General features: G+C 37.2%; 1 protein-coding gene across 1 annotated transcript; it reads right to left on the bottom strand.

Annotated features, from left to right (window-relative positions):
• Window positions 1–44,062: 44,062 nt before the first annotated feature.
• LOC127839877 (MAM and LDL-receptor class A domain-containing protein 1-like) lies at window positions 44,063–71,655 on the bottom strand. The gene is made up of 8 exons (XM_052368268.1): window positions 71,640–71,655; window positions 70,440–70,587; window positions 69,162–69,268; window positions 66,051–66,173; window positions 63,787–63,909; window positions 59,946–60,092; window positions 59,156–59,421; window positions 44,063–44,310 (listed from the first exon to the last, which is right to left on the bottom strand). Exons 1-8 carry the CDS (start codon window positions 71,653–71,655, stop codon window positions 44,200–44,202), a joined length of 1,041 nt encoding a protein of 346 aa, XP_052224228.1. The 3' UTR covers window positions 44,063–44,199.
• Window positions 71,656–72,089: the final 434 nt, after the last annotated feature.

Genomic DNA, 72,089 nt, shown 5'->3' with positions numbered 1-72,089 from the left:
TTGCTTATACAGAGAATTATTGTATTGCTTATACAGCGTTTAGAATAAGTTGTTAACTGTTTAATCCTGAACTTTCGGCGGTCTCGTGGTCTCGGGTTTGATCAGAACATGAGCACTTTGACGAAAGTACTTCCATATACTTACCAATTATTTTCTTGAATGACGTTAAAATTGTTTTGAATTGAAATATCATATACATGTTGTACGCATAGAGAATGGTGACAAACATGGCTGATTTACTTTTAATTAATAACTACAAAAAGCTAATTTTTCTGTTAAAATATATAACTATAACATTGCTTTCAAAAACACATAAAAAACCATCGTGTGGTAACTGAATAAACATTATCTAAATAGCTTTGAACTGATATACCCAGCATCCTTAAGTTATGCATTCGTTTACGCTAAACCCATTAGATTAAGATAAGCGTTATCCAGAAAGTTGATTTTTTATGTGTAAAAGAGATGGCCCTTGTTCTGTACTAATATGTTTAAACAGTTCTGTTTCTGTTAGCAGTAACTTTATAATGCCAAATAAAGTACACAGAACTGGTCGTTATGTTAATATTACATATACATTTATTTCTATTCGGTGTTCATTCTTTACAGAATCGGGACTGCCTGCCTTCATGGAGTTTACCTAATATTTATTGAAGGTATTGTATCATTTCACAAATGGAATCATTTGACGTCTAACATATATAAATGACTTCACATATATTGGATTCTAACTGACATAATCAGCAGATTTAAATATTCTGTAATAGTCTATATATCAACTGACATAATGCAGATTTAAATGTTCTTTAATGGTCTATATATCAACTGACATAATCAGCAGATTTAAATGTTCTTTAATGGTCTATATATCAACTGACATAATGCAGATTGAAATGTTCTTTATAAGTCAATATTTCCCGTGATTTGGGGTCGCTTGAACATTTATATAAAAATGTTCTTCTGGGGTCGCCGGTTCATACTAATATCGTATTTGTGCGTGGTGTTTTATTTGATTAGGAATAAGGGAGGCTAATCTTTACAAAACAGAACAGAAAGTTTATTCATATAACTTGAACATGTCTAGTCCATCGTTATAAATACAGAACTGACAATACATAAGCAATTAGCACATGCACAGCAATGCGAAAGTGACAAAATAGAATATACAATGTGTTAAAAATGCACTAAGGCAATAAGTATACTCAATTTTTGCATTCAATGTCTCAGTTCTCAATCTAAAAGCATTTTTACAATATTTCGCGAGCTTTGTTGAAACTTTAGTGTTAGAACATGTTAACAATTGTACATTAATAAATGCATACTAGGTCGGTTATAATACAATATGTTGATATACAGTTTTCTAAAATTGGTATAAAGTGGACACCCAATTACAAAATGATACTCGTGTTCGAAATCATTTGAGCTACATGTACTACATTTACGTTCGTTTTTAGAAATATTTATTTGTCTCCAAGATTCAATTTTTAACATAAGTGACGAAAGTGTTAATTTTGATATATTTAATCTTAAATTAAAGTTTTGGATTATGTTTCGGTATTCAGATAAATCAAATCGATGTTTCATCTCTTTGTATAAATTAAATGTAAATGAACTTTTTACATTTAAATCATGTCGCCACAAACCTATTAACATATCAACAATCTAGTTAAAATATAGGGATATAAACATTGGAATTTACTGATACATCCATACATCTACAAAACCAGTATTTTGAAGCAAGTCTTGCACTTTGGTTATCCAATTGTCACATCGTATTACATTTTCAGTACGGTTTCTCATATAACATAGTGTACTATATAATAGTTTGTTAAACAGTATGCAATTTTTTAAATATTTTATAATTCGTACATAGCTATTTATATATAATGGGTATTGCCCTAGTTACCCGTATACTGCTGCATTAGGAGTACTCATTTTGATACACAGTTTTCATTTAAAAAATCTTCTATGAACTCTTTCATTTTCCTCAGCATTTGCAACCCCAAACCTCATACGCATAACACACTATTGAAGTAACATAACGACTCAAATAGATTCAACATTATTTTAACAGGAATATGCATGTCTTTGGTGATTGAAAAAACCGATCCCACAGTCTTTAAGCCTTTATCTGATAAAGTTTGAGTTGTTTGTACCAATGACACACCACTTGATAGCACAAAACCGAGATACTTAGTAGTTAAATGATTGAACAATTTCTATTTGCCCATTATTATAAACATTTCGCTCGTTCTGTAAATTATTTCCACCCTATTTCGGTGTTCCGGAAAAGAGTACAGCATCATCTATAAAAAATTATAAATAAATATCTAGCTGGTCTAACGTGTATATGTTTTCATTGTTATTATTAAAAAGTATTCGATGTCGTTAGTAAAAAAATATAGTAAAAGCGAGATTGCCTCCCCTTGCAATAATTCAACTTCGCCGCTAGCTAAAGAAACTTCAGCGTACAGTTAATTTAGTATCGACAGACCTGTACGCTGAAGCGAACCCCATATCGAAAGTCAACCAGAGTCGACACATATTTATGTTACGCTATAAATCAAAGAACGTTCATTTTCATGTATACATTGATACATATATTGGTGAATGAATATACATTACTGCATCGAGACATATTTTAAGGTTCAAATGTTTCAAATGCATCTTACAATAGATGAAAATAACTCTCATCAGCCTGAAATTTCTCAAATTTGACGTCATTGTCGCTTTTTCACGTGACGAGTTTTCATTTGGATACTTTTGGATCGACCTTGACATTTTTTGCTGAAATTTTAAACATAACTTTCGTTTTCTGAAATCTATTATTTGTGATTAACAACTTACGTCTGGTGGATTAAAAGACAGATTTCAAAGTGAATCAGGTAATTTAAAATATTGTTTACTTTAAGTTTGTATTTACACTACAATTTGTTTACAAAACTAGCAAGAATAATTTAAAATTCCGGGAAATGTTATTCTGAATTTGAAAACATTTGAGCACATGGTATTTTACTAAAAATAGAGATAATGTCATATGAGCGTGAAATCTCGGGAGATTCGCATTTCGAGAATGTCTGTCGCATCGCTGTTTTTCTCAATATGTTAAAGCAGAAAAGATAAATTTTAAATGTTGAAGATAGTATTTTGTGAAAGAATATATCAGTTAAATTTGAAAAATGTCAATCTTTCCGATCGAGTGGTTTATTTGTGCCAATAACAGCATTTAAAAGCTGTTTTGGACCGGTCTTTGTTAACTGTCAACTTTTCGGGAATTTCTGGTTGACTTTCCTAATAGGGTTGGTCCATAACTTTAAAGTCGCGCCAGTCAAAAATCATAAAAAGCGATATTTTAAGTAATGGTAGCCAGAACTACTTCGCCGAAGAAATCCGACAACGCCCCCGTGTGTTTTACACATTATTTCAGGTTATCCTACATTGACCGAATAATGTGTAACAATCTACTCTAAAATTCGCTCTTAATAAGCTTGTCTTATAGTCCGTTTCGATGTTCAACCATATGCCTGTAGGTGGCGTCGACAGAAGAACGTAACCGAACGTTTGTGTTCTCCGATTCGAGTGATTTTGATAAAGTCATACATTATCGGAGATGAAAATGCTTTTACGACTATACAATTGAAATATAAGATGGGATAGATGTTTCAAACACTGTTTGTTAAACGCTGGAACAAATGTTATTTTTGTATCAGTTTGCAATTAGCCGCCGAATGTATCGAACACATAATTCTTACATAAGGCATATACACACTTTTCTTATAATTAAAGATGTGATATGTTTCATTACATAAAGACGTTTTCCAAGTTGACAACACATTTCAAACAAATATTTTTTAAATATATAAGCATTTTAGTGTACGATGCCATCAGTAAACGCATGATGCAAGACGTGTTTCCGTACAAATTGAAAGTTGCAATAACCGAATTTTATAGATTTTTAATGCAGAAAAATATACACAATTGGCGATTGTTTACCTGTTTGCGCTACAATATTTGAATTACATTTCAAAACATATATATTTCTTACTAATCATTGTTTAAGAAGAATATGTCTATGACGGAGAATGTAGAAAATCCGAGGTAAAAACTTTAATTTTATGATCATAACGAGGCATTAATGTACACTATTAATATGATCACACATGAGGTACTAATGAACAACCTGTAATATGATCACACACGAGGTACTTATGGGCAACCTTTAATATGATCACACACCAGGTATAAATAAACAACCTCAAATATGATCACACACGAGGTACTAATGGACAACCTTTAATATGATCAAACACGAGGTACTAATGGACAACCTTTAATATGATCACACACGAGGTACTAATGAACAACCTTTAGTATGATCACACACGAGGTACTAATGTACAACCTTAAAGATGATCACACACGAGGTACTAATGGACAACCTTTAATATGATCAAACACGAGGTATAAATAAACAACCTCTAATATGATCACACACGAGGTACTAATGGACAACCTTTCATATGATCACACACGATGTACTAATGGACAACTTTAAATATGATCACACACGAGGTATTAATTAACAGCTTAGTATATTCAAACATGGGAAAAACTTTAATATCATCCTACCCGCGGAACTTATTGAAAACCTAAACTATGATCTTACCCGCGAAACTTAAATACAAGCTTTAATATGATCTTACCCGCGAAACTAAAAGACAACCTTTAATATGATTTTACCCGCGGAAATATAAGACAACCTATAATATAATCTTTCCCGCGGAACTAAAAGACAACCTTTAATATGATCATACTCGCGGATCTGAATGACAACCTTTAATATGATCTTATGTGCGGATCTAAACGACAACCTTTAATATGATCTTACCAGCGGAACTATTAGACAACATATAATATGATCTTACGCGCGGACCTTAACGACAACCTTTAATATGATCTTACCCGCGGAACTAAACGACAACCTTTAATATGATCTTACCCGCGAAAATATGAGACAACCTTTAATATGATCTTACCCGCGGATTTAAACGCAACCTTTAATATGATCTTACCCGCGGAACTAAACGACAACCTTTAAAATGATCTTACCCGCAGAACTAAACGACAACCTTTAATATGATCTTACCCGCGGAACTAAACGACAACCTTTAATATGATCTCACCCGCGGAACTAAACGACAACCTTTAATATGATCTTAACCGCAAAACTAGAAGACAACCTTTAATATGATCTTACCTGCGGATCTAAACGACAACCTTTAATATATTCTTACCCGCGGAACTAAACGACAACCTTTAATATGATCTTACCAGCGGAACTAAACGACAACCTTGAATATGATCTTACCCGCGGAACTAAATGACAACCTTTAATATGATCTTACCCGCGGAACTAAACGACAACCTTTAATTTGATCCTACCCGCGGAACTAAACGACAACCTTTAATATGATCTTACCAGCGGAACTAAACGACAACCTTTAATATGATCATACCCGCGGAACTAAACGAAAACCTTTAATATGATCTTATCCGCGAAACTAGAAGACAACCTTTAATATCATCTTACCCGCGGATCTAAACGACAAACTTTAATATGATCTTACCAGCGAAACTAAACGACAACCTTTAAAAGATCTTACCCGCGGAACTAAACGACAACCTTTAATATGATCTTACCCGCGGAACTAAACGACAACCTTTAATATGATCATACCAGCGAAACTAAAAGACAACCTTTAATATATTCTTATGCGCGGAACTAAAAGACAACCTTTAATATATTCTTACGCGCGTAACTAAAAGACAACCTTTAATATATTCTTACGCGGGGATCTTAACGACAACCTTTAATATGATTTTACCCGCGAAACTAAAAGACAACCTTTAATATGATCTTACCCGCGAAACTAAAAGACAACCTTTAATATATTCTTACCCGCGGAACTAAAAGAAAACCTTTAATATGATCTTACCCGCGGAACTTAAAGACAACCTTTAATATGATCTTACCCGCGAAACTAAAAGACAACCTTTAATATGATCTTACCCGCGGAACTAAAAGACAACCTTTAATATGATATAACCCGCGGAACTAAACGACAACCTTTAATATGATCATACCAGCGAAACTAAAAGACAACCTTTAATATATTCTTATGCGCGGAACTAAAAGACAACCTTTAATATATTCTTACGCGCGTAACTAATAGACAACCTTTAATATATTCTTACGCGCGGATCTAAACGACAACCTTTAATATGATTTTACCCGCGAAACTAAAAGACAACCTTTAATATGATCTTACCCGCGGAACTAAACGACAACCTTTAATATGATCTTACCCGCGGAACTAAACGACAACCTTTAATATGATCTTACCCGCGAAAATATGAGAAACCTTTAATATGATCTTACCCGCGGATTTAAACGCAACCTTTAATATGATCTTACCCGCGGAACTAAACGACAACCTTTAAAATGATCTTACCCGCGGAACTAAACGAGAATCTTTAATATGATCTTACCCGCGGAACTAAACGACAACCTTTAATATGATCTTACCCGCGGAACTAAACGACAACCTTTAATATGATCTTACCCGCGAAACTAGAAGATAACCTTTAATATGATCTTACCTGCGGATCTAAACGACAACCTTTAATATGATCTTACCCGCGGAACTAAACGACAACCTTTAATATGATCTTACCAGCGGAACTAAACGACAACCTTTAATATGATCTTACCCGCGGAACTAAACGACAACCTTTAATATGATCTTACCCGCGGAACTAAACGACAACCTTTAATTTGATCATACCCGCGGAACTAAACTACAACCTTTAATATGATCTTACCAGCGGAACTAAACGACAACCTTTAATATGATCATACCCGCGGAACTAAACGACAACCTTTAATATGATCTTATCCGCGAAACTAGAAGACCACCTTTAATATGATCTTACCTGCGGATCTCAATGACAACCTTTAATATGATCTTACCAGCGGAACTAAACGACAATCTTTAATATGATCTTACCCGCGGAACTAAACGACAACCTTTAATATGATCTTACCCGCGGAACTAAACGACAACCTTTAATATGATCATACCAGCGAAACTAAAAGACAACCTTTAATATATTCTTATGCGCGGAACTAAAAGACAACCTTTAATATATTCTTACGCGCGTAACTAAAAGACAACCTTTAATATATTCTTACGCGCGGATCTAAACGACAACCTTTATTATGATTTTACCCGCGAAACTAAAAGACAACCTTTAATATGATCTTACCCGCGAAACTAAAAGACAACCTTTAATATATTCCTACCCGCGGAACTAAAAGACAACCTTTAATATGATCTTACCCGCGGAACTTAAAGACAACCTTTAATATGATCTTACCCGCGAAACTAAAAGACAACCTTTAATATGATCTTACCCGCGGAACTAAACGACAACCTTTAATATGATCTAACCCGCGGAACTAAACGACAACCTTTAATATGATCATACCAGCGAAACTAAAAGACAACCTTTAATATATTCTTATGCGCGGAACTATAAGACAACCTTTAATATATTCTTACGCGCGTAACTAAAAGACAACCTTTAATATATTCTTACGCGCGGATCTAAACGACAACCTTTAATATGATTTTACCCGCGAAACTTAAAGACAACCTTTAATATATTCTTACGCGCGGATCTAAACGACAACCTTTAATATGATTTTACCCGCGAAACTAAAAGACAACCTTTAATATGATCTTACCCGCGATGCTAAAATACAACCTTTAATATTCTTACCCGCGAAACTAGAAGACAACCTTTAATATGATCTTACCTGCGGATCTAAACGGCAACCTTTAATATGATCTTACCAGCGGAACTAAACGACAATCTTTAATATGATCTTACCCGCGGAACTAAACGACAACCTTTAATATGATCTTACCCGCGGAACTAAACGACAACCTTTAATATGATCATACCAGCGAAACTAAAAGACAACCTTTAATATATTCTTACGCGCGGAACTAAAAGACAACCTTTAATATATTCTTACGCGCGTAACTAAAAGACAACCTTTAATATATTCTTACGCGCGGATCTAAACGACAAACTTTAATATGATTTTACCCGCGAAACTAAAAGACAACCTTTAATATGATCTTACCCGCGAAACTAAAAGACAACCTTCAATATATTCTTACCCGCGGAACTAAAAGACAACCTTTAATATGATCTTACCCGCGGAACTAAAAGACAACCTTTTATATGATCTTACCCGCGAAACTAAAAGACAACCTTTAATATGATCTTACCCGCGGAACTAAAAGACAACCTTTTATATGATCTAATCCGCGGAACTAAAAGACAACCTTTAATATGATCTTACCCGCGGAACTTTTTACCTTTTTAATATGATCATATCCGAGGTACCGGAATTGTTCATTACTACCGAGTATTGTATGGGTTGCAATATTGATTTGATATTCAGTTTGTCCATAGGGGCTGTTGTTACGCACCTATTCGTATTTTCCACGACAGCTGGAACTTGTTTCTTTATTTGAAAACTGTTATATTATCAAATCGCGTCTTAAATAACGTATTTTCCTCCTACATGTGATGCGCATTAAGTGTGTTATTATTTATTAAATTGTATGTGTTGTCTTCAGTAAACTCGATGTGGTATTTTCTTCCAGAAAATCACTTCTGCGATTATGATGTCGTCTATATTTTTCGATTGAATTGTCAACGGCGTTATTTTATGACTATTTACAATATTTTATTTCAATTATAATCACATGAGAAAAATAATAGAACAAAAGAATAAATCTTCAAAACTGGCACCACACCACTCAATCCTACCACCATTAAACAATGTGACTGAAGTTGACTTTTGTCAGCGATCCTAGTGTTTGAACAATTTTGAAAAACATAACTATTTCAAATAATTCGATAATTTTTTGTTCAAAACTTATAAAAATATTGTTCGCTACTTTAGTTATGTAGAGCCCTATTGCGGTTAACCTGCATGCGTAGTGCATTTGGAGAGTCCGTCAGCGCATGCAAGTAACTCATTTTACTACACAAACTAGTATTTGGCATTCGATTTTCGTATTTAAAGAAATGTCATTAAATGTTTTAACTTCACAAACGATAATACTTGGAACAGTCTTAGCTATCAGATAGCAAGAAAAAAGGTTTTATAAAACATTTGCCCTCTACGAGATTCAAACCAGGTACCTTCGGCAGCAAAAAAAACCCTCTAGTTACCACTAAACCAGTCTGATTTCTGAAGTTAAGGTTTAACTGTAAAACGACTTTTTTGATTTTGTGTTATTAATCGCATTTTTGATATTCTAAACGTGGTATGCATCAGTAATAAAAGTTTACGAAAGATTAACCAAATGATTATGGTTTATCAGACATTTCAAGTTGCCAACCGTTAATCGTTTCCCCCATTTTTTTCATTACCATTTAATTGCAGAATTTACTGTGACGAACATAAATATTGTTCATGCAAGACTTATGTGGTATAAATTTATACATAAATGCTTTATATGTTATAGTATTGATAGAAATGATGTGTATCTAGTTGAATAAAGAAATTATAGACACACTAGTGTTGTTATATTCCCTCGAAAAACTTCCCCTAGCTGACATTTTGTCCATGTCATTAGTCATTTCTGGTTTTTATTTGCCTACTGCTCAAACTCTCGTTCTTACTTTTCTATTTTATCATCCTTTGGTGGGATGATATGTTTGTGCACTGCTTTATTATTCTTTAAATGAAAGGCGAGTATTTCAACGCGTAGGTTAACTTTGACCAGCTCCGCTGTGAGCCCGTCTAAAGATATGATTTCGGAGCTTGCAATTTCGGATTCGGTGTCTGAACAGTCGCTCGCCGCATTTGCAGTTGCCATGATGTGGTCTAATTATTTACTCCAACGCTGTAAAGATTTATATCTCAAATAAAGAAATAAAATAAGTTAAATGAGTATAACTAATTTGAGAATAGTACTTCGTGACCAATATTATTAATTAAAAAGTCTGTATGTATCTATCCAAATCATGTTATCTAATATATATATATATATATATATATATATATATATATATATCAACAAAGTCTCTATTAGTCTTGTATCTATTTTTTGCCGAAGCTTTCAACCTCACGGTCTTCATCAGCGGCCATTTTTTATTTTCAGATGTTTTATTATGAACGGAAATGACGTCGTGCATTTCCGGCGTCAACGTTGTTTACGCGCCCTTTTATTAACGTTTATTCTTGCACGTTGATGCCATATGGTCGGTATGTCCTTAGTTTTGACTTCCACAATTGCTCCGTGGTTTTGCGGTACTCGTCCGACCCGCTGAGTTTTTCGAGTCCCATTATTTGGAAATCATCCATGGAATGTCCGTCGGTGTAGAAATGTTCAGCTACCGGGTCACTGTGCTGTGTGCGAATACGCGATATATATATATATATATATATATATATATATATATATATATATATATATATATATATATATTAGAAAACATGATTTGGATAGATACAAACAGAATTTTTTATAAATTATATTAAATGTGCTGCTTATTGGACTCAATATTCTTAAGCAAGAAGTAGTATACATTTTCTGCTTTAAGATTATAATTTCTGTTCCTAAAAGATATTTATGCAAAAGACGTTGTTAATTCCCTGTTAGTTTAAAACAACAACAAGTGCGTTTGTATTGTTCGAGCATTTGAAAACGAGTGAAAAGGATACAATTCGGAGCTGAATATTTTATTTTAATTAATTGACCTATACTTAAACAAGACAATCAGTAAACTAAGGTACTTTTTATGTGTATAATTAACAAACAACATTCTAGTATTTTTCTATTTTTATAAATACCTTAGGTTGATCTGCGTCTTTAATGTTAGTTTAAAAAAATATATATTTAATACATAATTTGTTATTAATAATTATTATAATTAATAGCATAAATATAAATATTAATTAGTCATTAGGAATATATAATTATTACTTAAACAATATTTTAAAAAAGGTTTGTTTTTAATTGAGTAATTTCTGGTTGCGATAATATTCACATGAAACTATACAAATACGTTACCAATGATTACATTCATTGCATCGCCTTTAAATAGAAATAATATGTAGGACAATGCCGTTTAGTTGTTTGAAATCACTGTTTAGAGTCATATCAGTTTCCTGGTGATTTGTGTATGCTTGCCGTTAACTTTTATTTTATCGTCATTACATATTTGTTAAATCGATATTCAAATGGCAACTAATTGTAGTTACGTGAAACTGTACAGACATGCAAAATAATCATATGGAAATATATTGCATACATGATAACAAGCTGAAATCGTTGTTTTGAAATGCACCAATGACCACTATCTTGGTTGTTGTTTAACTTTAAGTTGATCTTTTTCCACATGAACCGTAAGTCACTTCAAATAATGCAGAAACAGCAATATCTTCAAATACAATCGCAATCAGATGAAATCGTCAATAATGTAGATGTTTATTGATGATGGTGGTCGTAATTAGTATGATATGTGTTGGTGATCATGATGATTGTTATGAAAACGAACATGGCAATTATGGCCATGTGGCCATGGCGATTGATGATGGCGAATGATAATGACGATGATAATGGTGGTGGTGGAGGTGGTTGTGGTGATGGTGCTGCTGCTGCTGTTGCTGCTTCTTCTGTTGATGCTGTTGTTGCTGCTGCTGATGATGATGATGGCGATGAAGATGATGATGAGGAGGAGGATGATGATAATGATGATGATGATGATGATGATGATGATGATGATGATGATGATGATGATGATGATGGTGATGATGATGATGATGATGATGATGATGATGATGATGATGATGATGATGATGATGATGATGATGATGATGATGATGATGATGGTGAAGATAATGATACTGCAAACCTCTACGTACAATCGTGACTCGTTCTGAATATTTCGATTGTTAGGGTAGGCAGCCGCTGGAGAGTTTGGCACACTACTCTCAGCGGTTACCTCCCCTGTATGGAAATGCCTGGACCTCCAAATCATTGGCGTCGCACTGAAGTGCGGCGACTCGTATATAATACGTTTTTTTCGCTTATGGGAGGAGAAGTTATTTTACGGATCAATGTATATATTTTTGTTGTCAGAATATCTTGCATAGTGTTTTTTTATGTGTAAATTAGTGTTAATAAGAACTGCATTTCTGCCTATTACATTTACTACAACATTTATTGCCAATAATGCAAAGCTAATTCTTTTAATTGATAACTGTTCACAAGGACTGGGCAATAATAAAAGATCACAGGGACTGGTCAAATACGCGAACCGGTGAAACTTTCTGGTTTTGTGTAAAAACAAAACATAATCAAAATATATTTATTTTGTGGTTTTTCTAACAAAAGAGAAGACTTTTGCTATTCGAGTTTTGGTTAACGCGTATTTTCTTCAATTTTACAAGACGACAGCGATTACACGGTTTATTGCTTTATTGATAACCGTTACACTACAGTCACTTATTAATATCTTAGTAAGAAGGTGATTTTTCAAGCGGTTCTGTAGTGTAGTGGTTACACGCTCGCTTCACATGTGAGAGGCCCAAGGTTCGAGCCCCAGTAGAATCAAATTATTTTATTTGTGTTCTATGTTAACTTTTTGTTTTGATGTAGACATTTTAGTTTAAATAAATATGCTGTTTTATTGTAACCAGTTTTTGTTTTTATTATGCCCATGAAATATATGTGTGAGAGGGTGGGGGGGGGGGGGGGGGGGTTCGTAAACACATTAAAACTTTTACAGTCTTTTCATAGCAATGAGTACTCAACCCCTATCGTAAATGAGCAACGTAAGAATAAGTTCAGAATTATCTCCCCTTGAAGTTGAGAAAAATATGAAATTACGCTTACAAGATGAAGCAAATATTTTAAAACCTACACAGTTCTGTTCCATTAATGAAAACTGCACACGGATGCCAGTAAAAAATGGAAACCAATGTAAATAAATTGAACTATGAACTATTTTGTGGTTACAAAACAAAATCATAGATAATGGTTATTTGGGGGTCATAACACAACATCATAGACAATGGTTATTTGGGAGTAATAATACAAAATCATAGATGATGGTTATACCAGTATCTTTTTCTATTTTGTTAAAAATAATCGGCCAATATATTAATATTTACAGTAGAAAAAAAATCGTTCCATGTAACTTTATTGAGTGCCTTTTACAATGTAATTCCCGACGCCCTTTGATGCTTTGCATCAATACTTATCTTGTACATTACTTAGATCACTTTAATACGCGGTCAGCCGACGGTTTAAGCGTGTGCATGGATTGTTTAGTATGTTAAAGTATATCATTCAATGTCTTAATGTAACAGCTTAAAGAATAGGAACTAAAAAGTTTAAGTTAAATAACTCTAAAAACAATAGCTGTAAAAATGATTACAAAATAGAGATCCCAACGAGATTCTAACCCGGGTCCTCTTGATAGAAGGAGTTACGCCTAAACCATTCAATAATTATTTCATATAAACACGTGACTGTATTGACTTCTCCGTGTAAGTGGTCCATGTGATGTCAACAATTTGAACGAGAGCAAAAGAAACATTTCAAAATATCCTATTAGTTCGCATTACAAAAGCTTAAATATATAATTCAGCAAAGCTTAGTCTTTAATTCAGCCATTTTAAGATGCCAATATTACACTCCGCAATTGTCAGAGCTAAAATAACTATTGTATAATTGCTTTGAACAATATACCAAAGAACATTGGCTGAAGTGTACTGATATCTAAAATGTGTTACTAACATTACAAAACGTTTAGTAAAACACTCATCTAAATATTATTTAGATAACACATGCCAAGGGATAATTTCATTAAAGAATCGTATTTGTTAATATAATTCAATATCCTTAACACAATAAAGAGACATCGTTACATAATCAACATAATGAACTCTCCATTCCACAATACAAACCTAGTTTGAAATTACCAACCAGCAGAATGTTTTGTCAACGGACGAGGGTATTCTAGTAGTAGTAGTAGTAGTAGTAGTAGTAGTAGTAGTAGTAGTAGTAGTAGTAGTAGTAGAAGTAGTAGTAGTAGTAGTAGAAGTAGTAGTAGTAGTAGTAGTAGTAGTAGTAGTAGTAGTAGTAGTAGTAGTAGTAGTAGTATAAGCAGCAACAGCAGCAGCAGCAGCAGTAGCAGTAGCAGAAAAAGTAGTAGTAGTAGTAGTAGTAGTAGTAGTAGTAGTAGAAGTAGTAGTAGTAGTAGTAGTAGTAGTAGTAGTAGTAGTAGTAGTAGTAGTAGTAGTAGTAGTAGTAGTAGAAGTAGTAGTAGTAGTAGTAGTAGTAGTAGTAGTAGTAGTAGTAGTAGTAGTAGTAACAGTAGTAGTAGCAGCAGCACTAGCAGCAGCACTAGCAGCAGCACTAGCAGCAGCACTAGCAGCAGCAGCAGTAGTAGCAGAAACAGCAGCAGTAGAATCAACAGCAGCAGCAGCTGTACCAGCAACAGCAGTAGAAGCAGTAGCAGCATCAGTAGCAGCAGCAGTAGCAGGAGTAGCAGCAGTAGCAGGAGTAGCTGCAGTAGCAGAAGTAGCAGTTCTAGTAGTTGTTGTAGTAGTAGTAGTAGCTGCAGTAGAGGCAGTAGCAGCAGCAGCAGTAACAGCAGTAGAAGCAGTAGCAGCAGCAGCAGCAGTAGTAGCAGCAGAGCAGCATTTCCTGAATAATTTTACTTTTAAGTTCAACTAATTTTCCTGCGCCTGCTATCAAATAAACATATTTTACTGGGAGTTTTCTGAGTGTTTAAAAAAAATGTGAGAAGACTTAATTAATCATTTAATAAAAACTTGAGGCTCGCTCTGTAAAAAGAGATTTTAATGCATGTACATAGTGTTGTCCTAGATTAGGCTGTGTAGTCCGCACAGGCTTATCAGGTGCGATACTTTCTGCCATAACTGGATTTTCGCTCATAGAAAAATACGACAAAAGCGGAAAGTGTCTCCCTGATTAGTGTGGACTGAACAGGCAATCTGGTAAAACAATTTACGCGCGTGCATTAATAAGATTATAGCCTTCTTAATGCTCTTTAGTTTTGATTCATGACACAGTTACATGTAATAATTTATGACTTGTCCATTTTAAATGATGCATATTTTATTGTACTGGGTTGAACGAAACTTTTATTTTAATAATGTGTCCACTCTACATTCTTGCAGATATGTTTTGCTGTGTTATATAATAATATAATAATAAATAAAAAATTAACAACTAGCTTCTCTTTTCTTCATGTGATTTATTTATATATTTTAAACCAGAAAAACAACAAAATCCATAACACAATGAACGCAAAACATAAAACTCTATATTCACGGAACAAAACAATGTTTGACAAAAATCAGAATCAAGGTTCCCAATTTTCAATTTTTTTCCAGATCAAATTATTTTCAAGTTCCATCAATTATTTTTCTATGAATAAACAACACTTGTATCATCTATATGTAAGGCCATTACAATAAATGGTTGTTATCAGACTGATAAACAATGGAAAAAGTTACATAATCTACATATTATAAAGCATTGTGCTTTGATTTCATTATTCATGGAACAAAAACCAATAGCATTATTATGATGTGCAGCTCGCACTCAACATTGCCATAGGCAGATAATACATAAAAGAGTCAACAATTCCAGTTAATGTTATTGACTTTTGATGAAAAATCTGGAAAATTCATAGCCCAATGTTTATGCAGTAATTTGATACTGCTGCTACTGCCACTACCACTACCACTACCACTACAACTACCTACTACTACTACTACTACTACTACTACTACTACTACTACTACTACTACTACTACTACTACTACTACTACTACTACTACTACTACCACTACTACTACTACTACTACTACTACTACTACCACCACCACTACTACTACTACTACTACTACTACTACCGTTTGATAATAAAATCATTTCAACAAAGCACGAGTAAATAGTTCTGTTTTACTTACAGTTAATGTTTACACGTAGGATATACTTCTAAATACTCGATATTTTGTATAAAGACCTTTAACTTTTCATGTCAACCTGACATTTAAAAAAACCCATGTCAACCTGACATTTGAAACATGTGCGCTTTCTCGGAAAACATTGCCGTGTATTATTTAATTCTAAATACTCAATAATTTTTTTAATATCGTAAACTTATCAATTCATCCTGACATTAAAGGGATCTTTTCACGCTTTGGTAAATTGACAAAATTGAAAAAAGTTGTTTCAGATTCGCAAATTTTCGTTTTAGTTATGATATTTGTGAGGAAACAGTAATACTGAACATTTACCATGGTCTAATATAGCCATTATATGCATCTTTTGACGATTTTAAAACCTAAAAATTATAAAGCGTTGCAACGCGAAACGATTGAATAATTTGGAGAGTTCTGTTTTTGTCGTTAAATTTTGTGAAACTACGAAGATTGCTTATATAAGGTATAAAATACGTTCAGTTTGTGTACTCGGCGGATTAGCTCAGTAGGCTTAAGCGTTTTTACTTCAGGACTCTGGCAGGACTCCAGGGGTCACAGGTTCGAAACCTGGTCCGGGCAATGTTCTTTTCCTTTTTTTAATTTTATTGTTGATTTTTTACTGGAGCTTTTACGATCCAATGTTTACATTTATCGATATAAAGCATTTAATGAATATGTTAAAAAAATGCCAAAATCTGTGAAAAGGCCCCTTTAAAAAAAACCCATGTCAACCTGACATTTAACACATGTGCGCTTTCTCGGAAAATATTGCCGTGTATTATTTAATTCAAAATACTCAACATTTTTATCTAATCATGTCATTCTGACAAGACAAAAACAACATGTCAACCTGACATTGAACATATGTGCATTTCTCAGAAAATATTGCATGCAACTAAATGACATCGTAAACAGGATAAAATGCGTGCAGTTGACAATGCTTATATGCGCAGTTGATTACGACACTTGGAATACGTCGGATTTGAATGAGCGAGCACAGAGTTCCTCAGTAGTTGCAACAATGAATGTAAAGGTGAACAAGGTGAAAACTGTAACTGGGCCCATCTTATCAAGCATAGTACGAACAATTTACGTTATACTTTTTTTTGGAGAAACATGAACGGTTTGCTAAAATCGAACGATAAGTTAATCTCAGTGACAACACATTTCCATTCATACCTTCACAGTTCATATACCATTTTGGAAAATATCGTTTCGTAACGTGAATTTGTTTTGCTGGAAACTTAGCCTTCAGAAAGTTTCCTAACAGTATTTATATGAAAGATACCTATAATGCATTTGGAATATTAGCACGTCCATTTAATAATCGAAATATTTCTTTAAAACAAATATACATACCTATTTTATAATTGTGCACATAACGAGCAAATGGACATAAAAAGGGACAAACTATTTAACATAATAACGTGTGTGAAACTTTGAAGTTGTCTTGCATAATCATGCATTTGTAGTATGTATGATGTAAGCATGAATATAAATATGATGATATTTATTTTGGCACATTGTGGATATGCATTCAGTGATCAAAGCAATTAATAGTTTCACAAGCGGATAATAATTTCTCAATATGTATGTACTGCTTGATTTTAGTACAATACCATTTTTAAACATACGATGTTCCCTTATAACCCATGGGAAATCCTAAAAGATGCTACGTGCAATCATTGTTTTGCTTCTCAATGTAACTAAATAACAACGCAAATATTGAAGAGTTAGAAAACTATCATGATAAAAAACAGGTCGATGTCCAACAGAAATCGCCCTCACCACGTTTCATAAGTTGAAAACCATCTGGGAGCACCCTAGCGATGTTGTTTACGTGTTCTGGGTGGGAATAATTGCTCTTGCAATACATCAGCAAAATGCAGAATTGCTGAATCATTAAGCTACAAAAACGTGCATATGTATGTTCACGTCGAAATATATTCAGACATATTTCATCGAGAACTTGAGCAGCAAGCAACACATGTTACTCAAGCTTACTTCATCAATAAAATACACCATACGTAATCATTACGTAATCATTAAGATAATTAGTCAACCTTTTTATTCTTGCATGCACATGGCCTGTAAATCAACTAGTTTTCGTGTTAATATATGAAGAATGTAGCTATCATAACAAGTTGTAATACAAGTGAAATGAACTTGACAACACAATTACTGTTCGTATCATTCTACACAAACAATCGTATAAGCATATGTGCTTGAAAAAACGGTCAGCCTTTGAACATATGTGCGTATGGGCGTGTACATTTAATGTCATTTCGAAATGGATGCATGTGTTAATTCTACGATATTTGGCACTTCGGAGACAAACGGTGACACGTTTTGCAAATAAATACTTAACAAATTATAATATACCGATAACTTAAGATTGCATTTGCCTGTATATTGTCAGCAGATGGTTTGTATATAATTTAACTGTGCATTATTGCCTTTATTTCTTGAATACCAGTCATGAGTTAACAAAACTTTGTATCTCTCATTAGCTAATCTTTTCGTGTGATACCATCTGGGATAGCTTCATCTGGGCGCCTTGGCTCTGGGCGAGTATCTTCAACTTTCCCCTTATCCGGCCAATCTGAGTGTCATGTGCATCCAGGTCAGTTTTGTTTAGACATTCAACACCTGTTTGACCTGACGATGAACACTTGCTTTTAGGTGGCATAGATGTTGTTTTTGGTGGCACTGACAATTCATTTCAATGACATTGATTAAATCTGGTTTGTTATGAGATGTGCAAAATCAAAATCGTGTCAGTGCGCTGACCTCGCTTTCAATTATTGACATGTATGTACTGTATGTAAACACCAAATTACAATCAAATAAATCACGTTCAATAGCCTAAATTAGCTTTCTATTACATAATTAACAGATCAGGAAAACACTCATACTTCCTTTGTAATTTGTATACTAAAGAAAATCCACTTACCCTGATAAAGAAAGGTGTACAGAGTATGTACTTTGTCGCACGTAGAACTTTTCGCGCTCGATTTGCGCGCTCGATCGGCGCAGTGAAATATCTTATCCGGTAATTTCGTCTATTTCCGAGAATAATCGTGAATATTTTTTTTTCATTTTCTTTTTGCTGGAACGCAAAATAAAATAACAGTATTGCAAAATATGTTTATAAAAACCAATATAATGTCTTCAAAAAATGTCCCAGAAAAAATTCTTCTTACTGTCTCAGTAAGTAATCGTATCTTTTCGGCCTAGATTGTCAAGTGAGGAACTTGATCTAACATGAATATGTAAACAATAAAAACCATGTCGTAGCCATATTTAGCAATTTTGCTTAAATAAATTTTGTTTACACTTTTTTATGAAACTGTTATGTTATACAGTGATGTTCTGTATTTACAAGGCGAGTTATTGAGATCTGCGAAGAAATACTTTTATTGTCCATGAATTAAGTGGTAAATCGGAGGTTTGGGAATTTGGGTTTTGGCAGCCAGCCAATTCGGATAGGCTCAGAAATTGGTGTCATTGCTATGACCTTGGGGCTACGCCCCAAGCCAAAAATTGAAGTCGGCTTCATTAATAAAACTAGATCGAAAAATCAACGTGACTTCGTATATATTGTTTAATAAAGTGAAAATAGCATTCCAATAGATGCACAGCAAACCAAACGTTATAATGTTTGTGAACTTAAATGTGGTGTGACTGCGCTAAGTAATGAACACACACGTTTGTTAGATTGCGCATTTACACATGTGCCTTTTACTTGATAATTTACGGCACTAGTTTAACAACCATGTTATCCGCCGACGGTTTGATTCAGAATATCGTGCTCACTTTTTAATCTACAATAATCTTGTCGCTGATCGTGAAATAATTCGGCATTATTTATCTCATTATGTTTATATTGACTGTGCAAGTATAAATGGTTTACATGCAATCATGAAGTGTTTTTTTCGGATATATTAGAACATTTCAATTAACCACGATAAAGAAAACGAATACGAGAATTGTAGATTTTTACACAAATAATTCTGAGAAAATAATTGTGTTTTTATATTAGAAAACAATTTCTGCAAAATTATTTTGTGAATTTAAAAATTTAAAAAACACTGTAAAGACAATTGTTGAATGCATATAAAATTCAAAGTTATAGTGTTTTATAATCGCCATTTTGGAAAAATTTCTGAGTTCAATTGCAATTTATTTTATGTAAACGTTTAACCGGGTTAATATTTCTTCATTGGTTTTGAAAGATATCAGAAGTTTACAAATAGTTGGTGAATGTTATCACATGGCATAATTGACAATTAAATTGTGAGTATGCATACTTTCAGTAGAAATAATCAAACCATATAAACTGAAATATTTAACAAGTGTAAGTTTTATGACGACAATAATTCCGCTCAACCCCTTAACTTGTTTTTTTACATGAGACGCTCGTCCGAGATGGCCATGGCTTCACACCAGGTACTTAAACGACACACGGTTGTCGCTTGAACGTTCAGGTCGGGCTACCGTAACCTCGTGAAGAGGCCAGTAGGACCTGTAAATAAACTCTGAAACACACACACACACGCTTGAACGTTACGTCTTCTGTATCTCGCACCAACCCTCGTTACAAAACTAACAATTTTCCAGGCGGAGGAAAAGCCATTGGAAACTCCTATTGAACTCCATTTTTTTTAATTATTCCAATTGTATCACGGCAATCAGTTAATCTACTCAAAATGTCCCTGGTTCTTTTGGTTTTCCATTAAGTTCTCTCGCTAACGCTTTTAGTTGACAACTACCATCCCTAATAATATTATAACGCAAAATTGAATTTCAAATAAAATCTCACATGTATGTAAAGGGTTAAGGAATTTATTCACATGATCCTTGGATTTGTCGTTTTGGAGATCTCTAAGCGGAGCCAGCTCACCCGTATCTTGATAGCATTAGCGATGCTTTTCTGTGTACGGTTGATCCATTTAACGAAATACTTGACTGTAAATATTAGAAACTTACATCAAGGTTTCAGTTTAATTTAAATATACTTAAGTTATAACCAACATAAATGTGTGTTGATTTTTTTTTTCATTTTAAATTAATAATCGATAGGATTTTCGCATATTGTAATAAACGTTTAAATACCCAACGTATATATAAGTCCCGGGAAGTCCCGGATTACCCATAAGGCAGCATAGGCAACTACCTATGGGCTCCGCGACAGGTCAGGGTCCCATGAGACCAAGACGAAAAACATTTCATATTAAAGTTGTTGTTTATTAAATCGTAATGTTATACTAGTAATTAAAATGTCGGATTGGGAATGCGGTTATATAATGAAATTTATACCTATAAAAAAATTGAATATGATGTCTAGCCAGCCTTGGGACTAGCAGGCTTATTTAAACGAGTGACATCGACTGGGCACTGGCGTTCTAGTGGACAGACAGAAATACAGTTTATTCAGTAATTTAACCCATTTATGCCTAGCGACCTGAAAAAAGGCCTTGGCAAACAGCGAAGACCCAGATGAGACGCCGCATGATGCGGCGTCTCATCTGGGTCTGCGCTGTTTGCTTAAAGGAATTTCTGTAACAAGTATTCTAAATATAGAAATAAATATACTAGACATCCCTAATTTTGGAAATAAATTGATCCAATATAGAAGGATGGGAGAGTCCACTAGGCATAAATGGGTTAAACGAGTGGCATCGACTAGGCACTGGTGTTCTAGTGGACAGACAGACAGTTTATTCAGACATATACACAAGTACATCGTCTTCATACTAAAGTATACATATTATTGTCTGTCAGGTCACTAGGTATAACACAATAACATTACATAACTTAAAACAGACACTTAAGAGTACACATACTAATAAACTATCAATGCGGCGATGCAATTATTGAACAGTATTATTTAGAATCGCATTTCTTATAACAAGAGCTTCTTTGATATATTTACATACATTATAAATACCTGATTTGTCACATCATCACATGAAACTTATAACTTGTGGAATTTATATACAGACTGGTTTATATAAAGTTTACGGCTTATACATTTTTTCCTTAAATCAGTGTAACATACGCATATACATATGAAATGGTATTCATCTTCTGAATCCAAGTCACTACAACATCAACAATAACGTTCATTTCGTCGTGTTTTTGGGGCGTATCTTCCAGTTTGTATTCTCAAAGGATATGCAGAGACTATAACCCTTTGCATGCTGGGAAATTTGTCGTCTGCTTAAATGTCGTCTGCTGAAATTCTAAAATAAGTATTTTCTTCGATTTTTTTTTCAAAGAATACTATCAGAATAGCAAACAGTTTGGATCCTGATGAGACGCCACGTTTTGTGGCGTCTCATCTGGATCCAAACTGTTTGCAAAGGCCTTCTAAAATCGGTTCCAGCACTGAAAGAGTTAAATCTTACAAAAATAATCGCCTACGTCGAGGAGGTAATTCGAAATATGTTTAATATTACAAACCGCTTTTAAAAGCTTTATGCATATCTAATACAGTACTTTCATTCATTCACCGTACTACTCTTTTTTTAATTGTCAACAACTCTACATTTGAACTCGCTAATAAAACTATTAACTTGTACAACGTTTGGATTTTCAAATACATAACCAAATCTAAAATCATTTAACAATTAGCATGTTCTTAACATGTGAGACCCAGTTTATATAACCTCTATTACAATCGCCAAAGGCTTGTTTGTACACAGTATGCAATATGATATTATCATTGTTCATAACTTTAAACCAATATTTAATAATTTTAACAATCCTGTTAACATACAATGGATATCTACCGAATTATCCATAAACAGCAACATTATATGTATTTATTTTGATTAACCCCACGCTTTTCGGAGAAAAAGTGGGGATATTGTGGTTATCTCCGTCTTCCGTCCGTTCGTCCGTCCTGGCCACTATCTCCTCTAGAACCTTGAAACTTAAACATGTGTTAGCTATGAGCATATGTGCGACCCTGCACTATTAGGAATTTTTATCTGACTCCTGGGTCAAAAGTTATGGGGGTTGGAGTCGGGCCGGGTCAGAGATTTTCACTCATTTTTATGCCCCCGGTATGGTGCATTGGTCATATCTTTTGCTATATTGACGATATCAACTTGATATTTGGCATGAATGTGTGTATCTCATGGAGCTGTACATTTTGAGTGGTGAAAGGTCAAGGTCATTTTTCAAGGTCAAAGGTAAAAATAAATAATCAAAGGGAAGTAATAAGATTTAAAGGGAGGTAATTATTGAACCTGCCAAATGATTTCTTTAAATAGATCAAAGCGGCGCAGGAGGGGACATTGTGTTTCTGACAAACACATCTCTTGTTTTATGTTATTTTACATTAACTTCTTCACTTCTACACCGATTTACTTCCAATTGATACTGAACATCTCTGATGATAATACGGTCAATCTCAACTATGCATGACCCCATTAGCAACCCTGGGGTGCTCCCTGGGTCAAAAATGCGGCGTGGGTATACGCGTCGGCCTCTGCCGCGCCATTTCTAGTTTGAAGCAAGCGTTTGCAAATTTTTTACTGTATACGTTCTGTATTTCATCAGACTTCGTGAAACCCCATACTTCTGAAGCATAATTTAATATCGAACACACAAAAGAGTCAAACAACTGGCAAAATATTTTCGGTTTGATGTCAAATTCATTGCATTTAGACAATAATGTATTCATGGTCCTAAGGGCTAAACCAACCAAATGTTCTTGGTTTAGTTTAAAACCAGTATAATTCAACACAGTGCCTAAATAGTTAAAGTTGTAAACAATTTCAATAACATAACCATTATACACCCATTTTTCGTTTTCTTTTAATCCACCCATCTTCCGAAATACCGTTATTTTCGTTTTTGCAGTGTTCACATTTAACCGCAAAGAATTGCAATATAAGTATAAGTTATCTAAATGTGTTTGAACTTCAGCAGGCGACTTGTCTAAAAAAGCCATATCATCAGCAAATAATAGTAAAATCAACATAATATCATCTCTGTTCAAACTATAGCTAATGCTATCTTGTAGGTAAAGTTCAAGGTCTTCAACAAGTAAAGAAAACAAAATCGGCGCAAAATTATGCAAAGGGATTATATCCCCTTCTGTCCATTTATCGGGGAAAAAAAGCACGATTCAAAAATACCGTAAAACACATCACATAAATGGACAGACAAAATATCACTGCATTTAAGCAAATATTCATCCAAAAAACAATCACTACCCGATGTTTTATTTCGTTTTAAATGTGTTATGTTTACAAAAGGCGGGCCTTGTCTGTGGGCCCAAAAGTTAATGGTTTAAGAAAGCAAAAACGGCTAATGTGGCAATGTTCCAAAAAAAAGTGAACAATTCTAAGGTACCTAACGAGTTAGGCTAGTTTTTTTAAGTGACCTCCATTTTATGTCAACAAACATTTCGAGCAGGTTTGGTGTGGAATCAATTAAAATTGTCTGAGTAAATGAGCGAAAAGCACGAATTTCGTATCATTTTTAAGCGCAATTATTCTGATGAGCGTGGTGGAATTGGCTGGTTCTCAAAGATGGCCTCCATTTTGTGTCAACAAACATTTGCAGTAAGTTTGGTGAAGATTTAATTATAGCTGGATGACAAAGAGGGCGGTCACAACGAATCTCGCATTTTTTGTGTATAAACAAATATCAATAACTATAAATTGCATCGTGTGAATGGGCTGGTTATTTATTCACGGTCTCTATTCTATATCGACAAACGTGTCCTGAAAGCTTTATGAAGACAAGATGAAAATTGTAGGAGTCAGAACGAGGAAGCGGCGAATAACGGATGTTTTTTTTATAAATAAAGGGCAATAACTCTGAAGTTGCTGGTTTGATTGATTAAAATAAATAATAATTATTATTATTATAATTATTGCGTAATGTGAGCTCACGTCATGAATAAGTGTCAGTACACATTTTCACAAAGTTTCATAAAGATTGGACGAAAAATATTACCGGTAAGTGAGAGAGAGGAAACGGCGAATTACGCATATTTAAAAAAAAACAAGTTTCAATACATCTAAAGTTCCTGATGTGAATTACTTGTTACAAAACTTGGTTTCAATTTATATAAACTTAAATTTCCAGAACGCATCGTGAAGATTCGATGAAAACTGTATTACTAAGAAAAAGAAAATGCCTTCGCCCAAACGCCAAACCGCCCATCTTGTAACACTTTTTCTGTTTAGCCATCACTATCCTAGTAACGTGAGATGCATTGTCATGGGCGAAATACATTTAAGACAAAAATGACGTACATTCGACCATATCTTGCGGTCAATAAAGTATTAATTATACACGAACTGCTTACGTAAACAGCTTATATAAACAGGTTTAATAAGCCTATATAGTAAGAAATAATTTAACGACCAAAAAGTGATAGGCATTGTTATAGCCCGTTTATAGTTATATTTTTAATGGTTATGAGTTTGTGTCAAAGTGATGGATAACCCTGTTTACTCCCTAAAACAAGTAGGTCAGCACCAAGGTCACCATTTTTGTATAAAACGGACCGTGTTGAAACCTCTATTCGAGCAAAGGCAGCGAGCCGAACCTTTGTGGTAGCGCACAAGTGAATATCCCAATTTCTGGCTTCACGGGATAGTGCAAGAGAGACGGACATTTGGACATTTGTTTTTCTGGACGGATTATATTTTGTGTTGGAGTATCTCGTTTATTTCTTTACTGATTATTTCTTGTCTCAATTTCTTAAAGAAAAATTACATACAAATAAGAATAAGATACATTTACAATACAATATATATATAAACATTTAATAAAGAATAAAAGTTGTTATATGCTACAAAAAGACTTGTTGCCTTATTTTGCAAACTGATGAATAATCTACGAATCTGGGACATTTAAGTCAAAACAAAAAATTACACAACGCGACTTAAAACGAACTTTGAAAACCACTAGATTACATAAGGGCGGAAGTGCCACATATGGTAATCATTTTTGGCGCCGTGACGTAGGATACTCACAAGGTGCCACAATCTACCCGCGAAGGGTGTCCCCATCTCCCGGCGAAGGGTGCCCCGATAATACGTCCCGTCTATAACAATCGCGTATTATAAGCTCGCTGTGTCGCTGTATGTACTATAGAATGCAAATATCTCTGAAAGTTTTTCATGAATGATAAACTTCTCGGAATGCATATCCCACTGTGGTTTAGCTACGGTAATGTCCATCATATCTAGAAACATCAGTCGGTCACTTTGTAGACCCTTAAATATATCACGAACAAATTTCTCGTAAACGGCCGCATAAGAGTCGGGAAACCAAATAAAATGATCTGTCGATTCGAAAATGAAAATGCATTGGATCCTTTGATAACAATAAATGAACGCGGATAGGACTTCAATATTGCTTCAACGGTCAATGCCATCTCTTTTACATAATCATAAAACACGTGCGAATGATGGTTATTAAAATGTGCATAGCCGTGCAGAACTATTAGCAATTTGTCGGTTTTATTGTATTCGTTTAAGTTCATACTTATAGGTCGGTAATACCTATGCGGTGTATTGATTGAAACAAACGGAAGTTCTTGAAGTTTATAAGAGAGGCTGAAATTTAAAGTCTCGTTCTCGCACCGGACCTCGTGATGTTGCCCCGCGAGATCCCAAGTGTCTGTTGTAAATTCGCACGTCACGAGATTTCGCATTTCGGAGAAAAATTGCCTCGAGGTCGAATCGCCAATTATGACCATTTGGACATTTCTCAGGTATTTCGTCAGCTGCGAGAAACTAAATTGAGACCTGCATAATTTGTTGTACCATTTCTTTCTATATAAGTACCCCACGGGTGTAGACGTTGTGCGCAAACTTTCCAATGAGCGCGCATCACATTTCCGGTCTGTTTCCAACCGATGTGAAGAAGTATCTGCAAAACGAAGATAGCGAAATTTTCGGTTACAAAACGGATACACATTCTTAATCAGCCTATCCACAATATAATTCATAATCGATAATCAAAGTTTTGGTTATTCAGTTTTAAAACAACTTATAACTAACATTTTTACAAAACCTTTATCTTCGTAAAATTTCAAATTCGGCGTAAACAGCTGAAAATTCGTGTTGCTTTTCAAATCAAAATGACATACTTTATTAAATTATTAAAGGATTATACTTCTTCAGTGTCGGGACATATTTTAGTTAGATAAAAAGAATTGTTAGATTGTTAGACACACAACGTATCGCAATGTGTTGCGATCATATAATTCTTAGCACATGAAAAATAAGTTTTAATAGATGTAACCGATTGTAACGTCCTTACTTCAAAAGCGCTAGTTTCATTCAAAGCTGACAGGCTGTCATTAACAAACCAACGCTATAAAATACATTCGCAATTTTTAATGCGGGCATCGCTTTGTGTAACGTAATATTTTTTATAACAGTGTTATAATTCTGACACGATTGCATAATATTTCATAGTTTACCTAAAGTGACGTTTAGAATTATTCCGGACTCAAGCGACAAAGCATTGTTATTCCTGAAATGCAAGGCAAAAAATATCTACTTGCGATTCTAAGAAGTACCAAGCCGTAAAATACACCAAGCCCCACAAAACATCCAAAACCATAAACATTCGTGTTCAGATTTTGGCTTCAATAACATACATAAGCAAATCACTTTGTTAAAGAGTAATAATATACGTTTGAGTAAAAATACACAAGTTTAAAAGTAGAAAAATAAACATCCGCATTATTTTCTACGTGACAAGCAATGCACTGTTTTCCTTTTTTGTCTTAAACATGCTCTGTTCTTGCATTAAAATTGACAAAATGAAATACGACATCGTAATGGTATATCTCTATATAAAAGAACAAGTGTGTACTTTTAAGAAAAGTATAAGCATAACATTTCATATGCAATCGGCACATTTACGAATTGGATACAGTTGTTTTTGTGTTGTTGTTTTTTTAATTTTGCTCGGAAAAATGATGTGTAAGTGTCGACAAACTTGGGATAAAATACTCCCATGTTTACGACGGAATAAAACACTAAGTGATTTAACGGTCTTAAAGAGCCTCATTACATGCTGCATTCTGGTTTGATAGTGTTTTATCTTCCTTCTAAGGAAAAGTAGTAAACATTTTCACATCTGATATGCACATGTTTTAAAGACCATCACGTGTCTTGCCAATCAAATTGTTGGTTTGTTTTCTATGTAATAGTAAATTAAAGTACGAATAAGTTCTAAAATGAGATCGTTTTTATTAATATGTTCTTAACGCTGAGCGGTAATTTTATTTACATGTAAATAATAAAATAAAAACAATTCGTTTCGATGTACGTACACCGACATCAGTGACAGCTCTGTTGACGTCATATGTTGCCGCTCTAAGTTTAGCCCCCAGAAATTTCGCTCCGAGGTCAGCGTCCAATCAGAGCAAAGAAGCCTCCTGTTTCTGGAGAAGACAACGGCAAACATATGCAATGTATAATCAGGTCCAAGTCATTTAATCATTGATAAGCTCGGGGTACATCTAAATATTTTGAGGGACGATGCAAAATACATAAATGATAGATAATTAGATTACCACTTAAAATATCTCACCGACTCAATTAACTATGTTGTTCTCTTAAATGTGTAATTTAAATTGATGACACCTTGGTTTTCCACAGTAATACGGCCGACGGAAGTTGTCATCGGTCAGGTTGCAGATGACGTCATATCCACTGATGTACGGAAGGACACTACACGGCGTCTCTTCTGCGATACTTAAGTCAATTGGATGATGAAATACAGCAGTGTTAAGTATAACGGGCGGACACGTGTACCTGAAACCAACGTGTATCGCCAACATGTTTGATGTATCACAATTTATGTTCTTGTTGATATGCTTTTTTATTACTTACTTATTAATGTTTAGTGATTCTCTATCGTTTTTATTCTTAAGGGAAACTATAAAATATTATAACGACATATTGAAGCTCTTATAATGTCCATACATGACGTATAATGCCTTTTTTATTAAACATTATATCGATTCAAATTTGAAAAGCAATATACCTTCGTTTAAACGCTGTTGAAACTGCCTCTCGCGTCATAATTATTGCGGTCTTAACTTCCGGTTTACCTTCCCAGAATGCTGTAAATTGTGCTCGGTAAGTTCCGTCATTGTTGTCCACCACTTGGGCGCACGCAGCGGCCCCAATTGACGGCTCCGCAAGCCAGGCTCGAACCTGCATGAGGGCGGATAATTATGTAATATTATAGAACAATCAATACGAAATATGAATGATATTTAAGTCCGAAACGCTTAATTAAAATTAAATTGTTCAGGTTAGTGGTCGCCACAAGTATTTCATGGTCCATTGACTAATCGCATGGCAAGATTCTAAGATACCCATCTCTATTAGAAGTTCTCTAGCAGGCGTGTGAGATACCCATCTCTATTAGAAGTTCTCTAGCAGGCGTGTGAGATACCCATCTCTATTAGAAGTTCTCTAGCAGGCGTGTGAGATACCCATCTCTATTAGAAGTTCTCTAGCAGGCGTGTGAGATACCCATCTCTATTAGAAGTTCTCTAGCAGGCGTGTGATACCCATCTCTATTAGAAGTTCTCTAGCAGGCGTGTGATACCCATCTCTATTAGAAGTTCTCTAGCAGGCGTGTGATACCCATCTCTATTAGAAGTTCTCTAGCAGGCGTGTGATACCCATCTCTATTAGAAGTTCTCTAGCAGGCGTGTGGCATATGTGTGGTGAAATAATCGCATGGCAAGATTCTAAGATACCCATCTCTATTAGAAGTTCTCTAGCAGGCGTGTGGCATATGTGTGGTGAAATAATCGCATGGCAAGATTCTAAGATACCCATCTCTATTAGAAGTTCTCTAGCAGGCGTGTGGCATATGTGTGGTGAAATAATCGCATGGCAAGATTCTAAGATACCCATCTCTATTAGAAGTTCTCTAGCAGGCGTGTGGCATATGTGTGGTGAAATAATCGCATGGCAAGATTCTAAGATACCCATCTCTATTAGAAGTTCTCTAGCAGGCGTGTGGCATATGTGTGGTGAAATAATCGCATGGCAAGATTCTAAGATACCCATCTCTATTAGAAGTTCTCTAGCAGGCGTGTGGCATATGTGTGGTGAAATAATCGCATGGCAAGATTCTAAGATACCCATCTCTATTAGAAGTTCTCTAGCAGGCGTGTGGCATATGTGTGGTGAAATAATCGCATGGCAAGATTCTAAGATACCCATCTCTATTAGAAGTTCTCTAGCAGGCGTGTGGCATATGTGTGGTGAAATAATCGCATGGCAAGATTCTAAGATACCCATCTCTATTAGAAGTTCTCTAGCAGGCGTGTGGCATATGTGTGGTGAAATAATCGCATGGCAAGATTCTAAGATACCCATCTCTATTAGAAGTTCTCTAGCAGGCGTGTGGCATATGTGTGGTGAAATAATCGCATGGCAAGATTCTAAGATACCCATCTCTATTAGAAGTTCTCTAGCAGGCGTGTGGCATATGTGTGGTGAAATAATCGCATGGCAAGATTCTAAGATACCCATCTCTATTAGAAGTTCTCTAGCAGGCGTGTGGCATATGTGTGGTGAAATTATCGCATGGCAAGATTCTAAGATACCCATCTCTATTAGAAGTTCTCTAGCAGGCGTGTGGCATATGTGTGGTGAAATAATCGCATGGCAAGATTCTAAGATACCCATCTCTATTAGAAGTTCTCTAGCAGGCGTGTGGCATATGTGTGGTGAAATAATCGCATGGCAAGATTCTAAGATACCCATCTCTATTAGAAGTTCTCTAGCAGGCGTGTGGCATATGTGTGGTGAAATAATCGCATGGCAAGATTCTAAGATACCCATCTCTATTAGAAGTTCTCTAGCAGGCGTGTGGCATATGTGTGGTGAAATAATCGCATGGCAAGATTCTAAGATACCCATCTCTATTAGAAGTTCTCTAGCAGGCGTGTGGCATATGTGTGGTGAAATAATCGCATGGCAAGATTCTAAGATACCCATCTCTATTAGAAGTTCTCTAGCAGGCGTGTGGCATATGTGTGGTGAAATAATCGCATGGCAAGATTCTAAGATACCCATCTCTATTAGAAGTTCTCTAGCAGGCGTGTGGCATATGTGTGGTGTAATATAAATTTTGCTCTGTTCTATATAACTTTTTTATTCAATATGACACGAAACTATCTAATATGAAACTGATTGTATAAGATAAAAAACATTATTCTTGAGAAAAAAACGTGTATTCAGTCAAATACATACTAGTATACGTTTTGAGAATAAATATTTCTAGTAATAACTTGTTTTCACTGATAAAACATTCTTAAAATACAAACATGTACGTAAATTCTTAAATAGTTTTAATATATACTACAATAAAGATGTGATACGATAAAGTGTTAATATATTACTCTGAAATAACGTTTCATATTTGATTTTAGCAATGTGAATATTTTCTCTAACACATTGACCTGATTTCATATGTTTGACGATGCCTTGGTTTATCTTGTAAAGGAGTTGAGCCACGTTCAAATTACAAATTAACCCATTTATGTCTAGTAGACTCTCCCATCCTTCTATATTAAATCAATTTGTTTCCAAAATTAGGGATGTCTAGTATATTTATTTCTATATTTAGAATATTTCTTACAGGAATTTCTTTAAGCAAACAGCGCAGACCCAGATGAGACGCCGCATCATGCGGCGTCTCATCTGGTTCTACGCTGTTTGCCAAAGCCTTTTTTCAGGACGCTAGGCATAAATGGGTTAAATATATACATGTACCACTTTGAATTAGTATTAATTACAACAAATGCCAATGCCGCAGTTTTTTAATGTATAACATAACAAATACAAAGGCTGTACGTGTATTATTTATACAATGAAATCAATAAATATTATTAAATGTGCTTCGGAAGAAACAAAAAAGACATATTAGTAAAGTATTGCTGCAATCTTTGTACATAAAGATCATTTTTCGGTATGAAATAGCCATTGTTTAGACTAGATACGTAACAAAGTCCAACATTACATGTTTTTGTTCTATAGTCAGCCCTTGTAAATTTTAAGTACATACTCCTGATCACAAAAATGAAAAATAAAAAAATATTGTGACATAAATGGCATGTGGAAAGAGACAGCGGGTGAGTGGGTATTGAATACTAGAAACACGTAAGTTTATTAGATTCCTGTTTGTATTTTTTTTAAACTGTTGGTGAAAATAAACATACACTACGACAAATGCGTATGTGATACTTAATACTCCAGCTAATATTCATTTTGAAACATAGATCCACGCCGACATAACAGTCACACATATCCTTGCACATTGTTCATCATTTACTCGTTCGATTAAGATAATGGCTGTTAAACGAGTTAATTAAATCGATTTGAACTCGATTAAGTTCCCACATGCTTGATAATCGCTCTCGAAGATATGATACTAGTAACTTATGTACAGTGGTTGCGTAAAATACAGGAGACCCACCGCTGCAGAGGCTACCCTTAACCCATTTATGCCTAGCGTCAAGAAAAAAAGGCATTGGCAAACAGTGCAGACCCAGATGAGACGCCGCATGATGCGGCGTCTCATCAGGTTCTGCGCTGTTTGCTTAAAGGAATTTCTGTAAGAAATATTCTAAATATAGAAATAAATATACTAGACAACCCTAATTTTGGAAATAAATTGATCCAATTTAGAAGGGTGGGAGAGTCCACTAGACATAAATGGGTTAATCGTTCCTATAGTTCCCGATTTGAGTCCTCTACAGTAAACAACGCTATGGGTTATGTGCACAATGAGAAAGACCAGTCAGGGTGTGAAGGTATAAGTTCGATACAAACCAGCACACGTTTGGTTGTGAAGGAACTGCGCAACCACAAAACATGAACCACTAAGATAAGCGAAAACTTTTTAATGAGTAAAACAAAAACTCACCACGTCACCCCCTGTACGTCGTTTACGCCCGTGACGATCAAATAACGTGATAGTCACGTATACGTGAGCTCCAATTGTAACATGGCCGTTTCCATGAAGCTCGACCTTTGACCATGACGGGTCGGGAAGTTCATGTACATCTCCAGAAAACGTGTAATTTAAATGTATTTCTTCTGGCCACGTTCCTAGATCCTCCGGTGCCGCAGGAATGTGTCTGCACGGGCTGTACACGATGTCAGGTCCACGCGCTTCCGCCCTCTTCTTGTCAAGGGCATTTCGATCAAATCTTAAAGCATAAATATAAAATATAAGATACATACACGTTTCGTTAACAAAGATATTAATATATCAACTAATTCAACGAAATGAATACAGTTATTATATCCGTGCATACACAAGTGCAACAAACCGAATTGACGGGCTGTGCACTATAGCAGGTGCACCCGTTTTCATCTCCTCTTGCTTCGGGTCCAAAGTCTTAAGAGCAAATCTAAAAACACAATTTAAAAAACGTTTCTGTTAAAATAATATTAGAAAATCAACACATTCAACGAAATGAGTACAATTATTATATCCGAGCATAAAAATGAATAATACATGATAATGCTCACTGTTATAATATGAAATGACGTCGTTTTCATAACGTAAAGATCTCATTATTTCAGCAAAATACAAAAAAATAATCATTTGTTACCATAAAATAAAAAGAAAAGTTGGTGGATTTATTGGAATGTCGTTTTAATTCACTAGTGATCATAAACAATATTTGTTCTATGATCACGAATGAATTAAAATCGATACCGGTATTCCAACAAATTCAAAAAAAAATCCTCTGTGCATTATATTCACACCCGTGACGACATGTCGCGTTACCAACCTGATATATTAGAAAAACTACCTATCTTATATCGACAAAAGACACAATCAGCATGTGATCTGACTATGACCAATTAAAAACGAGTATTCCGTACGAGGTGAGATAAAACGTACTCTTGGACCTGGGTAATATAATACATCGTATAAATCTATTGAAAGTTCGGCAATTATTATGATTACATGGCTTTGTGGTAATCTGCAAGTCAAAAATGTACCTGCTTACTTACTTCGAATGGATGTTCTTCAACTCTGTCGAAGACAACCGCTGAAGTCCTGTCATAGACGTGGTTTCATTCGCCCTCCCCCCTTCTTCAACCGATGTAAAGTTTTCATGGGAAGAAAGTTTAGGCGACTTAAAATATAAATTAGCACGACGATTAGTATGAATGCATCTTCATTATCCCCAATAAAAACACATGTAATGAATATTTTTTTATCTTTAATATGTATTTATATAATATATAATTGAATATTCACCACCAAGTACAGACTCTACAAGTCCCTCGTAGTCTCAATCTTACTGTACGTCTGCGAGACATGGCCGCTTCACCACCAAGTACAGACTTTACAAGCCCCTCGTAGTCTCCATCTTACTGGACGGCTGTGAGACATGGACGCTTAACCACTTAGTACAGACTCTCTACAAGTCCCTCGTATTCCTCATCCTACCGTATGTCTGCGAGACATGGACGCTTCACCACCAAGTACAGACTCTACAAGTCCGTCGTAATCTCCATCCTACCGTACGTCTGCGAGACATGGACGCTTCACCACCAAGTACAGACTCTACAAGTCCCTCGTATTCTCCATCCTACCGTACGTCTGCGATACATGGACGCTTCACCACCAAATACAGACTCAACAAGTCCATCGTGGTCTCCATCTTACTGGACGGCTGCGAGACATGGACGCTTCACCACCAAATACAGACTAAATACAGACTCTACAAGTCCCTTGTATTCTTCATCCTACCGTACGTCTGCGAGACATGGACGTTTCACGACCAAGTACAGACTCGACAAGTCCCTCGTATTCTCCATCTTACTGGGCGGCTGCGAGACATGGACGCTTCACCACCAAGTACAGACACAACAAGTCCCTCGCGGTCTCCATCTTACTGTACGGCTGCGAGACATGGACGCTTCACCACCAAGTACAGACTCTACAAGTCCCTTGTAGTCTCCATCCTACTGTACGGCTGCGAGACATGGACGCTTCACCACCAAGTACAGACTCTACAAGTCCCTCGTATTCTCCATCCTACCGTACGTCTGCGAGACATGGACGCTTCACGACCAAGTACAGACTCTACAAGTCCCTCGTGGTCTCCATCTTACTGGACGGCTGTGAGACATGGACGCTTCACCACCAAGTACAGACTCTACAAGTCCCTCGTATTCTTCATCCTACCGTACGTCTGCGAGACATGGACTCTTCACCACCAAGTACAGACTCGACAAGTCGCTCGTATTCTCCATCTTACTAGGCGGCTGCGAGACATGGACGCTTCACCACCAAGTACAGACTCTACAAGTCCCTCGTAGTCTCCATCCTTCTGTACGGCTGCAAGATATGGACGCTTCACCACCAAGTACAGACACAAGTCCCTCGTGGTCTCCATCTTACTGTACGGCTGCGAGACATGGACGCTTCACCACCAAGTACAGACTCTACAAGTCCCTTGTAGTCTCCATCCTATAGTACGGCTGCGAGACATGGACGCTTCACTACTAAGTACAGACTCTACAAGTCGCTCGTAGTCTCCATCCTACCGTACGTCTGCGAGACATGGACGCTTCACCACCAAGTACAGACTCTACAAGTCCCTCGTATTCTCAATCTTTCTGGACGGCTGCGAGACATGGACACTTCACCACCAAGTACACACTCTACAAGTCCCTCGTATTCTCCATCCTACTGTACGACTGCGAGACATTGACGCTTCACCACCAAGTACAGACTCTACAAGTCCTTCGTATTCTCCATCCTACCGTACGTCTGCGAGACATGGACGCTTCACCACCAAGCACAGACTCTACAGGTCCCTCGTAGTCTCCATCTTACTGGACGGCTGCGAGACATGGACACTTCATCCCAAGTACAGACTCTACAAGTCCGTTGTGGTCTCCATCCTACTGTACGTCTGCGAGACATGAACGCTTCTTTACCAAGTACAGACTCTTACAAGTCCGTCGTATTCTCCATCCTACCATACGTTTGCGAGACATGGACGCTTCACGACCAAGTACAGACTCTACAAGTCCCTCGTGGTCTCCATCTTACTGTCCGGCTGCGAAACATGGACGCTTCACCACCAAGTACAGACTCAAGAAGTACATTGTAGTCTCCATCTTACTGTACGGCTGCAAGACATGCCAAGTACAGACTCTTCAAGTCGGTCGTATTCTCCATCCTCCGTCTGCGAGACATGGAAGCTTCATCACCAAGTACAGACTCTACAAGTCCCTCGTGGTCTCCAAATTACTGGACGTCTGCGAGACATGGACGCATCACAACCAAGTACAGACTCTACAAGTCCCTCGTATTCTCCATCCTACCGTACGTCTGCGATACATGGACGCTTCACCACCAATTACAGACTCTACAAGTCCCTTGAAGTCTCCATCTAACTGGACGGCTGCGAGACATGCCAAGTAATGCTCTACAAGTCCCTCTTAGTCTCCATCCTACTCGACGGCTGCGAGACATGTCAAGTAAGGCTCTACAAGTCCCTCGCAGTCTCAATCCTACTCGACGGCTGCGAGACATGCCAAGTAATGCTCTACAAGTCCCTCGTAGTCTCCATCCTACTCGACGGCTGCGAGACATGTCAAGTAAGGCTCTACAAGTCCCTCGCAGTCTCAATCCTACTCGACGGCTGCGAGACATGCCAAGTATGGCTCTACAAGTCTCCCGTAGTCTCCATCCTACTCGACGGCTGCGAGACATGTCAAGTAAGGCTCTACAAGTCCCTCGCAGTCTCAATCCTACTCGACGGCTGCGAGACATGTCAAGTAAGGCTCTACAAGTCCCTCGCAGTCTCAATCCTACTCGACGGTTGCGAGACATGCCAATTAAGGCTTTACAAGTCCCTCGTATTGTCAATCCTACTGTACGGCTGCGAGACATGGCAAGTAAGGCTCTACAAGTCCATCGTATTCTCCATCCTTCTGTACGGCTGCGAGACATGCCAAGTAAGGCTCTACAGATCCATCGTATTGTCAATCCTACTGTACGATTGCGAGACATGCCAAGTAAGCTCTACAAGTCCCTCGCATTCTCCATCCTTCTGTACGGCTGCGAGACATGCCAAGTAAGGCTCTACAAGTCCCTCGTATTCTCCATCCTACTCGACTGCTGCGAGACATGGACGCTTCACGCGGTCAAGAAAGCAGTATACAGACCTTATAACAAAACCGTCTCCAAAAACTGCTCAGCATCTCCATACATGATGCACAAAACCAACGTGTACGTCCGGAACATGACTGAAGCACTTGTGGACCACAAAAGTCCCAACTGGCAACCGTTTAACGACGAAAGCTGGCTTAGCTTGGTCACGTCAACAGGCACGACTCTTGGTGAAAGACGGTACATGATGATGATGATGATGATGATGATGATGATGATGATGATGATGATGTTGATGATGATGATGATGATGGTGGTGGTGGTGGTGATGATGATGATGATGATGATGATGATGATGATGATGATGATGATGATGATGATGATGATGATGATGATGATGATGATGATGATGATGATGATGATGATGATGATGATGATGATGATGATGATGATGATGATGATGATGATGATGATGATGGATATGATGATGATGATCCGTTAAAACCACTCGGCCATCCGTGCTCATGCTATGAGGGGATGTATTTTTTACTATATATAAGCAATCCTCGTAGTTTCACAAAATATAACGACAACAACAGAACAACAGACCGAAGATAGACGTTTAGTTCCACACATTCGTATGTTGTTATCAAAATAACATATATCGTATTATTAATTAGTGATCGGGTTAAACCAAAAACAATTTTAAGGTTAAAATTGTCAGTTTCAAGCAACCGCACTACAACATCGGTATTTTAAAACATTCATACTTACCGGTATTTTCTGCGCCGAAATCATATAATATAGCTGAATAGATACTAAAAACAAAAGAATTATTCCACCAAATAATATAATATTATAATATTTCCCTCCAACACAATTTGAAACACTATAATTCAACATTTTATTGAATTTCAAATGTGCTTCTAGTAATGTTTCAAATGATCAATTGTAAATATGTTACAATACACAGCTTGTTACTGTTCATGTTTTGCGTTTCTTGTAGCAGCTTGAAGATACACTACGTAATCGATAAACCGAATAATTTAAATTTCCGGACTATACGCTTATTGACGACATCATGAAAATGACACATTAAACTTTATATCAATTTTTTTACTTTTTGAAACCTCTTTGATATAAATTATTTCATTATCTGACCAAAGTCAATTATAATTTTGATTAGTATTATTATTATAATAACTATATATAAAAATTACATCCATAACAACGTATATAACATTATTTCATTATTAAAAAACGGCTTGTGTAATATTTAAACCTAAAAAATCGATCACATCTATGAAATACTGACACTAAAAAGGTAACAGTATTATTAGCCCGTACTATAAATGATTTATATATGTAACAACATAATTTGTGCAGCAACGTTTTATTTTCAGTTGTTAGTAATTCAATAAATTTGATTACGTTAGGTCGATTTCTGTAATAAAATGGTATATACTGGGATCTTAATTCTGAAAACATTCTACACTCTAAAACAAAGTGAAATTTATCTTCTAATGTGTTACAACTATGAAATATTCTTTCGCCTATAGGAACGGGAGGTTTGGCCCATCTCCCACTTTCTACATACAATCTATGTGAAGAGCATCTCAGTTTAGAAAAACAAATTCGAAATTTTTTAATTGTGCACAAATCTAGATGAGGCTGGAATTTAAAAATGGCCATGTTTTTATATAAATTGGCTCTGCTTGAGTTGTTCAGTCTCTCATTCCAGTTTTGAATAAAATTATCATTTAATCTCTGTTTAACATTTGAGATGAACACCTTGTCATTTCCAACATCCTGAAACAACCATGCCTCGTAAAATCCTAAGTTACCAAGCAAGTCTTTAAGTAGTGAACACCAGTTGATTTTATTAGGATGAACATTACAACCATTCACCAACATTAAGTAGACTTTTTTAGTAAACTTATTTTCTGATGTTCTAATTAACTTAATCCAGTTTTTAATAATATTTACATATCTAGCAGATTGACAATAAAGACGACCAAGTTCGCCATATACAAAATCATTTTGTGTACATCTTTTTACACCAAGGATTTGTTTACAGAATTGCATATGAACGCGTTCAATAGACATACCACTAGAAAAGCCCCAAACTTTGCTGCCGTAGTTCAGAATTTGCATTATAAGTCTATCAAAAAGATTTAATCTGTGACTCACAGAAAGGTCAGTAAATTTATGTAAATATTTATTCATTTTGAAAATAGCTTTTTATGCTTGTCCTGAAAGCGTAGTTTGTGCTTCCGGGAACCTCCAGGTGTAAAAACGATACCGAGATTATTAAACATTAGGATTTTCAAAACGATCACAATTCCCCAGACAATCAAAGTAGGATTTGCATGCTTTTAACCAGCAAAAGGTATTAAGATTTCGTTGATTTGAGAACACTCTATACATAATGGAGTCTGTAGTATTCATTATTTTTATATAAAATATAAAATTTAAGAGCTCGTTCTTTACATAACACTGCTAATGGATATCTGCCGGTTTCACCTAATACAGCCATATTTGATGTTGACTGTTTTACACCAAGAATTATTTTCAAAAATTTAAAATGTAAGGCATCAATTTCCTTAAAGTTATATATTCCCCATATTTCTGAGCCGTACAGCAGAATAGGTAAAATCATACAATCAAATAGATATAATTTAGTCTTAACATCCATTTTAACATTATTAAATAAGCAAAGAAGACTATGATGTCCTTTCAGGGCTTGATCAGAGAGAGCTTTGACAGCATATCGCATATTACCTGTATAATGCAATTTTACACCTAAGTAGCAAAAATTGTCAACAATTTCGATGATTTGATCATAAATAGTCCACTGATAATTATGTCGACGCTTACGCTTTTCAAATATCCATACTTTAGTTTTGTTAACATTAATTTTTAAACCACATGATGTGGAGTATTGCGATATACTATCAAGTTGTGCTTGAAGACTTATCGGATTAGTGGTAAACAGTGCTATGTCGTCAGCAAATAGTAGAAGATACAATGATAACTGTTCAATTTCTTTATCCGATAGATTTACCGTATCAATATAATCAGTGATATCATTAATAAAAAGTAAAAATAAAAGGGGTGCGAGTGGCTCACATTGTTTTAAACCGATTGATATGTCAAAAAATTCTGAAAAGTTCATCGTCGAGCTTGATCGGACACATGCTTTTATGTTTGCATTGATTAACTTAATAATGTTTATAATCTTACAGCTCGGGCCTGATTGTACCAGTTTTACCCATAGTATATCGTGGTTTACAGTATCGAATGCCTTTTCATAATCTATAAAAGCGCAGAACAATTTGTTACTGGATGCTTAAACTTTTTGGATAATTAAATGCAAGATGAAAATGCAGTCCGTTGTACTAGGATTGTCCCTGAAGCCAAAGTGTGAGTCATTAAATTTTTTGTTATTTTCACACCATTTATTAATTCGATGGCTAATCAACAGAGAAAACAATTTAGCAGTAACATTGATTAAAGTTATACCCCGATAATTCGAAGGATTTTTAGTATCGCCATTTTTGTGAATAGGGACAATTACACCCTTGGCCCATGCGTCAGGATAGTTACCGTTAGTAAAAATGTAGTTAAATATGATCACAAGATAAGGTGCAATAAAATGTTTTGCATCTATAATAAAGTCGCAAACATTTCCATCAAGGTCGCAGCTTTTTTTGTGTGATAATATTGTTTTATCCGCTTCATCTACTGTAAAATCCATATCAAGTTCATCGATATTTACATCAAAATCATGCACATTTCCGGTATTCACACTCGAAATTTCAATCGAATTAGAAATATTTCTAAAATGGTCTACGAAATAACAGTGTAAAGTGCTAAATAAGCTAATTAGGAAATTAGCTTTTGCCTTAATATTTCCGGAGGTAATGTCCTTCAAAAATGCAACGTGAAATAATATAAACGTTCACATATTTAGTCACAACGCAGTTTCTTCTTCGACCTATAATAGTTGCAGCTTATAAATTTGCTCAAAACGAGGTTGAATTGCAAAATCTTCTGTACTTATAGGTAAAACGTTTCACGTGAATATGAACAAAGATACAACGTATTATAAACCTATATGCATTGCATTTATTAATAAAATACATTTTATGACAATGAGATATTAATGATACTTATGATGACATCAACACATGTCGAATGGCATAATTTTTTATACTCTTCTTTACCGATCCGTATTTACGAGCACTATCATACCAGCTGATTAATTAAAGGGACCTTTTTCACAGAGTTTGGCATATATTGAAGTTTGTCATTAAATGCTTTATATTGATAAATGTAAACATAGGATCTAAAAAGTACAAGTAAAAAAAGAAGAAGAAAATTGAAGAAAGAAAAAGGCCATTTGGCCATCCGTGCTCATGGAGAATATTATGTATTTTATACTTTATACAAGTAATCATCGTAGTGTCACAAAATATAATGACAACAACAAAACTTTCCAAATTATTCAATCGTTCCACGTTGCAACGCTTTATAATATTCAGATTTTCAAATCGTTAAAAGATGGATAAGTATAATGGTTATTTTAATTTCATCATCATCATCATCAACATCATCATCATCAACATCATCATCATCTTCATCATCATCATCATCATCATCATCATCATCATCATCATCATCATCATCATCATCATCATCATCATCATCACCATCATCATCATCATCATCATCATCATCATCATCATCATCATCATCAACAACAACAACAACATCATCATCATCATCATCATCATCATCATCATCATCATCATCATGATCATCATCATCATCATCATCATCATCATCATCATCATTATCATCATCGTCATCATCATCATCATCTTCATCATCATCATCTTCATCATCACCACCATCATCATCAGCAGCAATGCAGCATCATCAGCATCATCATCACCACCACCACTACCATCATCATCATCAGATATCCGGAGTACCTGGAGGTAACCTTAATTGCATGGTATGCTGACCACCAACCAAACTTACATTCTTCCGTTAAGGAGGATTGAACCCGGGTCGTCTATGTGTTTCATTAATATAACGTTTGATACAAATCATATGCATTCATGGTTTTTACATAGCACAAGTGCCGTTATCTGTAATACATCGAAGTGACACTGCTGTTGCATCAGTAGGATAAAAATCTTATGAAACAGGTCGCCCTTTATGTATGGCAACGAACCAAATGCCAAACATAATGACACACATGACATAGTATAGACATGACAAACAAATACATGACTAATACACAAAACTCAGGGACGACACTTTCCGCTTTTATGGAATTTTTAGTTTCAAGGAAGTCCCTCCTTACCGAAAATCAAGTTTAGGCGGAAAGTGGTGTCCCTGATTAGCCTGTGCGGACTGCACAGGCTAATCTGGGATGACACTTAACGCACATGCATGCATTAAGCCCAGTTTCTCAGAACAGGGCTCATATTTAGACAATAACACACGGCAGAGCTGGGCTGGACGTCCATAATCTATGCTCTTGAGTGTTGTCGTATTGGTTATATTACACTAATTCCGATTCCCATAGGGTCCCGTTATAAAACTGACTACTTTGACAGCATTTTTCTTGCCTTTTCGACTTATCAATTTTTCCGAACCTGGTATCATTTTAAAGATGGATCTGTCCTCTTCCAATAATTGCAATCAAAAACATACCGTCTCGAAACTTCTAGGAAAGTAAATCGCTGTCGAATGAACCCACCGTAGAAAAACGTGTTTCGGAATCCTAATTTCGACAAAAGCCCCACACAATAGAAAACACACCCTCAAAAGTTCATCTTTTAAGTTAGCTTCCAATCCAAGGCATCAAAGTACTCCAGACACATACAGGATATTACAAATAACCTTAAAAGACATGTATCACATTGTTAAATGGCTTATATTTAAGAAGAGAAAAGGAACTCCTTAGAAATAGGCACTACTTTCGAATGGACCACGGAGGGATACACAATGATTTAGTGTAATGTTACCTATTGGTGCTCTCCCGACCCGCTAACAAAAAACGCCAACAAGAAAAAACGAGAAAAGTTGTAAAATACCGTTTATTCGTGTTTTCGAGTTTGCGCAATTCAAAGACGCCGACTCGCCAGTAATAAATGGCAGAAATGTACCACAATATCTGCTTGTCAAAGGATGAAGTATATGTTTAAATAAGAACGTCATTAACAAATATTAACAGATCTAATATGTTATCTTTATTGTTTAAATGTGTCTTGTTCTGAGAAAACTGGGCTTAATTGATGTGCGTAAAGTGTCGTCCAAGATTAGCCTGTGCAGTCCGCACAGGCTAATCAGGGACGACACTTGCCGCTTTTATGGTATTTTTAGTTTCAAGAAAGTCCCATCTTACCGAAAATCCAGTTTAGGCGGAAAGTGTCGTCCCTAATTAGCCTGTGTGGACTGCACAGGCTAATCTGGGACGACATTTTACGCACATGTATTATGCCCAGTTTTATCAGAACAAGACACAAATGATAAGTCATTAAAGTTGCTTTGGAATATCTAAACAGTACTCATTTTAGCTTGACTTGCCTGACAATAAATATCAAATGGCACAGTAAAATATGTATTGCCTAGGTTATATTCCAATCTTAACATATTCGTTAATCTTTACATATTCGTTTACACGATAATTCAACGATGAGTGCATTTAGAGTCTAGAGTTTGCCTCTTGCATTTAACATGAAGATATGAAGAGTTGAAACCGGCAAACTGAAATTATTAATAAAATATTTTTTATTTTTTTTTTAGAAAAATGTTTATACTCGGTACATACTTTTGAAATAATTCTAACATATGAAATAGTCAGTGATAATTATCTACAAATGTCCATGGCCTGTTCATCCCACTATCAAACTCTGAATGTGTTCACACCGTGAAGGAAAGATCTGGAGGTCGTCTATGGCAATGTCTCCGAAGTAACTGGGACCCACAACGGCTCCTATGATGATCTGGTAAAGGATACAAGTCATGAACATAATATATGTACAACCACCTTTACACTTCTTGCAGAGAACAGGACATATTTAATTTGTATTTTCACATATGCAATCAACTATTGATGATTACCTACAAAGCGAATTAGTACATCCGAATGCAAAGTCGTTATCGTAAAAGGAGCTGTTTTTTATCGTTAAAGTTACATTACCAATCGTTGTGCTACTTTAAGGTCGACAGTCGTAAAAGGAGCTGTTTTTTATCGTTAAAGTTACATTACCAATCGTTGTGCTACTTTAAGGTCGACAGTCGTAAAAGGAGCTGTTTTTTATCGTTAAAGTTACATTACCAATCGTTGTGCTACTTTAAGGTCGACAGTCGTAAAAGGAGCTGTTTTTTATCGTTAAAGTTACATTACCAATCGTTGTGCTACTTTAAGGTCGACAGTCGTAAAAGGAGCTGTTTTTTATCGTTAAAGTTACATTACCAATCGTTGTGCTACTTTAAGGTCGACAGTCGTAAAAGGAGCTGTTTTTTATCGTTAAAGTTACATTACCAATCGTTGTGCTACTTTAAGGTCGACAGTCGTAAAAGGAGCTGTTTTTTATCGTTAAAGTTACATTACCAATCGTTGTGCTACTTTAAGGTCGACAGTCGTAAAAGGAGCTGTTTTTTATCGTTAAAGTTACATTACCAATCGTTGTGCTACTTTAAGGTCGACAGAAATATAATAATGGAACTTGCTCAATGATGTTGGTATGTGTATGCTACTACGGAGTGGATGTGTTTGTATGTGTATGCTCCTACGGAGTGGATGTGTTTGTATGTGTATGCTCCTACGGAGTGGATGTGTTTGTATGTGTATGCTACTACGGAGTGGATGTGTTTGTATGTGTATGCTACTACGGAGTGGATGTGTTTGTATGTGTATGCTCCTACGGAGTGGATGTGTTTGTATGTGTATGCTACTACGGAGTGGATGTGTTTGTATGTGTATGCTCCTACGGAGTGGATGTGTTTGTATGTGTATGCTACTACGGAGTGGATGTGTTTGTATGTGTATGCTACTACGGAGTGGATGTGTTTGTATGTGTATGCTCCTACGGAGTGGATGTGTTTGTATGTGTATGCTACTACGGAGTGGATGTGTTTGTATGTGTATGCTCCTACGGAGTGGATGTGTTTGTATGTGTATGCTCCTACGGAGTGGATGTGTTTGTATGTGTATGCTACTACGGAGTGGATGTGTTTGTATGTGTATGCTCCTACGGAGTGGATGTGTTTGTATGTGTATGCTACTACGGAGTGGATGTGTTTGTATGTGTATGCTACTACGGAGTGGATGTGTTTGTATGTGTATGCTCCTACGGAGTGGATGTGTTTGTATGTGTATGCTACTACGGAGTGGATGTGTTTGTATGTGTATGCTCCTACGGAGTGGATGTGTTTGTATGTGTATGCTACTACGGAGTGGATGTGTTTGTATGTGTATGCTCCTACGGAGTGGATGTGTTTGTATGTGTATGCTACTACGGAGTGGATGTGTTTGTATGTGTATGCTACTACGGAGTGGATGTGTTTGTATGTGTATGCTACTACGGAGTGGATGTGTTTGTATGTGTATGCTACTAAGAGTGGATGTGTTTGTATGTGTATGCTCCTACGGAGTGGATGTGTTTGTATGTGTATGCTACTACGGAGTGGATGTGTTTGTATGTGTATGCTACTACGGAGTGGATGTGTTTGTATGTGTATGCTACTACGGAGTGGATGTGTTTGTATGTGTATGCTACTACGGAGTGGATGTGTTTGTATGTGTATGCTCCTACGGAGTGGATGTGTTTGTATGTGTATGCTACTACGGAGTGGATGTGTTTGTATGTGTATGCTCCTACGGAGTGGATGTGTTTGTATGTGTATGCTCCTACGGAGTGGATGTGTTTGTATGTGTATGCTCCTACGGAGTGGATGTGTTTGTATGTGTATGCTACTACGGAGTGGATGTGTTTGTATGTGTATGCTCCTACGGAGTGGATGTGTTTGTATGTGTATGCTCCTACGGAGTGGATGTGTTTGTATGTGTATGCTCCTACGGAGTGGATGTGTTTGTATGTGTATGCTCCTACGGAGTGGATGTGTTTGTATGTGTATGCTCCTACGGAGTGGATGTGTTTGTATGTGTATGCTCCTACGGAGTGGATGTGTTTGTATGTGTATGCTCCTACGGAGTGGATGTGTTTGTATGTGTATGCTCCTACGGAGTGGATGTGTTTGTATGTGTATGCTACTACGGAGTGGATGTGTTTGTATGTGTATGCTACTACGGAGTGGATGTGTATTGTATGTGTATGCTACTACGGAGTGGATGTGTTTGTATGTGTATGCTACTACGGAGTGGATGTGTTTGTATGTGTATGCTACTACGGAGTGGATGTGTTTGTATGTGTATGCTACTACGGAGTGGATGTGTTTGTATGTGTATGCTACTACGGAGTGGATGTGTTTGTATGTGTATGCTCCTACGGAGTGGATGTGTTTGTATGTGTATGCTACTACGGAGTGGATGTGTTTGTATGTGTATGCTCCTACGGAGTGGATGTGTTTGTATGTGTATGCTACTACGGAGTGGATGTGTTTGTATGTGTATGCTCCTACGGAGTGGATGTGTTTGTATGTGTATGCTACTACGGAGTGGATGTGTTTGTATGTGTATGCTCCTACGGAGTGGATGTGTTTGTATGTGTATGCTCCTACGGAGTGGATGTGTTTGTATGTGTATGCTACTACGGAGTGGATGTGTTTGTATGTGTATGCTCCTACGGAGTGGATGTGTTTGTATGTGTATGCTACTACGGAGTGGATGTGTTTGTATGTGTATGCTCCTACGGAGTGGATGTGTTTGTATGTGTATGCTACTACGGAGTGGATGTGTTTGTATGTGTATGCTCCTACGGAGTGGATGTGTTTGTATGTGTATGCTACTACGGAGTGGATGTGTTTGTATGTGTATGCTACTACGGAGTGGATGTGTTTGTATGTGTATGCTACTACGGAGTGGATGTGTTTGTATGTGTATGCTACTACGGAGTGGATGTGTTTGTATGTGTATGCTCCTACGGAGTGGATGTGTTTGTATGTGTATGCTACTACGGAGTGGATGTGTTTGTATGTGTATGCTACTACGGAGTGGATGTGTTTGTATGTGTATGCTACTACGGAGTGGATGTGTTTGTATGTGTATGCTACTACGGAGTGGATGTGTTTGTATGTGTATGCTACTACGGAGTGGATGTGTTTGTATGTGTATGCTCCTACGGAGTGGATGTGTTTGTATGTGTATGCTACTACGGAGTGGATGTGTTTGTATGTGTGATGCTCCTACGGAGTGGATGTGTTTGTATGTGTATGCTACTACGAAGTGGATGTGTTTGTATGTGTATGCTACTACGGAGTGGATGTGTTTGTATGTGTATGCTCCTACGGAGTGGATGTGTTTGTATGTGTATGCTACTACGGAGTGGATGTGTTTGTATGTGTATGCTACTACGGAGTGGATGTGTTTGTATGTGTATGCTACTACGGAGTGGATGTGTTTGTATGTGTATGCTACTACGGAGTGGATGTGTTTGTATGTGTATGCTCCTACGGAGTGGATGTGTTTGTATGTGTATGCTCCTACGGAGTGGGATGTGTTTGTATGTGTATGCTACTACGGAGTGGATGTGTTTGTATGTGTATGCTACTACGGAGTGGATGTGTTTGTATGTGTATGCTACTACGGAGTGGATGTGTTTGTATGTGTATGCTCCTACGGAGTGGATGTGTTTGTATGTGTATGCTACTACGGAGTGGATGTGTTTGTATGTGTAATGCTCCTACGGAGTGGATGTGTTGTATGTGTATGCTACTACGGAGTGGATGTGTTTGTATGTGTAGCTCCTACGGAGTGGATGTGTTTGTATGTGTATGCTACTACGGAGTGGATGTGTTTGTATGTGTATGCTACTACGGAGTGGATGTGTTTGTATGTGTATGCTCCTACGGAGTGGATGTGGTTTGTATGTGTATGCTACTACGGAGTGGATGTGTTTGTTATGTGTATGCTCCTACGGAGTGGATGTGTTTGTATGTGTATGCTACTACGGAGTGGATGTGTTTGTATGTGTATGCTCCTACGGAGTGGATGTGTTTGTATGTGTATGCTACTACGAGTGGATGTTGTTTGTATGTGTATGCTACTACGGAGTGGATGTGTTTGTATGTGTATGCTACTACGGAGTGGATGTGTTTGTATGTTGTATGCTACTACGGAGTGGATGTGTTTGTATGTGTATGCTACTACGGAGTGGATGTGTTTGTATGTGTATGCTACTACGGAGTGGATGTGTTTGTATGTGTATGCTACTACGGAGTGGATGTGTTTGTATGTGTATGCTACTACGGAGTGGATGTGTTTGTATGTGTATGCTACTACGGAGTGATGTGTTTGTATGTGTATGCTACTACGGAGTGGATGTGTTTGTATGTGTATGCTACTACGGAGTGGATGTGTTTGTATGTGTATGCTACTACGGAGTGGATGTGTTTGTATGTGTATGCTACTACGGAGTGGATGTGTTTGTATGTGTATGCCTACTACGGAGTGGATGTGTTTGTATGTGTATGCTACTACGGAGTGGATGTGTTTGTATGTGTATGCTACTACGGAGTGGATGTGTTTGTATGTGTATGCTCCTACGGGTGGATGTGTTTGTATGTGTATGCTTACTACGGAGTGGATGTGTTTGTATGTGTATGCTCCTACGGAGTGGATGTGTTTGTATGTGTATGCTACTACGGAGTGGATGTGTTGTATGTGTATGCTCCTACGGAGTGGATGTGTTTGTATGTGTATGCTACTACGGAGTGGATGTGTTTGTATGTGTATGCTACTACGGAGTGGATGTGTTTGTATGTGTATGCTCCTACGGAGTGGATGTGTTTGTATGTGTATGCTACCTACGGAGTGGATGTGTTTGTATGTGTATGCTACTACGGAAGTGGATGTGTTTGTATGTGTATGCTACTACGGAGTGGATGTGTTGTATGTGTATGCTCCTACGGAGTGATGTGTTTGTATGTGTATGCTACTACGGAGTGGATGTGTTTGTATGTGTATGCTACTACGGAGTGGATGTGTTTGTATGTGTATGCTACTACGGAGTGGATGTGTTTGTATGTGTATGCTACTACGGAGTGGATGTGTTTGTATGTGTATGCTACTACGGAGTGGATGTGTTTGTATGTGTATGCTACTACGGAGTGGATGTGTTTGTATGTGTATGCTACTACGGAGTGGATGTGTTTGTATGTGTATGCTACTACGGAGTGGATGTGTTTGTATGTGTATGCTACTACGGAGTGGATGTGTTTGTATGTGTATGCTACTACGGAGTGGATGTGTATGCTCCTACGGAGTGGATGTGTTGTAGTGTATGCTCCTACGGAGTGGATGTGTTTGTATGTGTATGCTACTACGGAGTGGATGTGTTTGTATGTGTATGCTCCTACGGAGTGGATGTGTTTGTATGTGTATGCTACTACGGAGTGGATGTGTTTGTATGTGTATGCTCCTACGGAGTGGATGTGTTTGTATGTGTATGCTCCTACGGAGTGGATGTGTTTGTATGTGTATGCTCCTACGGAGTGGATGTGTTTGTATGTGTATGCTCCTACGGAGTGGATGTGTGTGTATGTGTATGCTACTACGGAGTGGATGTGTTTGTATGTGTATGCTACTACGGAGTGGATGTGTTGTATGTGTATGCTCCTACGGAGTGGATGTGTTTGTATGTGTATGCTCCTACGGAGTGGATGTGTTTGTATGTGTATGCTACTACGGAGTGGATGTGTTTGTATGTGTATGCTACTACGGAGTGGATGTGTTTGTATGTGTATGCTACTACGGAGTGGATGTGTTTGTATGTGTCGGCTACTACGGAGTGGATGTGTTTGTATGTGTATGCTCCTACGGAGTGGATGTGTTTGTATGTGTATGCTCCTACGGAAGTGGATGTGTTTGTATGTGTATGCTCCTACGGAGTGGATTGTGTTTGTATGTGTATGCTACTACGGAGTGGATGTGTTTTGTATGTGTATGCTACTACGGAGTGGATGTGTTTGTACTGTGTATGCTCCTACGGAGTGGATGTGTTTGTATGTGTATGCTCCTACGGAGTGGATGTGTTTGTATGTGTATGCTCCTACGGAGTGGATGTGTTTGTATGTGTATGCTCCTACGGAAGTGGATGTGTTTGTATGTGTATGCTCCTACGGAGTGGATGTGTTTGTATGTGTATGCTCCTACGGAGTGGATGTGTTTGTATGTGTATGCTCTACGGAGTGGATGTGTTTTGTAGGTGGTATATGCTCCTACGGAGTGGAGGTGTGTTTGTATGTGTATGCTCCTACGGAAGTGGATGTGTTTGTATGTGTATGCCTCCTACGGAGTGGATGTGTTTTGTATGTGTATGCTCCTACGGAGTGGATGTGTTTGTATGTGTATCTCCTACGGAGTGGATGTGTTTGTATGTGTATGCTCCTACGGAGTGGATGTGTTTGTATGTGTATGCTACTACGAGTGGAATGTGTTTGTATGTGTATGCTCCTACGGAGTGGATGTGTTTGTATGTGTATGCTCCTACAGGAGTGGATGTGTTTGTATGTGTATGCTCCTACGGAGTGGATGTGTTTGTATGTGTATGCTCCTACGGAGTGGATGTGTTTGTATGTGTATGCTCCTACGGAGTGGATGTGTTTGTATGTGTATGCTCCTACGGAGTGGATGTGTTTGTATGTGTATGCTCCTACGGAGTGGATGTGTTTGTATGTGTATGCTCCTACGGAGTGGATGTGTTTGTATGTGTATGCTCTACGGAGTGGATGTGTTTGTATGTGTATGCTCCTACGGAGTGGATGTGTTTGTATGTGTATGCTACTACGGAGTGGATGTGTTTGTATGTGTATGCTCCTACGGAGTGGATGTGTTTGTATGTGTATGCTCCTACGGAGTGGATGTGTTTGTATGTGTATGCCTACACGGAGTGGATGTGTTTGTATGTGTATGCTACTACGGAGTGGATGTGTATGTCGGTTTGGTATGTGTATGCTCCTACGGAGTGGATGTGTTTGTATGTGTATGCTCCTACGGAGTGGATGTGTTTGTATGTGTATGCTCCACGGAGTGGATGGTGTTTGTATGTGTATGCTCCTACGGAGTGGATGTGTTTGTATGTGTATGCTACTACGGAGTGGATGTGTTTGTTATGTGTATGCTACTACGAGTGGATGTGTTTGTATGTGTATGCTCACTACGGAGTGGAGTGTGTTTTGTATGTGTATGCTCCTACGGAGTGGGATGTGTTTGTATGTGTATGCTACTACGGAGTGGATGTGTTTGTATGTGTATGCTACTACGGAGTGGATGGTGTTGTATGTGTATGCTCCTACGGAGTGGATGTGTTTGTATGTGTATGCTCCTACGGAGTGGATGTGTTTGTATGTGTATGCTCCTACGGAGTGGATGTGTTTGTATGTGTATGCTCCTACGGAGTGGATGTGTTTGTATGTGTATGCTCCTACGGAGTGGATGTGTTTGTATGTGTATGCTCCTACGGAGTGGATGTGTTTGTATGTGTATGCTCCTACGGAGTGGATGTGTTTGTATGTGTATGCTCCTACGGAGTGGATGTGTTTGTATGTGTATGCTCCTACGGAGTGGATGTGTTTGTATGTGTATGCTCCTACGGAGTGGATGTGTTTGTATGTGTATGCTCCTACGGAGTGGATGTGTTTGTATGTGTATGCTCCTACGGAGTGGATGTGTTTGTATGTGTATGCTCCTACGGAGTGGATGTGTTTGTATGTGTATGCTCCTACGGAGTGGATGTGTTTGTATGTGTATGCTCCTACGGAGTGGATGTGTTTGTATGTGTATGCTCCTACGGAGTGGATGTGTTTGTATGTGTATGCTCCTACGGAGTGGATGTGTTTGTATGTGTATGCTCCTACGGAGTGGATGTGTTTGTATGTGTATGCTCCTACGGAGTGGATGTGTTTGTATGTGTATGCTCCTACGGAGTGGATGTGTTTGTATGTGTATGCTACTACGGAGTGGATGTGTTTGTATGTGTATGCTCCTACGGAGTGGATGTGTTTGTATGTGTATGCTACTACGAGTGGATGTGTTTGTATGTGTATGCTACTACGGAGTGGATGTGTTTGTATGTGTATGCTCCTACGGAGTGGATGTGTTTGTATGTGTATGCTACTACGAAGTGGATGTGTTTGTATGTGTATGCTACTACGGAGTGGATGTGTTTGTATGTGTATGCTCCTACGGAGTGGATGTGTTTGTATGTGTATGCTCCTACGGAGTGGATGTGTTTGTATGTGTATGCTCCTACGGAGTGGATGTGTTTGTATGTGTATGCTACTACGGAGTGGATGTGTTTGTATGTGTATGCTCCTACGGAGTGGATGTGTTTGTATGTGTATGCTCCTACGGAGTGGATGTGTTTGTATGTGTATGCTACTACGGAGTGGATGTGTTTGTATGTGTATGCTACTACGGAGTGGATGTGTTTGTATGTGTATGCTCCTACGGAGTGGATGTGTTTGTATGTGTATGCTCCTACGGAGTGGATGTGTTTGTATGTGTATGCTCCTACGGAGTGGATGTGTTTGTATGTGTATGCTCCTACGGAGTGGATGTGTTTGTATGTGTATGCTACTACGGAGTGGATGTGTTTGTATGTGTATGCTCCTACGGAGTGGATGTGTTTGTATGTGTATGCTCCTACGGAGTGGATGTGTTTGTATGTGTATGCTCCTACGGAGTGGATGTGTTTGTATGTGTATGCTCCTACGGAGTGGATGTGTTTGTATGTGTATGCTACTACGGAGTGATGTGTTTGTATGTGTATGCTCCTACGGAGTGGATGTGTTTGTATGTGTATGCTCCTACGGAGTGGATGTGTTTGTATGTGTATGCTCCTACGGAGTGGATGTGTTTGTATGTGTATGCTCCTACGGAGTGGATGTGTTTGTATGTGTATGCTCCTACGGAGTGGATGTGTTTGTATGTGTATGCTCCTACGGAGTGGATGTGTTTGTATGTGTATGCTCCTACGGAGTGGATGTGTTTGTATGTGTATGCTCCTACGGAGTGGATGTGTTTGTATGTGTATGCTCCTACGGAGTGGATGTGTTTGTATGTGTATGCTCCTACGGAGTGGATGTGTTTGTATGTGTATGCTCCTACGGAGTGGATGTGTTTGTATGTGTATGCTCCTACGGAGTGGATGTGTTTGTATGTGTATGCTCCTACGGAGTGGATGTGTTTGTATGTGTATGCTCCTACGGAGTGGATGTGTTTGTATGTGTATGCTCCTACGGAGTGGATGTGTTTGTATGTGTATGCTCCTACGGAGTGGATGTGTTTGTATGTGTATGCTCCTACGGAGTGGATGTGTTTGTATGTGTATGCTCCTACGGAGTGGATGTGTTTGTATGTGTATGCTCCTACGGAGTGGATGTGTTTGTATGTGTATGCTCCTACGGAGTGGATGTGTTTGTATGTGTATGCTCCTACGGAGTGGATGTGTTTGTATGTGTATGCTCCTACGGAGTGGATGTGTTTGTATGTGTATGCTCCTACGGAGTGGATGTGTTTTGTATGTGTATGCTCCTACGGAGTGGATGTGTTTGTATGTGTATGCTCCTACGGAGTGGATGTGTTTGTATGTGTATGCTCCTACGGAGTGGATGTGTTTGTATGTGTATGCTCCTACGGAGTGGATGTGTTTGTATGTGTATGCTCCTACGGAGTGGATGTGTTTGTATGTGTATGCTCCTACGGAGTGGATGTGTTTGTATGTGTATGCTCCTACGGAGTGGATGTGTTTGTATGTGTATGCTCCTACGGAGTGGATGTGTTTGTATGTGTATGCTCCTACGGAGTGGATGTGTTTGTATGTGTATGCTCCTACGGAGTGGATGTGTTTGTATGTGTATGCTACTACGGAGTGGATGTGTTTGTATGTGTATGCTCCTACGGAGTGGATGTGTTTGTATGTGTATGCTCCTACGGAGTGGATGTGTTTGTATGTGTATGCTCCTACGGAGTGGATGTGTTTGTATGTGTATGCTCCTACGGAGTGGATGTGTTTGTATGTGTATGCTCCTACGGAGTGGATGTGTTTGTATGTGTATGCTCCTACGGAGTGGATGTGTTTGTATGTGTATGCTCCTACGGAGTGGATGTGTTTGTATGTGTATGCTCCTACGGAGTGGATGTGTTTGTATGTGTATGCTCCTACGGAGTGGATGTGTTTGTATGTGTATGCTCCTACGGAGTGGATGTGTTTGTATGTGTATGCTCCTACGGAGTGGATGTGTTTGTATGTGTATGCTCCTACGGAGTGGATGTGTTTGTATGTGTATGCTCCTACGGAGTGGATGTGTTTGTATGTGTATGCTCCTACGGAGTGGATGTGTTTGTATGTGTATGCTACTACGGAGTGGATGTGTTTGTATGTGTATGCTCCTACGGAGTGGATGTGTTTGTATGTGTATGCTCCTACGGAGTGGATGTGTTTTGTATGTGTATGCTCCTACGGAGTGGATGTGTTTGTATGTGTATGCTCCTACGGAGTGGATGTGTTTGTATGTGTATGCTCCTACGGAGTGGATGTGTTTGTATGTGTATGCTCCTACGGAGTGGATGTGTTTGTATGTGTATGCTCCTACGGAGTGGATGTGTTTGTATGTGTATGCTACTACGGAGTGGATGTGTTTGTATGTGTATGCTACTACGGAGTGGATGTGTTTGTATGTGTATGCTCCTACGGAGTGGATGTGTTTGTATGTGTATGCTCCTACGGAGTGGATGTGTTTGTATGTGTATGCTCCTACGGAGTGGATGTGTTTGTATGTGTATGCTCCTACGGAGTGGATGTGTTTGTATGTGTATGCTCCTACGGAGTGGATGTGTTTGTATGTGTATGCTACTACGGAGTGGATGTGTTTGTATGTGTATGCTCCTACGGAGTGGATGTGTTTGTATGTGTATGCTCCTACGGAGTGGATGTGTTTGTATGTGTATGCTCCTACGGAGTGGATGTGTTTGTATGTGTATGCTCCTACGGAGTGGATGTGTTTGTATGTGTATGCTACTACGGAGTGGATGTGTTTGTATGTGTATGCTCCTACGGAGTGGATGTGTTTGTATGTGTATGCTCCTACGGAGTGGATGTGTTGTATGTGTATGCTCCTACGGAGTGGATGTGTTTGTATGTGTATGCTCCTACGGAGTGGATGTGTTTGTATGTGTATGCTCCTACGGAGTGGATGTGTTTGTATGTGTATGCTCCTACGGAGTGGATGTGTTTGTATGTGTATGCTCCTACGGAGTGGATGTGTTTGTATGTGTATGCTCCTACGGAGTGGATGTGTTTGTATGTGTATGCTCCTACGGAGTGGATGTGTTTGTATGTGTATGCTCCTACGGAGTGGATGTGTTTGTATGTGTATGCTCCTACGGAGTGGATGTGTTTGTATGTGTATGCTCCTACGGAGTGGATGTGTTTGTATGTGTATGCTCCTACGGAGTGGATGTGTTTGTATGTGTATGCTACTACGGAGTGGATGTGTTTGTATGTGTATGCTCCTACGGAGTGGATGTGTTTGTATGTGTATGCTCCTACGGAGTGGATGTGTTTGTATGTGTATGCTCCTACGGAGTGGATGTGTTTGTATGTGTATGCTCCTACGGAGTGGATGTGTTTGTATGTGTATGCTCCTACGGAGTGGATGTGTTTGTATGTGTATGCTCCTACGGAGTGGATGTGTTTGTATGTGTATGCTACTACGGAGTGGATGTGTTTGTATGTGTATGCTCCTACGGAGTGGATGTGTTTGTATGTGTATGCTCCTACGGAGTGGATGTGTTTGTATGTGTATGCTCCTACGGAGTGGATGTGTTTGTATGTGTATGCTCCTACGGAGTGGATGTGTTTGTATGTGTATGCTCCTACGGAGTTGATGTGTTTGTATGTGTATGCTCCTACGGAGTGGATGTGTTTGTATGTGTATGCTCCTACGGAGTGGATGTGTTTGTATGTGTATGCTCCTACGGAGTGGATGTGTTTGTATGTGTATGCTACTACGGAGTGGATGTGTTTGTATGTGTATGCTCCTACGGAGTGGATGTGTTTGTATGTGTATGCTACTACGAAGTGGATGTGTTTGTATGTGTATGCTACTACGGAGTGGATGTGTTTGTATGTGTATGCTCCTACGGAGTGGATGTGTTTGTATGTGTATGCTACTACGAAGTGGATGTGTTTGTATGTGTATGCTACTACGGAGTGGATGTGTTTGTATGTGTATGCTCCTACGGAGTGGATGTGTTTGTATGTGTATGCTCCTACGGAGTGGATGTGTTTGTATGTGTATGCTCCTACGGAGTGGATGTGTTTGTATGTGTATGCTCCTACGGAGTGGATGTGTTTGTATGTGTATGCTCCTACGGAGTGGATGTGTTTGTATGTGTATGCTCCTACGGAGTGGATGTGTTTGTATGTGTATGCTACTACGGAGTGGATGTGTTTGTATGTGTATGCTACTACGGAGTGGATGTGTTTGTATGTGTATGCTCCTACGGAGTGGATGTGTTTGTATGTGTATGCTCCTACGGAGTGGATGTGTTTGTATGTGTATGCTCCTACGGAGTGGATGTGTTTGTATGTGTATGCTCCTACGGAGTGGATGTGTTTGTATGTGTATGCTACTACGGAGTGGATGTGTTTGTATGTGTATGCTCCTACGGAGTGGATGTGTTTGTATGTGTATGCTCCTACGGAGTGGATGTGTTTGTATGTGTATGCTCCTACGGAGTGGATGTGTTTGTATGTGTATGCTCCTACGGAGTGGATGTGTTTGTATGTGTATGCTACTACGGAGTGGATGTGTTTGTATGTGTATGCTCCTACGGAGTGGATGTGTTTGTATGTGTATGCTACTACGGAGTGGATGTGTTTGTATGTGTATGCTACTACGGAGTGGATGTGTTTGTATGTGTATGCTCCTACGGAGTGGATGTGTTTGTATGTGTATGCTACTACGGAGTGGATGTGTTTGTATGTGTATGCTACTACGGAGTGGATGTGTTTGTATGTGTATGCTACTACGGAGTGGATGTGTTTGTATGTGTATGCTCCTACGGAGTGGATGTGTTTGTATGTGTATGCTACTACGGAGTGGATGTGTTTGTATGTGTATGCTCCTACGGAGTGGATGTGTTTGTATGTGTATGCTACTACGGAGTGGATGTGTTTGTATGTGTATGCTACTACGAAGTGGATGTGTTTGTATGTGTATGCTACTACGGAGTGGATGTGTTTGTATGTGTATGCTACTACGAAGTGGATGTGTTTGTATGTGTATGCTACTACGGAGTGGATGTGTTTGTATGTGTATGCTCCTACGGAGTGGATGTGTTTGTATGTGTATGCTACTACGGAGTGGATGTGTTTGTATGTGTATGCTCCTACGGAGTGGATGTGTTTGTATGTGTATGCTACTACGGAGTGGATGTGTTTGTATGTGTATGCTACTACGAAGTGGATGTGTTTGTATGTGTATGCTACTACGGAGTGGATGTGTTTGTATGTGTATGCTCCTACGGAGTGGATGTGTTTGTATGTGTATGCTACTACGGAGTGGATGTGTTTGTATGTGTATGCTCCTACGGAGTGGATGTGTTTGTATGTGTATGCTCCTACGGAGTGGATGTGTTTGTATGTGTATGCTCCTACGGAGTGGATGTGTTTGTATGTGTATGCTCCTACGGAGTGGATGTGTTTGTATGTGTATGCTACTACGGAGTGGATGTGTTTGTATGTGTATGCTCCTACGGAGTGGATGTGTTTGTATGTGTATGCTCCTACGGAGTGGATGTGTTTGTATGTGTATGCTACTACGGAGTGGATGTGTTTGTATGTGTATGCTACTACGGAGTGGATGTGTTTGTATGTGTATGCTACTACGGAGTGGATGTGTTTGTATGTGTATGCTCCTACGGAGTGGATGTGTTTGTATGTGTATGCTCCTACGGAGTGGATGTCATTAAGCGTTGCACGTTTTCGTCCGTATGTTCACTAATTTTTGTTTTTTTTCAAGCTTTCTTTTACTACTGACTTGATCTCGCTCAAACTTTCACAGTTTAATAACCTTAATGTGAAGATTGTCGGAAAGGGTGGAATCTTGACGGTGACAAATTTCGGCAGCATTATCGCCCTTTGTATGTTTTTCGACTTAATAATGTATAGTCCCAAAAGTTCCAAATATGCAGTGTACAAGCAGGTGTCATTGAAGCATCAGTGTCTATGACAAATTGCTAGGTAACAATGTTATTAACTGTATTAAATAACATAATATTAGGAATAATGTAACATAATAAGACAAGCAACACAAGAGGCCAATGCATGTCCCCAGATTCGGACAGGGCTTCTTCGGGAGAAAATATAACTTAATACCACTTGCCAAACACCGTGTAATAATCCTTAAAATATATTTTAAACACATGTTCCATATTATCAAAGTCAACCGTAATAAAACCTTTTAATTTTTAAGACATATTGATTTTGATACTATCCATAAACGCACAAACACAAAACGAAATATTTTTCTTAGCTATGAGCGGTTTTTCAGTTGTCTACATAACATGTATAGTTCGCCGTTTTGTACTCCATTTGCATTCCATTATTTATTTTCACATTGCCTTTTGTCAATTTAGGAAAGTAAAAAAAATTGTTTGACCTTATATTGTTGCTGTGACACCAGAGGTATGTAGGCAACTTTCCAGTCGGGCCCCTGGTCGCCAGACATGGCCCACAGCAGCGTTCCAGGTGTGACGTCATCAAGTGACATGTATACGCGCAGGTACCCGATAGTCGGGCCGTTCATGCTGTACCAGAGCTGCAGGCAGCGTTCCATGTGGGACAACGGAAATAGGAGAGGGCTGACCAGCAGCGCCCTGTCGCCCGTCTGTCGGGAACCACTGGTCTCGATGTACAGGTACTTCCCTAAAACATGTGAACGTTTTTACTTGTACAGGTATTCGTACTCAGGGTGCAGGATCACGTGACTTTGTGGGGTACATAATTGATCATTAATGGATGTAAACACTCCGGTTTGTGGTGCTTTTCTTCAATTACATTTTTTACACATTTTATTAAGAATTTTAACAAACGACAGTTTTTGTATGCTGCTAATGGCAATGAAATACACGTTAGATTTTTTTAAATTAAGTAAACCTTTGTACATGGCCAAATATTCGATGTGTAACGGATACATGCACGCGGTAATGCCGCACGCAGCGTGAAGTTTTGCACCGTTTTCAGACGTATTCAATGATTAAGTCTTACATCTTAAGATATCGGCACAAACTACACGACAATCTGTCTCTTATGCAATTAAGATTTTTGTGTATGTATTTCAATAACTTGAGATATTTGCGAAATTAAAGGCCTTAACGGTGTGTTTACATTCTGTCCAGCCCGTGTGTAAACCCCTGTAAACCCCCTTGATCCTGCACCTTGGTACTAACCCTCTGCATTCCTCAAGGTATGGTCGCCCGATGGCCCTGTGCCGGGACTGGGTGTTTCACCATTACCCAGGGTCCAATCAAACTCGTCGCCCGAGGACACGTCCTTCCACATGCACGTGGTGTAATTGTCGAATGTACAAGGGTTCACTGAAAATAAATGTGTTAAAAAGTTATTCGGATATTCTAAATGAAACAGTGTGTCATAATGAAATAACGTATTTGTTTCAAAGTCGTTTTATGTTTTTAATATACACACTGCACTATTTGAGATACTCTTAAATAAGTATTAAAGCAAGAAAAGAAAGTTTGATAAAATATTTGCCATAATTGGGATTCAAACACGTTCGGAAGCAAGAACCAACTCGTTACCACTAGCCCATTCGGCTTTTAAAATTGACAGTGTATTTTAAACGCTGTTAGTTATACTCGAATTAGGCAAAATGTCGATGAAAAAATCGCTACAATCACATTCTTTTCCGAATCTATGACTTAGTTTTTGAAAATGATTATTTTTCCAATAGTGAACAAGACAAATATGTATTTCATACGATTCCTGTGGGGCGGGGTAAACTGTTTGTTATAATTCACACGCGCATGGCATTTTAAAAACATAGAACACAATTATTTCTATTAAATTATAATAATGTTTAGTGATTATGCTTCCTTAATGAATCAATGTAATTCACCAATGCAGATGAAAATAGAAAGGAATTACCAGTACATTTCGTATTAAGCGACCAATCAAAAGATTAACCAAAAGTGGTCTTATAATAAAACGGTCTTTTACAAGCAGGGAAATTCTGGGAAAAAGGAACATCATAGCCACTATCAAATTCATAGACCGATTCTGCGGCACAACTATCATGCAAACAATTTAAATTGTATTAAATAATCCAGATATAAGTACAGTTCAAATATCATTACGTAACCTTGCAATTTGATAACTAGTAGTAATCCAACAAAACGCCGTTGCCGTTATTGACGATAAATGTATTTCAGAATTTCTTTAAATACATACGCTCGCCTTTTTACGGAAATGTACAGGAAGTTGGTATATCGGAACTTAGGCCGAGTATTTACGATTGCAAATAGGGACTGAGCATGCGCGGATCACGTGTTCAATATCAGCGAATCGGGTAGTGCACTTAACCGTTAACCCCACCTTCGTTCTTTGTAAACGATTCGAGATGCGGAGCTATGCCGTCAAATATATAAAATATAACATAGACTGTCGAATAACACCATAACCATTTTATCAATTATGGAGCTCGTTTAGAGTCAGAGAGGAGCTGCAAATTTGACTGCACTTTTTCTTTTTTTTTCAAGTCCTAAATATTGCAAAACGTGACAAAATGGATACCTATATATAAGTTAGCGGACAATTGACCAGTCGCCAAATACGCGATCGCTCCGCCCACTAAGCTGTGTTTTCATAAAACGCTTTATCCATTACTCCGACAGTCTTTGTTTGTTGGATCACGTGGCCGCAATAAACGATATCTAATTGATTATTACGTGAGTTTGATTGACAGCTGGCGAGTGGTCAATTTTCTACGGTAGAAAAATTGTCCGCTAACTTATATATAGTCATCCATTTTGCCAATTTAATTTAATTTATTATTCGTAAATTTATTTTTTTGTTTTCGATTATTCCAATGGGTCAATACTTTCTTATTGTGTGCATTAATTCTGATGTATTTTTTCATTCATAAGTAATACATGTACTGAGCTGCACATCTATATTTAGTTACGACACATGTTCTGTTTTAACACGCACGCTTTTCCTACGTGGAACTCGACTATGTCAGCAACAATGTCGCGCTCTTATTAAAACACGACTTTTACATGGCATCACGTGGCTGTAGAAAAATTGTGTTATTCAATTCAACTTATTGTATATTTCATCAGCAACTTTTATATATATTTATCATCAACATACAACATTATATACCAGTGTCAGCTTGTAATACATTTGCTGCGTATAATATATGTTTATTGATAATCGCCACGTTACTAACAATATATTTTATTAGCATATTTATTTTATTTTAAATTTATAATATATTGCATTGTGTAACAGAGTCAACTTTTAACCCATTCATTCCTAGCGTACTGAAAAAAGGACATTGCAAACAGTGTAGACCCAGATGAGACGCCGCATAATGCGGTGTCTCATCTGGGTCTACACTGTTTGCTTAAACAAAATTCTGTTAGAAATATTCTAAAAATAGAAATAAATATACCAGATATCCCTAATTTTGGAAATAACTTGATCCAATTTAGAAGGATGGGAGAGTCCACTGGGCATAAATGGGTTAAATGCGAATAATGCGTCAGCGTCCTTCCAGCGTTTCGACGACTATTCTTCTTCAGTGTGCAGGATCACGTTACTGTATGGGGTTCGCAAATGGATGTTAATGGATGTAAACACACCGGTTAGAGGTGCTTGTTTAAAATAAATTTTTAAAACAATTATTCGGAAGAATTTCAATTCGTGCATAAAGGACAGTTTTATACGGCTTATTGCAATGTAAAAACCATCAGAATTACCTAATTTTATAACCCTGTGCTCTTGGTCAAAATGTTGATGTCTACAAAATTCATTTACATGGTTATACTGCACACAACGCACAATTTTGCATCGATTTTAGACGTATTCTTAAATCTTAAGATATTGGCACAAACTGCAAGAAAAACTGTCTTTTATGCACTTACAATTTTTCAAACATATTTCAATAACTTGAGATATTTGCAAAAATAAAGTTATACACGGTGTGTTTTCATTCTATCCAGCCCGTGTGTAATCATCTGTGAACCCTGTTGATCCTGCACATTGTTTTTAACCCTTTCATTGCTGGAACCGAATTTTAAAGGCCTTTGCAAACAGTTTGGATCCACACTGTTTGCTATTCTGATAGTATTCTTTGAAAAAAATAGAAGTAAATGCTAATCTTAGAAATTCCGCAGACGACATTTTAGCAGACGACAAATTTCCCAGCATGCAAAGGGTTAATGGGACGAGAAGTGCCGAGCGACTTAAATGTCGACCACAGCTGTTGCGTCGAGTGTAATGCTCGCTAAAGCGGAGGCTGTTCTCCGCCATTCTAAATGAAAGCTGTTGTTGCCTATGTTTCGTCGTTTCGTCTATGCTTTCGAAGCTCCTCAACAGGAGTCAATAGCAACGCGTGGTTATGTCCGACAAGGCTGGCGGATCTGCAGTTCCATGTCTCATAAATTGTGTTGGTTCGGTCAATGTCTATCAGCGCCTGAGCTAGAATCGATTGTGTCCGGATGGGATAATGTCCGGGGGTATTGCTCGGGTATGAAATTATATCATACTTTCCTCAATTTACAAAACAAAGATCGGTTTTGATCTGGTTTTATAACCAAAGAAAATTTTCAAACATAAGCGCAGTATCGTACAATATAATTCTAATGTAATCACAAAACGTATCGGTGACATGCTTGAATAAAAATACAGACGGATTTTCATAGTATGCAAACAATCACTGAACATATTTTTTGAAGCGTGTCTAAAAACAAAATTCTCAATTCCTTAAGTGTATATGTATAAATTAACTTTGGATAGCTAGCTCTTTTATCTTTTGAAAAACATTCTAAATTTATTTGCTTGCATAGTTTCACCCCCTTTAAGTGAATGTATTTCGACATAACGCAATTACATTGCGAACATGTTAGCCATGTTTGCTGTATTTTAACGGCGACAGCTCTTGTTTGCTCTCTGAGTGCTCTCAAAATTACCTATAACGACCGCCACAAAACATGTTTTTGACCAAATCATGCTTTGAGACAAACACATTGGCGTTATATGAGAGTTTACCATTACAACTGTGTTTATCCGTCTCCAATGAAAATCCAGGCATACATGAACACACATAGGACCCGTTGAAGTTGGTACAATTGTGTTCACAGCCAGACCTGCCATCGGCGCATTTGTCAATTTCTGAAATATTTAAAAACATGTTTTTCATTTATTTATAACATAATTTTACGTATTATCTCACTGTTATAGGAACAAGTATCTCTCTATTATATCAACAAAAGTCTCGCTATTATAGCAAACGTATCTCTCTATTATAGCAACACATATCTCACTGTTATAGCAACAAGCATCACACTTTCACATCAACCTCTCTTTTTTAACAATACGTGTTGCACTGTTATAGAAACAAGTATTTTACTAATATAGAAACAAGTACCTCTCTAGTATAGCAATAAATTTCTCACTATTATAGCACCATATATCTCTCTTTTATAGCAACAAGTATCTCTCTGTTATAGCAACAAGTATCTCTCTTTTATAGCAACAAGTATCTATAGTTGTTGCTATAGTCACAGGTATCTCACTGCTATAGTAACAAGTATCGCTTTGCTAAAGTATCAAATATCTCACTGCAATAATAACAGGTATCTCACTTGTATAGTAACAATTATCTCACTGCTATAGTAGCGAGCATCTGATTGCTTTAGTAACAAGTATCTCACTGCTATAGAAACAAGTATCTCACTGCTATAGAAACAAGTATCTCACTGCTATAGAAACAAGTATCTCACTGCTATAGAAACAAGTATCTCACTGCTATATAAACAAGTATCTCACTGCTTTAGTAACAAGTATCTCAATTTATAGTAGCAGGTATATTACTGTTATAGTTACAGGTATCTCACTGCTATAGTAGCAAGTAACTCACTGCTATAGTAACACGTACCTCAGTGCTATAGTAACAAGTATCTTACTGCTAAATTAACAAGTATATCACTGATATAGTAACACGTATCTCACTGCCGTAAAAAAGCATCTGCCTGCTATAATAACAAGCATCTTTATGTTATAGAAACAAGTATCTCACTGCTATAGTAACACGTATCTCTCTACTATGGAAACAAGTATCTCACTGCTATAGTAACAAGTATCTCACTGCTATAGTAACACGTATATCACTGCTATATGAACAATTATCTTTATAGTATAGTAACAAGTATTTCACTGCTATAGTAACAAGTATCTTATTTCTATAGAAAAACGCATCTCAGTGCTATACTAACACGTAACTCACTGCTTTAGTAACAAGTGTCTTATTGTCATAGTTATAAGCTTCTCTCTAGTATAGCAACAAGTATCTAACTGCGATAGTAACAGGTATCTATCTGCTATAGTAACAAGTAACTCACTGCTATGGTAACAAATAACTCACTGCTATAGTAACAAGTATCTCACTGCTACAGTAACAAGTATCTCACTGTTATAGTTATAAGTTTCTCACTGTTATTATAACAAGTACCTTACTGCTACAGTAACACGTATATCACTGCTATAGTAACAAGCATCTCTCTATTATAGCAACAAGTATTCCATGTTACAGTAATAAGTATCTCACTGCTATAGTAACAAGTATCTCACTGCTGTAGTAACAAGCATCACACTGCTTTGGTAACAAGAATCTCACTGCTATAGAATCACGTATCTCACTGCTATAGTCACAAGTATTACACTGCTATCGTAACACGTATCCCACTGCTATAGTGACAAATATCTCACTGTTGTAGTATCAACTATCTCACAGTTAAAGTAAAAAGTATTTCACTGCTATAGTAACAAGTGTCTAACTGTTATAGCAAAAAGTATCACTCACTGCTAAAATAACAAGTATATCACTGCTGTAGTTAGATTAATGAAACACCGTTGAAAACCGCGAAAGCCCACCTAAACAAGCAAGTTAACAATTATCTCACTGCTGTAGTAATACACTTCAATGGGCGACACATATAAAAGAGAGGTGAAGAAATTTCATAGAAAGTAACAAACATGCTTATTATCAAATATAAATCTGTATGTTAAAAAGTATGCAAGTTGAGGTAAAAGTATTTCTACAGAGTGCTCTTGAATTAAGTCTTTGCCTTATCATTCATATTTGAACAATAGTTTATTTCAATAGGTATCTATCAAAAACACACTTAAAATCAGATACACAAATATTATATTCACTAATTGCACATATTTTACAAAGACTGAAAGTGTTAATTGGACAAATTGTGATTGTTCTGTTATTTTTCTGTTAACTTCTTGGGGAAAAAACTGTTTACCTGAACAAGTGTATAAGTTAGAGTCCAGGCGATATCCTTGGTGACACGTGCATTTACCACCAAAACCATCCTCACTGACACAGTTGTGGGCACAGAGTCCGTTGTTTACACTGCATTGTCGATCTGCCAGTATACATAATGACAATATTAAATGTAACGTGACCACCCTATGATGATTCACGTATGAGAACGCCTACTATTAAACAAACTAGAGCTTTGTCACGTGACGAATACCCCCACATGCCGCATTGACACAGAATATTTTGCATGTTGTCTTAACAAATAACAGCGGGCACCATGCTCAATGTTTAAAACGCACTAAGTGACCCCGTGACCTAGCTTTTGACCCGGCATGGCCCATATTCGAATTTGATCTACACAACATCTAGATACAACTTTTGACCAAGTGTGGTGAAGATCGGATGAAAACTTCTTGAATTAGAGAGCGGACACCATGCTAAATGTGTAAAACGTACTAAGTGACCCCGTGACATAGTTTTTGACCCGGTATGACCCATATTCGAACTGGACCTAGACATCATCTAAATACAACATCTGACCAAGTTTGGTGAAGATCGGATGAAAACATATTGAATTAGAGACCGGACACTTAATACGGACCGACCGACAGACAAGTTCACTCCTATATACCCCCCTAAACTTCGTTTGTGGGATATAAAAAGATCATTTAGTTTGGGTATAAGAAAACTGCACAAATATATTAATTTAATAGGCCGAATAAATTTTTTAAGCAAACACTAAAGAAAACCTACATGGACATAATACAGCTGCGTCCTGTGCATGTTGGCAGTTCGTATTTCCCCACCCTCTGTGTCCACAGAGAGCTACATCAGTTTCATTTCCATTACACGCAAGATCTCCGAGCCATATTTGGTTCGTGCCCTGACCGTATGCGGTATTTGTCCTGTCTACAGCTCCGTTCCTGAAAGTCATATTAATATGCATCCTTATATGATAATGCTTTTGAATCATTTTTTTATGCAATATAACACATACAATGTATACATGTATATGATCATAAAACAAAGTGATACCATGTAGCAGCAATAATGTTCAAACATGATATACAAGATATGCTAATATATACTTTCTTGACCTTGTGGTGTCCTTTTGATTAAAAAAGGTTAATATGTATTGTTTTCTATAGTTGTTTGTGATAGGTGTATTTTTAAGAAAGAAAAACAACAGAATAAGTATGAGTAAGGGATGAGTTGCATAAAGTAAGTAGAAAGCATACTCGACTTGTTTATGAAAGTTTAATGTGTTTCCACGTTTGTTCAAATATATGAAGTTTATCTTCGTTTAGGGAAATTTCTTTTTCAATTTGAATCTTCAGTTTTAAATAATTTATAAAACAGTTCATGGTTGGTATTTGTTTTCTGTATTTCATGCTGAATATAAAATATAATATAATTATGTAATTCAAAGCGTTATGACACATAGATTTGTGTTGGATAGGTTGCACTTAAAAAGATATTTATTTGTAGCTATTATTCTCTGGATGTATTTATATTGAACATTTCTCAGTGTGCTATCATACACCATTTACGTGACCACTCTTACCACTTACTTGCTATTCTGTATACATTGTTGCCACCGTAATGTTGCACATTTAATCTAATGTTTGAGTGAATATAAATAACAACAAAACAAGTTTGCTTTGAATTATATTTATATAAAGAAATTATTTTTATTTAGACTAATTTAGTTTAGTTGGGCTTTACTGTAAATGTCCAATATACCTGCTAAATCCTAGCATGCCACACATCACAGACGCTTCGTGATTATCGAATCCGCTGTTGCAGATGGTTCCCCATTGGTTGTTGTAGAGTATTTCAACTCGACCTTCGTTACTTGCGTTACTGCCTACCAGTCGAATCGGTGAGCTAACGCTTGCTTAATTAAACAGAACATTTGATATCTGGATACCGTTTAGTGTACAAATACATTTTCAATCGGGCATAAACTAGTATTAAAGGATTGTGTACATACTAGTTTTGATATTAAAAGTATACTTTTAAATTAACCCATTTATGCCTAGTGGACTCTGCCATCCTTCTAAATTGGATAAATTTATTTCCAAAATGAGGGATGTCTTGTATATTTATTTCGATATTTAGAATATTTCTTACAGAAATTTATGCATCATGCGGCGTCTCATCTGGGTCTACGCTGTTTGCCAAGGCCTTTTTCAAGACGCTAGGCATAAATGGGTTAAACTTACAAAACAGACCAACATTACAAAGGGCAAAAACTATTATTAGAAAACATGTTACACTGCCTGTTTTACATGCTTTTCGTTACAATATGAAACAGAAAAAATAGCAATATTTAGTAAAAAATATCTAGCCAATTGTTGTGAAAGTCTTATAGGCGCACACAAGGCACTCGGTTTGCGAAACGTGTGATCAAACCAACAATTGTTTTCATATCGCTTTCGATATCTTATACTGTGCGTTTGCATCCTGTCTTTGTTATCGGCCAGCGAACACATAGAATTGCGGTATCTATCTTATATGCATTACGAATGTGTGCAATTCGGACATTAATGATGCTGGGTTCTAAAATTTTGTTAACAAATAATAACGCTGATATTTGTATTTATTACATGTCATCGTGCTGCAGAGAATGTAAATCTAGTGAATAGTAATTAATTAAGAAATACAATTTCTATAAAACGAGTTAATCTTCTTCGTTATTGCTCTTCGGAGAATAAGAAGAAAGTTGATAAGTTAATGTTCATTAACATGTGTGTATTTTCTTATCAGGTTTGGGCTAAGTACGAGGTTTGAAATTCCTCTCAACCGGTTTTAACCCTCAATGTTTTGCATAGACTGTCCCAAGGCGGTGACCCAGACTTAACTCATTTTATGATTAATTGTAGAGTATATATTGTCCTGCATTGAAAAGATAATTTGGCACTTGTCCTAAGAAGTTGACAATAACAATAGATCATAGAAAATCATTAAATAATATTTCTCTTCCGATACTGGTTATCCTTAATAATGATTTTGACCCATGTACCTGATTGGCAAATCACCCCCGCGTCTTCTGTATGCTGACAGTTATGACTGCCCCAGCCTCTACTACCACACTGATCTATGCTGCTCTCGGTACCAGTGCACGTGAGGTCGTCTAAAAGAATCAGACCGTTCCCTTGTCCGAATTTCGCCACATCCACTGCAATGGCGCCTTGACTGTAAAATAACACAACGTTAGATACAAAACCATACACATTAGGATAATCGTTCATCATCACTCAAATATTATTGAACTTCATGATGATGAGACGATATTAAACTCGAGAATTAACTAAATAGCAGCCATGTTTTAAAAGTATGTTAAGTTATTTGTCCAATGCAAAGTGGAAACTTTATTATCAATATATTTTCTAGGCAATTTTCATATAGCCACACATGTTTCAAGGGGTCTTTTCACGTTTGGGTAAATTCACAAAATTAAAAAAAGTTGTTTTAGATTCGCAAATTTTCGTTTTAGTTATGATATTTGTGAGAAAACAGTAATACTGAACATTTACCATGCTCTGAAATAGCCATTATATGCATCTTTGAAAATTATAAAGCGTTGCAACGCGAAACGAAGTAATAATTTTGAGAGTTCTGTTGCTGTCGTTATATTTTGTGAAACTACGAGGATTGCTTATATAAAGTATAAAATACAACTGACATTTTATCCGGAAGGATTGCCGAGTGGTCTAAGTGGTAGACTTTTTACTCCAGGACTCCAGGGGTCAGTGGTTCGAGCCTTAATGAGGGTTACCTTTTTTCTATTTTAAATTTTATTCTGGATTTTTTACTGGAGCTTTTTATATCCAATGTTTACATTTATCAATATAAAGCATTTAATGACAAACTTCAAAACATGCCAAAATCTGTGAAAAGGCCCCTTTAGTATCTTGGTACAAAAAAGTTTAACTCGCCAAGGCTCGTGGTAAGACGTTTTAAGCCTCGTGAAATAACTGTTCAAAATAACCATATAAATTTACAAACCAAAATTATATACGTTATACTTAAAACTTACTGTTTAACATTTGTTTTGTTTTTACTATTTATTTTCTGTTTTGTTCGATTCCAGTTCATTGTTTTTGAGTACTTAATATAGCTCTTGATTAAAACCTCCGGTCCATAAACACTCAATATCGCACACAAGATTAAAACTGACGGATTTGTACACATTTACAGTTCGCATATCTTAATGTATGTTTTTACGGTTGTGTGAAATTGAATACATGCATACAATGCTCTGCTTGCTCACGTGACTACGAAACATAATATATGAATAATGATAACAAAAAGTAACCATCGCAAAGGTCCCTCAAAACAACGAATTATACTTTACTATGGCAACCCAAGCTGTCTGCATACGACCATTGCATCAGCATGATCCCACGAATCGTCACAGACTGTGCCCCACGAGGCGCCATACAGAACTTCCACGCGACCTTGGTTACCAAAGCTACTGCCAACTAGTCGGACCTGGACATACGCCAGAGAGACTGAAATGAACCAAAAAAATCAATACTCTATGTACAGCGGTATATTGTATCGCTCCTTTCCGATGTCGCTGTGATATTGTACTCGGAGTTTGTTCTTATTTTTACAAGTTTACCTCTTAAACACAATATAGTTATTTGACCGACCAACCAGTATATTCACAGCCTGTGCTGTCGCATTTATTACAATTTTCGACACAAAGGTTATAAATCTGATCGTTTGCTTGGGAAGCCTTAAAATAAAGCTTAGTTATTGTTAAATGACCTCGCGATGCTTATTCCTTTGATAAATTTGCACTGGCATATTCGGCTAGATCTTTCATGGACAAACGCGACGACATAATAACAAATCAGTATCCGAAGGATGGGCGGACAAAGCGGTAACGTTTAGTTTAAACCTATTTATTTTAGCTCGATTGCATCGAAAGCGGAGGGCTTATATAAACTCTCTCGAGTCCGTTTCCTGGGCCTATAACCAGAACTTGGTGTCTTTGGGGGGGATCTAAAGAACGCTCCCACGGTGGGGATCGAACCCGTGACCTCCCGGTCGCTAGGCGGACACCATATCCATTACACCACGGCGACCTAAATTGGTGTTTAAATTAGCCAAACATGTTCTGTACTGCTGCAGAATACTTCTGAAGGCCGTGCTAGTGAAGTATTTTCGACGTAACATATAAAATCGATTTGTATATTTTAATTGATAATAATGTGCAGTTACAATAAAAAGAAACAAGTAAGCTTTCAATTTACTTAAGTTTGTAAAAAAAATTCAATTTGGTGTGTTCACTGCATCATCTTTCATTGTTTCGTCTTTCAAGTTTTGAATATAGCTTAACAATGTATAGATATTTTGACTTTCTGTGAGTAACATATATGTCCAACAGACAATCGGAATAAATGTTTAATTAAAAGAAATGTTTAAAAAAAAGTTTAAGCATTAGGAAGAGCAGTATGTCGAGTCCCATGTTGAACTCAGATATGTAATGCGCTAAAACGAAATAACATCGACTTACCCAATGTATTGGCAAATACAATATTAGTTATTAACATACATCTCATCATGGTCATCGTTATATTGTTCTCAGAGCTGTTCGCCACAAATTTAATTGAAAAATGAACTTGGGCGAAAAAGATATGACCTGATGTACACATTTAAAGTCCGCCATGTTAAGGTCACGGTGTATCGTTTACGCTTTATCATTTAAAAAGCTGTTTGCTTATGGTACATTCCGACTTACTACAGCAATGCTTTATATCGTTTGGAATGTCAATAAAAACACTATATGTTTGAGTAAAAAGGTGAATGACATTTTGTATCACGAAGGTCTAACTTGTAAGGAACGCTTAAACTATGTTATATATTTTAATGACCAGCAATTTGTCGGTATTTGAACTTCTTTGAGTGTAATCTTGCACTTTATCTCTTACTATTTGTAACATGACTTTTATAAACGATAAAGGATCTGCTTGTGGTCACCCTTTACCATTACTCATTTGCAAAT

The sequence above is a fragment of the Dreissena polymorpha genome, chromosome 7, assembly GCF_020536995.1.
Source record: "Dreissena polymorpha isolate Duluth1 chromosome 7, UMN_Dpol_1.0, whole genome shotgun sequence".
NCBI classification, from domain to species: Eukaryota; Metazoa; Mollusca; class Bivalvia; order Myida; family Dreissenidae; genus Dreissena; species Dreissena polymorpha.
The sequence above is the reverse complement of the archived record's forward strand: the minus strand, read 5'-3'. Positions and strand labels throughout refer to the sequence as shown.

Excerpts from the sequence above, each read along its gene's own strand:
- LOC127839877 (XM_052368268.1), bottom strand. Across the intron at positions 63,910-66,050 it reads TAACTTATACACTTGTTCAG|AAATTGACAAATGCGCCGAT; the intron begins GTAAACAGTTTT and ends TAAATATTTCAG. Across the intron at positions 60,093-63,786 it reads GGATAAACACAGTTGTAATG|TGAACCCTTGTACATTCGAC; the intron begins GTAAACTCTCAT and ends ATTTATTTTCAG.